Consider the following 67100-nt stretch of genomic DNA (forward strand, 5'->3'; position numbering starts at 1 on the left):
TGTTGTGCATATCTGTCGGTGGATTATTCATCATGGTTGTAAGATTTTGCTTCGTTTCAACTCTTATTTTGGTATTTATCCTATGATGATATTCTAGTTTTTGTGGCCTTGTCTGTATAGTTGTTTGGTATTTGTACTAATGTGTGGCTACTGGATGTGCTTAATGATCATGTTGAGTTATACATAGATGATAAATGGGTTTCTCTTGTCTTACATTCTAGCAATCTTTATTTAATATTTACCTTAACTGTAGCAGATGATTTGCTTAGGAATTATGACAACTACTATGTCAGATCTAATCTTTCGTGTGAGAGCTTTTTTTGACTTAACAGTTTTTTGTAGGTTCCACTGTGTTGATTTTTGGGTTTCAATTTTTTTTTGGTGGAAAGATGGAGCATAAACTAGTCAATTATTCTTTCCTTTTTTGGAAGTTGGCTACTGGCTATTCTAGAATATTCTTAAGTGATTTTGTATTATTGCTTAGTAAGGACCTTGGGCTCTTAGGATCCTTTTTGACTTTTTTATAGCTTATTTGAGCAGTAGTGAGCTCGAGGTTCCTTTAATGACTTTGTATTTTTTCCTTTAATTAATGCGTTGGCCCCGCCGTGAGCTTCCCAAAATAATAATAATAATTCTAAATGCCAAAAAATTTAAAAAATTTCTAAATGCCAATGAAAAAAAAAGAAGAAAAAAATCTAAATGCCAATTTAGAAAAAAATAAAAATAAAAAATAAAATAATAATTCTAAATGCCAATTTGGAAACTCATTAATAATTCTACTAAACTAAGCAAAATACAAGAAATCGCCTGCTTTAAACTCATATAAAATTACAGAATCAAGGAAAAGTAAAGATCATATCAATTGCAATAAAATTTTTTCTTAAACATAACTCGAACCTAAGCAAAATCTTAGGATTAAAAAATAAATAAAAAATAATTACACTTCGAAATGAGCTCAAAATTTTAATGGTTAACCTTCAAGTTAATAAAATTTTGAGGTTTAAATTTCAAGTCATTTGGTCATTTGTGGTTCAAACAGTAAGACCTAATCTACCTTATTTAAAGAAACTTAAAATTGAGTTTTTTATTCAACATGTTCTTAAAAATCATAAATCTAAACTAAAACAACAAATCTTGATAATATATTAAGAATGCTTTACAAAATTAATATTTAAAAACAAATGAAACTTCTTAGGACCCTTCAACATATTAAAATTGAGAAAATAAAATCTTAAAGCCTAATAAAATTGACATGCACATAGCTTAGGACACTTTAGTTTTCTTAATAAGGCAACCAACCCTAATCATAGCCTAGGAACCTTGTTTTGAATTTGGATGAGTTAAATGCAACTTGTATTTACTTTAAATGCAGTGATTGACTGAGTTGGTTGGAAGTGTACAAATGCTATACTAATTTATTTTGTGATGATGATGATGTGATAATTCTGTGATATGTGATCAATGTTTTGGTGCTATGTGATTGCAAGTTCTTTGGATGTTTATTATTAATCAAATTTTCTATAGGTGATCATGTTTATGCAGGGCTATTAAAGGAGGGAGGCTAATATTTTATGTGCTTTTAAAAATAAAGCTGGTTAGCCCCTCCTAAAAAATTATCACTGAAATAGCAGTTTGATTAATTATTAAGCAAAGCATTTTATGTTATGATGAATTTGAATCTTATACAAAAATTTGATTTATTAGGATTACAGTGAGTATGAAGCTTTTTCTATTTTCAAGTGGAAATTAAAAGTATAAAAATATTAATGTCAAATGAGATTTTTCATGTTAAGAGAAAAGGGTTCAAAAGAATGAACCTTCAATGGGAAAATTCTTTTGGATACTTTTTGGAGGATGATCATCACTGAAGAATTTGAAATATCTCATTTATATGACTTGTGTTTCAATTCGGGAGTATGATCTTATATTTTGATGATTACAAATATTATTGGATGTTTATTTACTTATTCGTAATTTATACATTACATATATTTTTCCATGTATTACTAACATTTCATGTTCACACACACAAAGAATCATCAAAGAATTAGAGCTTGAGAAAGTGTTGTGTCGGTTAGTCATTGTTCGAAAGAGTTTGCAGTTAATTTTTCTTTAGTCAATTTCTATATTAGGTGTATGTTGGCTTACAAACTATGAACACACACATAAAGAAGAGTGAAATCAAATATATATTTTTTAAAATTCATAATATACAATATTGATCGTAATGTATGATCTATTCAATAAAAAAAATAATTAAAATATTTAATTAAATGAGATAAATTTATCATGGGCTATAACTAATCATATTGTATGGCCACTACATCATATAAGATAATCAGCTATGTTTAAAATCCCACCGTTGAAGTCTGATTACCTAAATTAGGCTATTTGAAAATTTGAAATTTAAACCATTCATGCTATACGATTAAGTTTGTACAATATAAAATTTAATTATTTTGACTAATTTAATTCAGAAGATTAAACAATTGAATCAGGATTAATTATAATTAATGATCATACGAGATGATCAACAGAGCGACATGGATGATCTTTATTCTTCTTAGGTTTTTTAATTGATGAAGAGCGGATCAATTGAACTAATAATGTTGAACAATTTAAAATCATACAAAAGAAATTGAACTAATTATAATGCATGATATGCGCAGTGCATGGTACGATTAGAGGTGACTAAATTAAAAATTAGGCTTAGAGCCCTCTTTGTAAGCTCTTATTATGTCTTTAACAAGAGTCTTTGGGCAATTAAGGGATGTTTTCTTTTTTGTGAGAGATCTTTGAGAGTCTAATTCATAATGAAGAGAGAAGGTGAGGTTGAGAGATGGAGAAGGGCCTGAGAGAGTAAAGGGAGTGTAAGGGGATTCACACGGTTTCCCTAGCTGGCTTGTAACTTGGGTCCTCTAGTTGTGTGTATGGAGCTCTTGGGGAAGTTCTCCAAGGCAGGAGTGTCTTAGGGGCCAAAGATTATCAGTATCTCCATCAAACTAGGAGGTGAAAGGAGGGAGTGACATCTCGACCATAGTAAAGAGCTAAAGGTGGGATTGACATCTTTGTTGAGTCAAGGAGGCGAAAGGAGGGACAACATCTCCACCAGGTCGAGTAGGTGAAAGGAGGGATAGTATCTCTGCCAGGCTGAGGAGGTGAAAGGAGGGATAGTCCACTTTGCCTGTAGATACCATTCTCTGCCTGGTCAAAGGAAAGGTGATTCTCCACTTAGCTCTAGACTGAAGGAGAGTCATTGTTTAGTGCAATACCCAAAGAAGAGGATCTATAAAGAGTAGACATGTCAAGTAGACTGAACCACTATAAATCTTTTTTTTGCATTTTTTTTTAATTATTTTTTGCTCTTAATTTTTAATTGTAATTTACTATTATTGCACTCTGGTTAAACTATGATTATATGATTGCAAGAGAATTTTGGTGATTTGTTTTGATTGATCTTTGGTTTAAAAATCAACACACACACACACACACATATAAAATCATATTTATTTTTGGTTTAATTTTTTAGTTGGTAAATCATTTTAATTAATCACTTGCATTATTTCAAATTTTATTTCTAAGAAAAAGATTTAAAACAAAAATTTTAAACACCAGTTCATCCACCATCCCTTCTTGGTGTGCCATAAACACTTTCAATTGGTATCTTATAGGGATTCTCACTATTTTTAGATTTAAATATCTTGAGTAGATCCAATGGCACTGTTTGGGAACCATAACACTTCCGAAGGATTTTTAATAACCCGGCTGCCAATATTTGATAGCATACCATTTGATTTCTGAAAAATTCATATGTAAAAATATTTACAATAAATTGATTTTTGCATGTGACACATGATACAAGCTGAATATTTTGTACCGTTTCACATTATGAATAGAGTAAAAGTAGAAATCCCATTTACTAAAGAGTCTTTAAAATTTCAAGAACTTGCACAACTAAATGCTAAGTGCCAAATTATTTCTTTTGTGCACTTAAATTTGATGATTACACATACATTTCTACTTGCATTAATGAAAAGGAATTATAAGATAAACTCTGCATTACCTATGAAGGCACCAACAAAGTTAAATAGTCACGCTTTAATATTTGTTATAAGAGTATAAACTTTTTGTAGAAACCTAATGAGTCCATTTTAGATATGTATACTTGGTTCACTAAAATCACCACTTCTTTGCATGCCTTATTGAAGATTTCAAATTTTGAAAAAGTTAATAAAACCTACAATTCCTACCTAAATCATAGGATGCTAAAGAAACTACTATATCTAAATCCAAATATTTAAATGTTTATTCTATTTACAATATTTTTAGCTCTCTAATTGCGTATAAGTAAAGTATGAATCAAAGGCGTACAGATATAGGGGAACGAAAGAAAGAACAGACTGTAGAACTAAAGGCTAACGATGCTAGAAGTAGAAATTCAAAAGATGAGGCAAGTGAAGACATTGCATTAATGACACGCTAATTTAAGAGTTTTTTGAAATTCAAACACAAGTGCTACTTTGATAAAGAAAAAGAAATATATATATATATATAATCCAATAAGTTTTTTGTTGATGTGATTTGTTCGAGTGCAAGAAGATAAGACACATTATATAAGAATGCCCTAACATCAGGAGCAACCCAACTAAGGATAAGGGTGAGGACAAATCAAATTCAAAGAAGGGCAAACAAAAGTCGCAAAAGACATTCTGGGAAAACTCATAATCAAAATCATTAGAAATTGAACCAGAAGATGAGGCAACTAATCTTTGCTTAATGGCTAAAGATAACATTAGGAACTTCGAAAATGGTGAGGTATGCGAGCTGTCATATAATGAACTATTTGCTTTATATGAATAATTGCATGGTTCGTATAATAAAAAAAAAACCAACATTTATGCCTTATAAAAGAATACTCCACCTTAAAAGAAGAGCATTAAAATTTAAATAATTATTATTCAAACTTAAAAATTGAATACATTGAACTAGATAAGGAGCATGAATCATTAATTGAAGAGCATGATTCATTGAATAAAGATCATATTGAATAATAAGAAAAGCATGATTTCTTGAATAAAGATCATATTGAGCTAGGGGTAGTATTTAAGTATTTGGAAGAGCTAGTATTAGAATTAGATAGCAATAAACATACATTTAAGGTGGAAGTAGAAATGTATAAAAGTGCAAATGAAAATTTAATAAAGAAAAGAACACCACTTCAAGGAAATGCACTCGAGCCTACACATATAATAAAGTCACAACCTATAACACAACATGCATCATCCTTCTCTAGAAGGTGACCTCATTCACCATTTAGATTAGTAAATCTATTGTTAGGGATTAGGTGATATCCATGTGGCATATTAGGACACATTGCACACACTTGCACACTATACCATAATAAACATATGATTTGGAGGCCCAAAGCATCACCATCACAACATCATATTCATACATTCAAGCACAAGGTGAGAGCCAAACTCCCTTAGATTTCCAAACTTAACTTGTGATGATTTTGTCGGTATACTCTTATAAGAGGTCCAGTGATAGCATGTGGTACCTAGATAGTAGCTGCTCGAAGCATATGATTGGAGATCTTAAGCATTTCATTATGTCGGAGGCCAAGAGTATATGTAAAGTCACTTTGGAACATAATACTTTCATGAAGATAGTAGGTACAATTTAAAAAAACAAGTAGAATTACTATTTATAATGTTTTGTTAGTTGAAGGATTAAAATATAGTTTGCAAAGTATTAGTCAATAATGTGATAAAGGCTTTCAATTTAAATTTTTTTCTAACAAATACCTAATTGTTTTAAATGTAAAAATTATTTTAGAATGAATGAGGATAAATAAAATTTATATGCTTGACTTAAATTGTATTGATGCATCAAATAATGTATGTTATCTTAAAACTTTTGTAGTTGATTCTTTGTTATTGCATAGGAAACTATATCATGCTAGTAAAAAAACTCTTAGAAAAATAACTCAACCAAATTTAGTTAGAGAAATCTATAATTTAGAATTCACTAAGGATCATTTGTGTGACACATGATAATTAGGGAAACATATTAGATCTTCATTTTACTCAATCAAAGGCATTATAACCACTAGAGATCCTACACATGGACTTATTTGGAGTTGTTAATATGACTAGTCTAGGTATTAAAACTTTTATATTTGTGATTATGGATGACTATTTTAGATTTATATTGGTAACATTTTTATTACATAAGAGTCAATCTTTTGAATAGTTTAGAACCTTTTCTGTTTGTATTCAAAGGAAAACATGGTGCTTAATCTCAAAAATTCATAGTGACTATGGAGGAGAATTTGAAAATAAAAATTTTGAATTATTTTGTTAGGAATCCAAATTAGGTCATAATGTTTTTGCCCCTAAGACCCAACAAAAAAATGGAGTAGTTGAAAGAAAAAGTAGAATATTGGTAAAGGTAGTTAGAGCAATGTTAGGAGAATATGATCTACTTAAATATTTTTGGGCAGAGATAGTAAATATTATATGATATGTTCTAAATCAAGTAAACATTAGGTCTAAGCTAAATAAAATACCTTATAAGATACTAAATAGTAGGATGCCAAATATATCACATATGTATATATTTGATTGTAAATGCTTTGTGCGTAGTAATGAAAAACTTCACATATAAAATTTTAACTCTTAAGACAGATGAAGCAATTTTCTTAGGATATCCCTTAGTAGGAAAAGCCTTCAAGATCTTTAATAAAAAATCCTTAGTTATACATGAATCCACCCATGTGATGTTTGATGAATCAAATAGAATTATTAAAACTAGGATATATGATAATGAGGAACTTGATATAACTTGTGGAGTAGATGCCATTGACTTAGAAAATAGAGCAGAACCTCATGATCCACTACTAAAGAATGGAATTACACATCTAGACAACTTAGAGAGCTCATCTTAGAAGATCCATATATAGGGCTTAAAACTAAGCAAGGTCTTAGTAAAGATGTTAGCCTCATTGTATTTATTTCAATAATAGAACCCACTAGTGTAGATTAAGCTTTAAGTAATAAATTTTAGATTTTGGCCATATAAGAAAAGCTTAACCAATTCATTATAAATAATATGTGAGAGTTAGAAAGTAGACCAACTGATTAGAGTTTAGTTGGTATCAAATGGGTTATTAAGAATAAATTGAATGACTTTGGATCAGTAGTCAGAAATAAATCTAGATTAGTAGTAAAGAAGACAATCAAGTATAGGTAAGTAATTTTGAGGATATTTTTGGCCTAGTAGCTAGATTAGATGCCATAAGAGTTTTATTAGCATTTGTATGCTTTAAAAAATTTTAAGTTAAATCAAATGGATGTTAAAAGTGCTTTCTAAATGGTGTGATAAAAGAATATTTTTATGTAGAGAACCCCTAGGTTTTGAAAATTTTAGCTTTCCTTATCATGTTTACAAGCTTAAGAAAGTACTTTATGGGCATAAGTAGGAACCTAGGGCTTAGAATAATAGACTCAACAATTTTCTCTTATAAAAATCATTCATTTAGGGTACCGTAAACACTACCTTTTTCCTTCAAAAGTTAGGAGAAGATTTACTCATAGTACAAATTTATGTTGATGACACCCTATTTCAATCCACAAATAAAAATTTATGCAATGAATTATCTTCTACTATGAGTAGAGATTTTGAGATAAACATTATAGGTCAGTTAACTTATTTTCTTAGGTTTAGTGTCGAATAAAGAGATGATGGTACCTTCCTAAGCCAAACTAAATACATTGAGGAAATTGGGAAGAAATTCAATATGGAAGATTATAAAAGCATGAATACATCAATGAGCCCAACCACGCAATTAGATAAGGATTTAGATGGTAAATATATAGATTAAAGTAAATATAGAGGTATCATAGGTTTCTTACTTTATCTAATTGCTAGTAGGCCTAACATTATATTTAGTGTTTGTTTATGTGCTAGATTTAAGTCTGACCCTAAGGAATCTTATTAATCCAAGAATACTAAGATGTCTTATTAGTACTCAAAATTTTGGTATCAGGTATCCTAAGAACAGTTCTAAATTAACTTAGTTGGATACTCTGATATAATTATAGGAAGCTATATTGCCCAATTCCTTTGGCTAAAGAAACAAATTCTTAACTTTAGACTACCCGTAGGCACTATCCCTATTATATGTGACAATATTAGTACAATTTGTATCTCAAATAATCCTATATAACATTCTCACACTAAACACATCAATATTAGACATCACTTCATTAGGGATAATGTTGCCAAGGGTGATGTAAAAATACTACATGTTGATGTTGAAAACCAATTACTAGATATTTTTAACAAACCCCTGAACTATGATACATTTATTTTGTTCAGGACTAGACTTAATGTCATTGATATAAGTGCTTAGAAAAATTGGGATAATGGTATGTTAGTTATGTAGAGTATGCTTCTAGAATTGACCCCAATTAACACACACACACACACACCAAAATTTTTTATTCACATCATATTGTTTGATCACCTTTGTACTATATGATATACGTCAATCAACACAACATCAACCATTCAATCTATCCAATATATCATATTAAGTTAATTGTTGAGGTTCGTGTTGTATGAACACATAATCATATTGTATGATACATGTGGAAATAACTACTGGGATGATCTTAAAATTGGTCTATATGATCCTTTATTAAAAATTATACTGTAAGAACACCAATTCATAATGGATGACCAGTTCAGTTAAAGATCATTCTGATGACTCCTCGTGATGTGTAAATTTATGAAGATCATCGAGTATAATTCTTGATCATACTGTATGATTTGACCACATTTTAAAATATTCATGTATGATAATTTGTCTTTGTTTTGATAATATTGTACTATTACCTTCATACTATATGATTGACCAATTTTTATAAATTAGATAATAAATTTTATTCTAACACACACCTTTCAAACTCTCTTTCTTCTTCCCTTCATATTCCTAACCTTAGCATTTTCCAATGGTAGGTAAGAGATCCCGAGCTCATCCAAGGAGTTCTTCCTATACCCCGGTCAGTGATAAGTTCCAATCGACAGGAGATGAAGCTACCTATCACTAATATAAGGCCGCCACCATAACCCATCTAAGGTAATTAACCAAGAAATCCTCAATTATTATATATTAGACTTGTTTGTGGGCACCAAACTATAGTGTTTTCTTACACCAGTCTTTCCTTTCCATTATAAGATGTATGAATTTTTTTTCTAGCCTTAGAATTAACTCAGAAGTTGCTTCCCTTCAATCATATATTTCATCCAGTAGAGATCACCTATCAAGATTTTGACGAAATTTAGAATATCTCTACTATAGGCACAAAACCTCACACCATAGCCACTACAAGTGACTATAATTGAACACAAGTTAATCTTACACTTAGAAATGCTTCAGTGAATATTAACCAGCCTTTGGTAAGCACCGTAGTACAGAATGCCCATATCATTTAACATATCCTTAGAAATACCATTATTCCCAAAGCTATCGATAAGATTAATATCACACCTCTCATATCAATCATAACCTATTTTTTATGATTGACACTAAGTTTAATGCAACATACATACTTATATGTTACATTGAAAACCTGACTAGCATTAGAGATACTAAGGCCTGCCATAGGTAAAATCTAGTATAATGACATATTATAGCTTACATCCTAAATACAAAGTATAGCCTTATGTACCCTACACCAGTTGACCACTTCCTAGTCTATTATATCGATAGCTCCTTCCACTTACTCTTACGCAAAAGAAGCTACAGGGCACAACCCTTAAAGGAGCATAAGCCATAGGAGGAAGGGGGAGTACTTGTCCTTGAGGCAACAATCTTTGTAGCACCAGCTTTTCAGGCACCACTTCCTGACTCATGGGTTCAGCATTTTGCTTGAATAGAGTTATGACTGAAGGCCCGCATCCAAGAGTTTACTTCATGCTCAGATCAATTATAGCAAAAGCATGAAGCCCATGCATGTTTCACCAATTAATTTGCTTCAGTGCACCATTACTTTTAGCCACCACTACCTCATCAGGATCATTTCGATGAGTAGTTTGTGAAGTTTGTCATTTATAGTGTGTTTGATTATACTATCTATTTTTAGTCATTCATTTTGCATTGTATTATAGTTTATCTGTAGTTCCTCTTTTGATGATGTCAATAGGAGGAGTAGGTAGCGTTGATTATATTAGCTATTTTTATTAGTGAAGTTTATTTTGATGTTTTTTGTTCTTTAGTAATTATGTGTTACACTATAAATTGTTAAAAAAGTGTTTAGCTTTAAAAGTAAAAAAAGTCAAAAATAAAAGATTTTCCTCTTTTTAAAAGAAAGAACTTAGTGTGGGGGAGAATTTAACAGGAAATAAAAATTTGAACTTGCAAATTTAATTTTTAACCAATAATATTTGTCATTATAAAAATCATGGAAGATTATTGCAATCGAGGAGCCCAGCCTTATATTTCGACGAGTACAAATATTATTGGATATTCATTTACTGATTCCTGCTTTATATATTGCATATTTTTTTATGTATTACTAATATTTCAGGTTTAGCATACACAAAGCACCGTCAAAGAATCAGAGCTCAAGAAAGTGTTGTGTTAGTTAATCATTATTCGAAAGTCTATTTTTTTATTGGGTTAATTTCTATATAAGATGTATGTTAGCTTAACAACGATACACACATAAAAAAGGAAATAAAATTAAATATGTTAATTTTTCTAAAATTTGTACTATACAATGTTGATCGTAATGTACGATCAGTTCAATTAGAAATTAATTAAAATATCAAATTCAAAGAGTTAAATTTGTCATAGGCTATAACTAATAGTATTATAGAACCACCATATCATATATGATGACCAGCTATATTTAGAATCCCCGTTGTTGAAGTATGGTTACTTAAATTAGGAAAATTTTAAAATTTGAACTACTTAATTATACGATTAAGTTTGTATGGCACGTAGTTTAATTATGTTGCCTTATTTAATTTCAAATATTAAATAATCAAATAAGTATTAATTATAATTGATGATTATAAAATATGATCTTTATCGTACTAGTTGATCAACAAAGCAATGCTTTGGATAATCTTTATTCATCCTAGGGTTTGTACTACATGAACAGTGATTTGATTAAACCAACGATACTAGATGATTTAGAATCATACAAAAAATTAAACTACTCATATTATATTATATGCATATCATACGGTACATTTAGAGGTAAATGAATTGAAAATAAGAATTTTTAGAGCTCCCTTTATAAGTTATTATTATGTCTTTAGCAAGACTTTATGAGCAGTCAAGGGACATTTTTTTTACCATGAGAGAGGTTAAAGAGTCCAATTCATAAGAGAAAGAAGGTGATATTGAGAGAGGGAGAAGATCCTTAATGAAGTTAAGGGAGTGTGAGGGGATTCACATGGTTTCTCCAGCTGGCCTGCACCATAGGTCCTCTAGTTGTTTATGTGGAACTCTTGGGGAAGAGATCTAGTGAAGGAGTGTCTTTGGGGCCAAAGACTGTTGGCATCTTCATCGAACCAAGAGGTGAAAAGAGGGAGTGGCATCATCGCTATAGTGAGGAGCTAAATGAGGGATCAACATCAACGCCAAGCCAATGAGGTAAAAGGAGGGATGACATCATCTCCAGGCTAAGGTAAATGAAGGGATAATTTACTAAATCTATAAAGGTCATTCTCCAACTGGTTAAAGGAGAGGAACTTCTCCTAGTTTTGGGTTAAAGGAGAGTCATTATTTAGTGAAATACCCAAAGATGAAGATCTTTCGGGATTTGACATAAGTCAAGTTGACCGAACCACACTAAATCTTGATTTGCATTTTTCTTATTTTTAGCAATTTATTTTTCACTTGCAATTATTTTGATTTATCTTTGATTTAAAAAATCAACTATATATATATATATATATATATATATATATATTCGTAGGATATAATTAACTATAGAAACTTTCCCTTATGAGAAATTTGTATCCTAGAATAAAATAAATCAAGTCTTATTTCTATAAGATAGTAAAAAACTTTTAGGAACATGTACATTTTTCCAAAATGTCATTTTTGTTTTAAAATACCATTGTATAATTTTTTTTTTCTCTTGAGACTATATGCTATTATCTTTATTGTATTTGATAATAAACATAAAAACTTTTTTAGAAATCCTATTTTTTTGTTTTTGAATCTATTGTAACATATCATTTTTATCTTTTCAAATGATATATTATTATCAATGTAGTATTTGATTAAAAAATAGGAGCATCCAAATGATGTAGTTTTATTTTCCAAAACATTTTTGGCCACTCTACCAGATGGGTACCTCTCTCCATCTTTAATAGAGGCAAATATTTTTATATACTATTTAAGAGACCCCTTCATGTAAGATAGTCATTAAAGTAGTGATTTTGAACGAAAATTTATAAATATAGTTATTAAAGTATGTGATTTTATATTATGCATGTTAATAGCCAAGTATTCATGTATAAGCAACCACTTACAAATTTCAATGAATCGGATTTGGAATAAAGTGTAATATGAATGTTTTTTAAAAAAATTCAGTTGACAATATTTTGAAAAGAAGTATTATTTTGTATATACTTCATATTCCCTTGATGCAAATAGTAAAAGAAATATCTTGTAATGAAAGTATGCAATCATATAATTCAAGTATGAACAATGAATATGTGAAGTTATTGAATATCAAAATTAGTGAAGATTGGTTATAAAATGATATAATACCTACATTATAAGTGGGGAAAAAGGGACCCTAGGTATAATACATGCATTATACGTAGGGCAAAGGGACCCCAAAGATATTATGCTTATATAGCATTTGGGGCAAAAGGGACCCCTAAAGAGACAAAAGGGTTATCATTTTTTTTTTTTACAAAAGGGTTATCTATGTAGTTCAATGGAGATAATGTCAAGTCTACCTAGACTCCATTGAACATTTTTATAAAAGTTCAGCCAAATTGATATTTCATACATATGTCAAATAAAGGAAAAGATGAATTTCTTTTCTTAAATGATTTATGTTGTTTTACTAAGTTAATTCATTAATATTATTCTTTATAACTTGATATTTAATTTTTATGTAAATTTGAATACCTTATTAAGTTTTATAGCTCACAAGTTATTTTATTTTGGCTGTTGTTATTAGGAAAAAGAAAGGGAAAACCTAAAGTAGAATAGGTTCATGTATAATTTACTTTATGTTATTCTGTTTAGAAATGTTTGTAAGTTTATATTGGGGATATGTATACTGTTTTTCTCTTTTGGATTTTCCTAGTGACTCTATACAAATTTATATGATGAAAGTTTGATTAATTATATGCTTCAGTGCATTTAGTAATATATTTGTTGGTGGTTGTTTTATTCAACTATGACATTGATGAGAAATGGTAAAAGTAAGGAATGAATATTATGTTCATTTCTATGGCACTCTACGTTATTGTTAATAGGTATCTTGGGGTGTTACATGTTTAAGGTTCTAAGGATTTAATTATAGAAGCTTAAGAAAATTTAGTTGTCTAAGAAAATAAGATTGGACCTGATGGAATTATTACAGAGCCTAAGAGAATAGTGTTTCTAAGTTTTTATAAGTCTAACTTTGAATTATGATTATTAATGGCATATAAAAGTAACCTATTAAGATGTGTATATTATTATAAATACATAATTCTTAATGTAATACATTGCAGATATAATGATTGAAAGAATACTTGAAGGGACTGATGGTCAGTCATCTCAACCTAATAGGATATCAGATGGTCATGAACATGTTACACCAGTAAAAGGCAATTCCATATAGTAGACAATAAACTAGTAGTACCCGATTCTGCTAATATAATGTCAGGGAATTTAATGCAAATGCAAATGATGAGCATAATGATATAGATAAAGAAAGGATGCAGTCTTTGGTGGGATATGTAACACCTAGTGTTCCACCTATAATTACACTAGTCACTCCTATAACTCCTAATAATAATGCAAATGAAGAGGCAGGTGCTATTACCAGTGTAGAGGTGGATAAACATTTAAAACTCTTCCAGAGTTTAAAACCACCAATGTTTAAAGAAGGAGATGATGCCAGAAGTGATGAAGATTAGATTGTAAGTATTATGAAAATTTTGAATGGAATGAGATGCCCTGATAATATACGAGAATCTCTTGTTATTTTTATGTTGGAAGGAGTGAAAGAAAGATGGTTTAGAGGTCAACATCTAAAAAAATTCAGTTAGGATAAAATTACTTGGGAGGAATTTGAACAATTTTTTAGGGAATAGTATATTCCTCCATCTATAAGGCAAGCAATGCAGGAAAATTTTGTCAACCTAAAGCAAAGAGCAAAGAAATTTATTCCGTATGGGGGCAAAATTTACATCACTATCAAGTTATGTTCCACAACTTATCAGTACTTCTACTGAGAAGTGTTTATTTTTAAAGTACCTGAGGGATCCATTGAGACAACCTTTAATTTCTCTTCGCATAAAAGATTTTCCTAAACTGGTTGAAAGTGCTAGACTATTCGAGCATGATATGGATGTAGTCAAACGGAAATGGGACATAGTGGTAGAAAGAAACAAAGTGATCATAGGAGTGGATCATCAAAAAGATAAAAATTCCATAAGAGTTAACAATAACAATCTATAAGATTCCCTACAATACTAGTTTGTGCAAATTGTGAAAAGTCTCATCCAAAAAGATGTCTAATGAACTCAGAAAAATGTTATTTTTATAGGAATCAGGACATATCAAGAGAAACTGCTTGAAGAATGTTCAAGGAGGAAAATAATATAAAGGCGTTTAGAAGATAAATCAATATAGAGGTGTTAGGCCACAAATGAATCAACCAACTTTGAAGATAAAAGAAAAGTCTTAAGTAAATCAGTCAGAACAACACTAGCTCAAGTATTTTTTTTAACTTCTCAAGAAGCCGATGAATCTTCTAAGGATGGTGACGGGTACTATAAATATCTCAAATTTATCTACTTGAATTCTTTTTATTCTGGTGCATCTCATTCTTTATATCTGAGATATTTTGTGAGTAATTACAGTGAAACCTGTTGTATTTACTCTTGTGATATAAATTTCATTCACATAATAAATAAATTTGTAGAGGTTTTTTTTACAAGAATGGAATGATTGACCTCCAAAAAAATAGAGATAAAATTTTCAATAAATCTACAACTTGGAATAAATCCAATTATAAAAGCGCCTTACATAATGGCAATAAATAAATTGCAAGAATTAAAAAGTCTCCTGATAGAATTGATTGAAACAGATTTTATCAAACCCAATACATCTCATTGGAGTGTACTAGTATTATTTGTCAAGAAGAAGGATGGCTCAATACGACTTTTTATTTATTACAAATAATTAAATAAGGTGACTATTAAAAATAAGTACCCTCTTCCAAGAATTGTTGATTTATTTGATTAATTAGTAGGCACTTTTGTATTCTTCATAATTGATTTGAGATCAACTAACTATCAAGTTAGAGTGAAAGAAGGTGATGTTGAGAAGACTGCTTTTGATACTAGATATGAGTACTATGAATTTTTTGTTATGACATTTGGACTACTAACCAATGCGCCAATAGTATCCATGGATACGTTGAACAAAATATTCAGGCCTTACCTTGATTAATTTGTAATTATATTTATTAACGACATTTTGATCTATTCCAATAATGAAAATGAACATGCCGATCATTTAAAATTTGTGCTTGAATTATTGAGGCAACATTAATTATTTGTTAAATATTCTAAATGTGAATTTTGATTGAAGAAAATTTTATTTTTTGGGAACATTATCTATGGTGAAGGTATATCAATAGATCCAGAAAAGATAAAAACAATAATAAAATATCTCAAATAAACTAATGTAACAAAGATCAGAAGTTTCTTAGGATTAGCAAGATATTACATAAGATTTGTAAAAAGGCTTTACTCAAATTGTTGTGCATTTATCAAAGTTAATGAGGAAAGACATCAAATTTGAACGAACTGGGGATTATGAGCAGAGTTTTCAAGAGTTAAAATAGTGTTTAACAACTGCATTTGTATTCATAATTCCATCTAGAACTGAAGAATTTAAATTGTTTAGAGGCGTTTCTCTAAAAGGGTTGGGTTGTGTGTTGCTGCAGAATAAGAAGGTGATTGGCTATGCTTCCAGACAGTTGAAGCCTCATGAAAAAAATTATCCAACACATGATTTAGAAGAAACTGCAATGGTATTTGCATTAAAAATTTGGAGACACAATTTGTATGGAGTGAGATGTGAAATATTCATGAATCATAAAAGTTTTAAGATATATTTTTACTAAAAAAAATTAAATTTGAGATAGAAAAGATGGTTGGAATTGATAAAAGACTATGATATGGACATTCAGTATTGCCCAGGCAAAGTTAATGCTGTGATAGACGCATTAAACATAAAATCTATATGTTGAATTCAGAGGAAGGATTAATTAAAGAAATGAAAGCATTATAACTAGAGGTCAGAATACAAAATAATCAAGATTCAGTTAGTTTAAATTAGATGGGGGTTTATTCTTCCCTAGAGGAAAGAATCAGTGCAGCTTAGAAGACTACTGTTGAATATTAGATGCTTATGGAGTAATGGAAATCATGTAAAAGAAAGGTTCTCAGTGTAAATGATCAAGGAAGAATCAAGATCAACCATCGTTTGTGGATACCAAAGCAATAAGTTTTAATTCAGGAGGTTTTATATAAAGCGGACAACTCTTGGTATTAATCCATCTAATAAGCACAAAGATGTATACAAATTTAAAGACCTAATGTTGGTGGCCTGGAAAGAAAAGATATATGATTGAATATGTGGCTAAATGTGAAAAGTGTCAAGTGGTTAAGACTAAACATCATAAACCTAGTAGAATGTTGCCGTCATTATCAATTCCAGAATAAAAATGGGAAGAAATAGCTATGGTTTTCATTATAGGATTCCCTAGGTGAAGGCAAGGGCATGACTATATTTGGGTTATGATTGATAGATTAACAAAGTCAGCACATTTTCTACCTATTTGTCAAACTGATTCAGTAAAAAATTTAGCTAAGTTATTTTTAAAGGAAATCATCAGATTGCCTAAAATTACTAAGACTATTATGTTAGATAGAGATGGACATTTTACATCCAAATTATGGAAGAATATTCATGAAAGTTTGGGCACAAGATTGAAGTTCAATACTGCATTTCATCCACAAATAGATTATCAATCAGAAAGACTGATTTAGGTGTTGAAAGATTTGTTACAATTGTGTATGCTGAATTTTGGAGGTAGCTGAGAATATCACAATCCATTGATAGAATTCAAATATAATAATAGCTACCAATCCAATATCAAGATGCCTCTATATGAGGCATTATTTGGTAGAAAATGTAGAACTCTTTTGAGTTGGTTTGAGATTGGAGAAAGATAATTATTGGGTCTGCAATTAGTTGATCAAGATACTAAAAAATAGATTAATTAGAGACATATTAAAAGCAGCTCAGGATCGTGAGTAGAAATACTATGATCCCAAGCAAAAAATGATAGAATTTGAAGTGAGAGATTTTGTATTCTTAAATGTGAAACTAATGAAGGGAAGGGTATTGCTAGATTTGGTTAAAGTGGAAAACTCAATCCCCGTTAAATTGGTCCATTTGAGATTATTGAAAGAGTGGGACAAGTTGCTTACAAAATAGTACTACATTCAAATATGTCTGATATACACAATATTTTTCATGTATCAATGCTCAGAAAATAGACTATAGATGAAATTCAGAGAGTTCTCCAGAAGGAAATTAATATTCATAATGATTTGACATGTGTGGAGGAACCTGAACAGATCCTAGAGAAGGATGTTCGTAAATTAAGAAGAAAAATAATTCCTTATGTGAAAATAAAATGGAAGCACACATCAGTAAATGATACTATATGAGAAAAAGAGACATACATGAGACAAAATTTTCTCAATTGTTTAAGGAAGTATGAAAGAATGAATTTCGATGATGAAATTTTAATAAGGAGTGAAGATTTGTTAGACCCAAATTTTCAGGCATGTAAAATTAATTAACTATGTCCTAAAACTTATTTTAAAGTTAATGTTAACTATTGTTAAATTAAGTATTAACAACTAAATTATTGTTTAATAAAATGGTTGAGTAAAGATTAAAATTATATTTAGTACAAGACTACATTTTAAAAAGTACTATTTTGTATATACTACATACTCTCTCTTGATGCAAATAGCAAAACAAATATATTGTTATGAAAGTATATAATCATACAATACAAATATGAATGATGAATATGTGAACTTACTGAATAAAAATTAATAAAGATTTGCTATAAAATGGTATAATGCATGCATTGTAGGTGAGGCAAAAGGGACCCAAGGTATAATACCTACATTATAGGTGGGGAAAAAAAAATCCTAAAGTGGTAAAAGGGACTTCTCTATAATTCAATTACGATAATGTCATATTTACCTGAGCTCCATTGAATATTTTTATGAAAGTTTAGCCAAATATTTAAAGACTAATATTGATATTCCATACATATGTCAAATGAAGGTATGATGAATTTTTTTTTTCTTTTTTTTTAATGATTTATGTTGTTTTGCAAAAATTTCTAAGTTAATTCAATTATGTTATTATTTATAACATGACATTTTATAGTTCGCCTGTTATTTTATATTGGCTATTGTTACAAGAAAAAAAAAAGGAAAACTTGAAACTAAATAGGTTCAAGTTTAACTCACTTTACATTATTCTGTTTAGAAATATTTGTAGGATTACATTGGAGGAATGTAGACTAGTATTTTTCTCCTTTGGATTCTCTTAGTGGCTCTGCACATATTTTTGTGATAAAAGTTAGATTAATTAGATACTTCTGTGTATTTAATAATGTATTTGTTGGTAGTTATTTTATTCAACTATGACATTGATGAAAAATGACAAAAGTAAAGAATGACTGTTATGTTCATTTCTATGATACTCTAAGTTATTGTTAATAGGTATCTTGGGGTGTACATATTTGACCACTAATTTTTTGTTATTTTCAAAAAAATTATACTTGAAAGCTTTTTTCTGCATAACATTCTTTACTATATCAGTTTTATAAAGTAGTAAGAAATCAATCTCAAATAAAGACTTAATAAATGACACATTAACCTAATTCCTCTATAATTCACACACTATTATGCATCATTGTTATTCTAAAAAATAGAATCAACACACTCTAAAAAAATAGAAATCAGCACATTTCACTCATCTAACATCTTTATAGTTTTTAAAATAATATTGAAAAGTTTAATAAGTCAAAAAATGCCTTCATCTCTAAAGTATTTCCACACCTTTATTGAAATATCATCAGGTCAAATTATTTTTTCATATTTCATTTTCTTTAAAATCTCTCTAACTTCAATTTTACTAATACGACGATAAAAATAAAAGTTCCATATTTTCATTTGGGTGCTAAGGTCATTATAGTCAATCGCATTATCACAAGATTCATTAAAAATTTTATCAAAATATCTCATCCGCCTATGTTGAATATCCTCTTCTAGTAAATGTACTTTTTAATCTTCATCCTAAATTCATTTCATTTAAATTAGTTTCTTTCTTATCCTATCTGTTTACTTGGAGAACTTACATATACATTTTTTATCCTCTTTAGTATCTAATCTATTGTATAAATAATTAAAAACTAAATTCTTTGCATTGCACAACTCCTTATGAGCCCCCTATACATTTCCTAATTTTTCGAGCTTTTAAATCTAAACTAATTTTTTACAACAAAGCTTATTATTTTTATTTTTTTCTTGCACATTTTGATTTAACTCATCAATTATATTTACTATTAAGAGCTTTTTCTTTTAATACTCCAAGAACATAATTTATAATATTCTTAATATCACCAGCTATTTTTCCCATAAAACATTAGCATCCTTAAGCACAATCAAAATCTTGAGAACATGAATCTTATATTTAAAATATTTTTGTTATTATTCTTTAAATGCTCCCATTTAATCCTAAGATAATAATTTACTTTATTTTTTATAATCATCTCCTTCATCATAAAATCTAAAACTAATAAATAATAGTATGTACATAAACTTTTACTTGCAATGATTTTATAATATTTATAATCTAAATAATTTATTTTCTTTATAAGAAAATAATCAATCTGAATTTTGCTATATCTATTATTATAAATGATGATATTCTCCTCTATTCTTAAATAAGATATTACCAATTACAAAATCATAGGCAAGAACACAACCTAATATGGTGATATCATATTCATAATTTTTTTAAACTCATAACCACTATGAATCCTTCTAAAAACTTATGCCACTCTACTAACATATCCATTTAAATCTCATTCAATAAAAACTAATTCTTCAAGAGGTATCATTTATATTAATTCTTCTAACACATTATAATATTTTAATCTTAAACACAAATCAAAATATACTTGAGGAAGATAAGCACTTATAATATTAATAATCTTAGCATTAATAATAATTTTTAAACTTATAAATTTTTCTCTAATTTTATTAATTTCTATAGCATTATCATTCAAACTATTATCTATAAGCATACTTACATCATTTCTAGTATGACTACAATCTTAATAACATAATATAAATCATAAACTATTATTCTCCTTAGCATTCTCTTTTCTTGAATTCATAGAATATTTATCTTCATATGAATCATAATATCTATTAATTCCATTAATTTACTTGAAAGTAAACCTATATTTGAAGTTGCTATCCTAATTCTAGTTTCAAGCAAACTGGCTCCATAAGCTAGGTCATAATAATAAAAATAATATAAAAAGAAAAGAAAGGTGAAATTAATGGAAAATGAAAAGGAAAGGATAATTAGTAAATGAAGCCAACAATTAATTGCACTACAGCTTCCATTTGAACAAAACTAACAAAATAAAATGTATAAAAGAAAAGATCCAGCATATTTACTTTGAACCCACATAGCAAACTGCCCTCAGGGCATACTAACAGTTGCATCAAACAGCAAATAAAATAATTAATAATTTTAAACAAAGGAGCATCATAAAAGTTTCTCTCATGGCTCCAAAAGCAGAAAGCAGAGTACAGATCGTTCCATTACAGTATCCATTACAATAAAAACTGACAGATATTAAAAGTTTAATTTAAATAATTCATCCATATTTACTTTGAACCAACATACTTTGACATGCAAGACTAAAGCTTTCCTTACAAATACACAATCATAATGTCAGGATATAAACTCCAGCTTACTGACCAAGGCCTTCCAAAGGTTTTTAATACAACTGTCGTCAAGCAAAAAAGAAGGCAAATGACAAAAATATAGTCAATAAAATGATAAGAACACTTGCAAGAAAAAAAAAATGTTAATTTTCTAACACAAATTTTATTAGGATGATCTTAAGAAATTATTAAGTTGTTTTTTTTTTGTGTCATTTCAATTCTTAACAGCACATAATGGAGAAAAAAAGTTCATGTAATGAACCCCACATAATGGGATAAAGATTTTATACCATTCTGATAAAATTAGGTTAGAAATCTTATACCAATTTGTTTTATATACTGTTAGGGGGAGTAAATATTTTGTAGGCGTAAGAAAATGTTGTATGCAAAAAGATAGACAGAATGCAACAATAAAATCACCCACTAAGGCTTTGTTTGGAATGACTTTCTTGTTGCTTCTTAGAGCAATTTTCTATTATAAACATTTTAATTTTTATAATATAAAGCTGATTTAAGAAGCAACAAAAAAGTCATCCCAAACGAAACCTAATTCTCTCTACCAATCTCTCTCTTCAATCTTTTTTTTTTTAGTTTTAACTTGTTATCCCTATTCCATCATTATCTCTCTCTCTTTTGTTGCTCATTGAATAACATACCTCTGATTGAAGGCCTCTAGTTGCCAAGTATAAAAGGAAATAAGAAATCCACACATTGCTTATATTCATCACCGTTGTTGTTCTGAAGCTGAAGTTCCATTTGAAGGAGCTAAGGGCATGTTGCTTGTTGAACAATTCTCAGTGGGTGGAGTTGCACCCCACTTACCCTCAGATTCCAGTGGTTCAAGAACATGAACACTGCCATCAATCAGACCCAACGCAAATTGATTTGGCTCTGATGGGTGCGCCGCAACAACGAGTGGATAGACATTTGAGCTGATAAACAAGTCATATTTCTTAATGAGATGTCAAGTTTCAGCAAAATACAAGAATTCTTCAAAATACAGGCGCTCCATTCAATGAAGTACCTAATGTCAGCTGGAAGATAAGCTGTAGAATTAATTCGGCATCGAAGCCTGAGGTTTGCAGCACTAAATATGCACACAGTAGCATCCAGAAAGCTTGCATATATCAGTTGACTATCACAGGAAAAGGTTGCATGAGAGATTGGAGGAGAAGATTCACGAGGTGCCCACTGAAGATATAAGAGAAGATAAAGGCCTGAGAAAGTTCCCATCACTTGTTCTTTATATTGAAATAAAAATGACTAGGACAAATACCTGTCTTAAGCATTCGAGCTTATTAGCCTCATATATAGCAATCTGTGTCTCATGTACAACGAGGAAATGAACCTGATCCAGGTGAAACTGCACACGGGTATCTGAAACTGCATTAGATGTGCGTCCAGGTGGAACTTGCAAAAACTTGTTCCTTAGCTTTTCCCAACCATCAATACCCCAGATACAAAGCTGCAGCAAGAAACAAATCTCTTCAAGTTGTTCAAACGGTCCAATGATTTTCAGCAGGATGATAAGGAAACCAATTCATAGAAGCAGAGAAAATATCATTTACAGAATTGGAAATCAACCTGAGCATCAGCCCCAGATGAGACCAGCACGTTTAATGGATGTGAAAAGGCGAGGCCGGTAATTCGATTTCCATGGCCTCGAAGTTTGCTTTTAACCTGCATGACCATGGTAGATTTTAAAGTCGAGTAGAGTTGGTAAAAAGTAATAAAAATAAGAGAACTAGAAGAGAAACATCAATCAAATTTCTTATTCCAAACTACAAGAATAGTTACTTATTTATAGGAGCAAAATAGAAACAATCACTAATTCTAGAATTAAGTAACTAATTAGATAAAATAGGAATAACCGGATCATAAGAATTGCTAAGTTAGGCAATCATTTTGTAGTTGCAATATATGAGAAACTAGCATTGGTCCTACTCATTAAGAATTTTCTACTCTCCCTCGAGCTGATAATATATGTTGATCATTCATAGCTTGAACTTTGGGTTATTGAACTTTAATTAATCCAAAGTTTTAAGCTTCGTTTGAGACGACTTTTTTATTGCTTCGTAAAACAATTTTTTAGTACCAAAATTAAAATTTTTTACTAAAAAACTGTTTTAAGAAGCAGTAAGAAATCTGTCCCAAACGATACCTTAGTTAGGATATCTACTATCTGGAGTCTTGTAGGATTGTACTGCATTAAAATGACTCTTACTCTTTTTTCTTTCTCTTTTTGATAAAATGTATATCAACTTTCCCATGTTTACTTTTTTCATTGTGGGCTAAATCTTTGAGTGCTAATTGTATGTTGCTTGTCACATATCGTTATCATTGGTTCTTTAATGTGGATGTTTAGAACTTCCAATAACTTTTTGATCCACATTCTTTCTATAACTTCATGACCTAGGACCCTGAATTCACTGCTACTTCTAGGAACTGCCACCTATTTTCTACTTCCCAAAAGCAAGAGATAGATTTTTTATTAGCTATAGACTCAAGCCCAATCGCCATCAGTAAAAATTTTAATGCTCCTATCTATTTCCATTTTGATAAATAGACCTTTCGGAGGAGCCCATTTCAAGTACATTAGTATGTTGTAGACTACACATCAAAGTGTTCTTTAGCTGGAATATTGAAAAATGGCTAACCACACAAATAGAGTAAAATATATCAGGACATGTATGAAAGATATAAATAAGTTTTCCAACAAGACATACCTTTCTTTTTCACCTTAGAGAGTGTCACAATTAAATCATCTTAAGGTCTATTTGTAGGTTTGTATTTCATCATTCAAGTTTCTTTTAAAAAATCAAATGTATATTTTTGTTGAGAGATAGATATACTTTTCTTTGACCTTGCGATTTTTATACCTAGAAAATATATTGCGGTTCCCAAATATTTAATTTCAAATTTACATGCTAAAATCACTTTGTATCTTGATTTCTACCTAATCAGGACTAGTTAAAATAATATTATCCATATATACAATCAAGATAGTGAGTTGACGAACATGTGATTTCATTATAAATTAAGGTAAGAAAAGCATGCCCTTGAGAGTATCTATATTTAAATTGTAGTGACAAATCGCCCAAATCAGGCTCTTGGAGATTACCTCATGCCATATAAAAATTTCTGAAGTTTGTAGACTCTACCTCTATTGTTAGTGGTCTCACATCTATGAAAGAGATTCATATACACCACTTCTTCCATATATCCACTTAGAAAGGGATTTTTGGCATATAGTTGACGAAGAGGTCAATTAAGATATATGGCTAGAGAGAGGATGACTCGAATAGAGTTAATATTAATAACTAGTGCAAAGGTTTCTTGATAATATATGCCATAAGTTTGAATAAATTCTTTTATAAACAAGTTTAACTTTATATCTTTCAATACTCCCATCAAACTTGTGTTAAATATTAAAGATCCATTTGCATCCAATAATTTTTTTTACTTCCAGTAAGATTGTGAGTTGCAATATGTCATTCTTTCAAGTGTTTTTTTATTTCTTCATGAATATCTCTCCGTTGTTATTTTTAATGCTTCTTGATGTTAATGGGAATGTTCAAACTAGAAAACTTGACTGTAAAAGCCTTAAACTCAAGATATGTTGTTGTAAGAAATGTATATTGATCCATTTTTTTTGTAAAATTATTCTTCTACCTTTCTTGTGAGTAAATGGGATATCAAGATTACAAATAGTGCTCCCTTTGAAAGATTATTGAAGCTTGGTTCAAATGGATTGTTTTGTTATAGAGGAATGCTTGTTGGATGTTTCTTCCGTCTAGTATAAACCATGCCTTTATATCTTAACTATTAAGAATTTCCAATGTGATGGGGATTTTGAACTTCAAGGGGTTTAGGGAAAGAAAGAGACCGGAGGTAAGTGGAATGAATAAAAAATCCAAACTCATGAAGAGTGTTGGATCTCCTCCCTAATGGGTACTTAATTTTTTTTACGCAAATGAGCTTGCTTGCTACTATGAATGCATGTTTTATATGCTCCAAACTATGCAAGGGCACGATCAAGTAATGAAGTGTAGGAGAAGAATGTCGATCCCATGAGAAAATATGTGTGCTACACCTAACTCTAGTATTTCTACTCAAACCACATAATTTATCCTACACAATGAAATAAAAGATAAGGTGCTATCACTACTAAGAAATGCAGTAAATAGTAAAGATAACCATAATTAAAAGATGTTCTAAAATAATGATAGTAAATGAACCTATATTTTCCTAAGTACTTGTCTATAATTGTTGTGAATCAGAGCATATGCACATTTAAATTTCTATCGAGCTTATTTACAATGATTCTATCTCCATAGACCCTAGAATCCAAATCGTCCTATATCTAGGCATGAAAGTATTTTATATCAATCCTCCAAATCATTCCAACACTCATTTGTCGAGGCAATATATCACACTAAATTTTAAATTCATATGAGCCTATTGCATAAATTAAATTAAGCACAAGGGTAATTGAGAACAACTATTCACATTTACATTCAAAAATCTACATTAGGAGAAACAAAAGGTATTCACATCATCAACCCAAAACATAGACGTTAACCGATCATAAAATTAATTCAGAGCAAAAAAATGTTTCATTACTTGTTTTAAAAAATATAAAAAAAGAAAGATGAAGAATATATCACCTGGAATTGAGAATCCTAAATAAATCCTACAGATGGACTTTTTCTGAAGTGATTTTCTCCTTATATCTTCGCTCTCCACACTCTCTTCCACTCCTGAGGAGTGTTTTGCTCACTACAAAGACGATCAACCACTCTACTAAATGTAACTTCACTATTCCTTATCTCCCTTAAAAGAAAACACAAGTATTTAATTTTTTTTATATAAACTGACTCAGCCGTCACGACACTTAACAGAGTGGGACCTCGGCATTACAATGATAAACTAGTACCTCGGTGCTGCTAAATTAGCTCCATTGTGGTGTGGGACTGATGTGGGCTCCAAAAATTTGGCCTCGGTCTCCCCTTGTTAGCTTTTTCGGGGGAGGTTTAACAGATTAAGTTCCGAGGTAAATTTTGAGAAGGCATGGGTTTGTAGATAAGACACTACCTAGAGATTTCGCCCTCATTTTGCAAGGACTTTATGATCTGAGTTATGGTTTCCTATAGGCGCAAGCCCCTATAGTTAATTACCCCTCCCGCTCACGAGAGAAAACTTTCAATTAAGCCTAGTTGTCAATCAGATACATAGAAATATGTGTTATCTAGCATATAGTAGCAGCATGGGTTTAGGTATTAGAAGTTTGAATATTTGATATTTAAAAATAGAAATGTTCACCATCTTTCACTTTAAATGGATGGTGGGGGAATGGATGATGGACCCGATCAAGATCCCATGGTTTCATTGTCCTGGTGTGGGCTCCGAAAATTCGGCCCCGGCCTCCCCACCGAGCATTTCTTTTTATTCGGCGAAGGAGTTTTAACCGATAAGTTCCGGGGTAAATTTTGGAAGGCAGATGGGTTTGTAGATAAGACACTACCCAGAGATTTCGCCCTCATTTTGCGAGGACTTTGATTTGAGTTCTGATTCCTATAGGCGCAAGCCCCTATAATTAATTACCCCTCCCGGTGACGAGAGAGAACTTTCGATTAAGGCTAGTCGTCGATCAGATACGTAGAATATACGTGATATCTGGCATATAGTAGCAGCATAGGTATTAGGAATTTGGAATGTTTGGAAATTTGCGTTGAAAGAGTTTGATATTTGAAATGGAAATTTCATCATCTAGCACTTAAAGCGGATGGTGGGGCAATGGATGATGGACCCGATCAAAATCCCATGGTTCCGTCGTCCCGGACCATCATGATCCCTGGTCTACTTAGTCAGAGGAGGTAGTCAACCCAATCTAACAGAAGGATCCTTGTCGGCAGCCATGGGTTGCTTTGTCCAAGGGAACCTTGTAGACCTGGGTTGGATATCTGCCTAAGGGGACAAATTTGAATCCACCTTAGCTAACAGAGGACTTTGTGCCCTATCAATCATATCCTATTGATTCATATCTCAAGGATTTAATGTCATTAAGGAACGTATTGGCGCTGGCCATAAACGATATTTCATGGTGCCATTTGGCAGCAAAATCACTCGGTTTAGAGGGTTCCGGGTCATAACCGTTTACTTGCAGTGCCATTTGGCGGCAAAACTGCCGGTTAGAAGACACGTACCACGTCCTTACTGGCAGGAGATTGTTTAAGAATTGATCCTAGTGATATTTTCAACTATGCATTTGGCTCTTTGTGAGCTAGAGTTTATTTGAATTTGTCCACCCCAGCAGACTGTTGCGGAGGGTGGATGGGCTTTTCTTTAAGTGTTGGGATGGATAGTTTCAATTTTAAATATTTTTGGATTTTGGAGTCTTGGGATATTTTTGAAATTTTATGGATATTTTGGATGGAGCTTTAGAATATTTGAAATGAACTTTAGATATTTGGGAGACATTTGAAAATATTTGGGAACCCCTCCGGTTGAGATCTGCATACAACATGGCCATCATCGGGGTGTTTGGGATCATTTCTCTTTTATTGATTGAAACTTGTCGACTCTATTGAATTATCGATAGATGATCGGATTTCGTATGTTTTATGTCCTTATTAGTGAATTCGTATTGTTATAGGCCTTTGAAGGCCTAATATGAATGTATTGAAACAAATATACCGGTCACCATCATCGTATACTTGTTTGATTGTTCGAACCCTGTCGACTTCTATTGACCCGTATAGAAGGATCGGCTTCGAACTTGAATTCACTTATTGTCCCGTGCAGCATCCCTAGACGTCACGTGTGTACCAATAACACGCTCGCCGGGGCCCATGGAGGTTTGGGGGCATTTTATAATTAAACCCTGTCGACTCCTTTTTACATGCTAAGGAAGATCGGGTTTAAATTTAATAACCAGCGCAGCATTCCTAGACGTCACGTGTATACCAATAACACGCTCGCCGGAGCCCATGCAGGTTCTTGATTGCTTTTACCCCTTTTAGTGTACCTATGTGTATACAAACTATTGTGCACGTGCGGGGTTACTTTGAAAGTATTTGTAGACACCTTCTGTCTACTTGTACGAAGGTTGCAGATCCGGTGGCGTGGCGTAGAAGCTACTGAATTTAGCGGTTCGCTGCTTTGTACAGGTGGACTGTCGTGCACTACTTGTTGCTTTCTACATGTGGATCGTAGTGCACTAATGAGTCTCCTGCTTTCGGTCGTAGGAGATTGCACTTGTCGTATTCTTCATGCATTTTGTTGTGGTATTTGATCTCATATAGTGCATCCGTCACTGCTATAGGTAGGCAGGTAGATGTATTCCATAGATTGAAAGTGACTTCAGGATACTGCACTTACTGAAGTCTTTCTGCATCTACCCATCAGTGGCATGTGGCACATACATTTGTATTTGTAGAAAGATCGTATGTGTTGCAGATCTTTTTCATGGAGACTAAATTGGATGCATAGGGGGTCTCCTAGAGTAACTCGTAGTAGCTCATTAATTTCATCATTTGTAGGGTTAGATGCATTTGTTTGTATCTTGATGTGGATTGTAAGTCATAATCACGTGTTGCACATCAATCTTCAGCACTAATAATGGACAGTAGTTTTCTAAACGACTGCTTAAATACACCTCTATGGATCAAGCTACTATTGGGATGCTTCTTGATCTATCTATGACCCAACCATAATTCTTTCTTAATTGTTGTTGACTATAGAGAAGCCATAACATTTAATGTATGAGATTTATATGCATCAGAAAGCATTAGTACTGTTGTTGATCGTGGCCTTTACAAACTAGCTATGGAATTTGTTAAGATTTTTCATGAAGATATGTAGATAGGTTGTCACATCTTCCAAGATTCATACGGATTATTCTTTATGGATGACTCAAAATCAATGGTTATGATCTTCCTTACGGTCTTCTTGTTGCTTGCAACGCAAACCTTATTTGCAAGCCTTTTGTCTCCCTATGTGGTTGTAAACCTACTTGCATACTCTTTGTCCTCAAAGATGGCTTTACAAGACATATGATAAATTTGATATCAATCCTTTCATTCCAATTGAGATGATTGTTGACATAAGCTTTATGTTAAAGCTTGTAATCACTTTATATATCCTTCTTTGCTTGCTTGGGTGAGATTCGAATTGATCACCCCCTTTGATTAGCACTTGTATTTCTATTAGAATGACAATTCTTTAACCTTTAAGAGCTTGATGTTATGATTCAAGTTTCATTGCAGTTCGAGTGCTAAGTCCAGTCCAAGTTCAAAATGAGTCATTGTTGAAGTTCAAATGTAGGTACAAGTCATATGTCCCCTACTGTTCTTGCAAGTGCAATTTCATATCCAAATTATGATTTGCTTGAGTTTGAGTTCACTTAAGTTATTCAATCAAACTCCAATTTGATCTCATTTCATTTGGATTTGGCGTGTATGGGTTTTCCCTATGTGATGGTCGCTCGCTTACCTCGTCGTAGGCGTCGCGCCGGGTTCCCTTCCCACCACGCTAGAGAAAAGCGTGTATGGTAGGTGCCCTCGTACGAGGACACCGCGACCGTGTAAAATCTTTGTCCCCACCACGCCAGAGAAAGGCGTGTATGGGTCTTCATTAAGCATAATTAACCGTAATTAATCATGTTTAACAAATATTAATTATAATTAAGATAATTAATCAGAAATTAAATTTAATTAACTATCATTAAGTTATAATCAAAACTAATTCATTATAATTACAAATAAATAATTATAACTGAATAAATAAATAAATAATAATAATAATAATAATAAAAGAAAATCCCTCCCCTCTCTTTTCTGTTTCACGGGATCAGGCCGAAGAAGAGCGCGTGGGAGAGGAGGGGGACGCTACCTTCACGGTCAGAGAGCTCCTGCTCTCGGCTCCGATCAAAATGTTGTGTCTCCTGATCCAACAGGAAGGAGACGTCGTGGAGGGGAGATAGGGCACGACTTGGTGAGCTCTTGTGAACTGGAGAGGAGGATCGGGAGTAGGAAACAGCGACGGGAGCTCGGCTAGGGTTCGGTCGAAGGCTTTCGTATGGAGATCGGAGCCTGACGTCCGAATGAGAATGAGGTAAGGGTTTGATCTCTCCTCTCTCTCTGGGTTGGATCGAACAGAGCAAAGGGAGCAGGAGAAGGTGCGGGGTCGGGCGACTCTAGTTGAGGTCGGCAGTGACGATGGAAGCAAGGTCGTGGGTTCCTGGAGCTCGACGGGCTATGGGGAATGAATTAAGAGGGAGGTCGGCAGTAGCGACAGCCTTGAGGTTGTTGCGTGGGAAAACCGAGAGCAGCGAGAGGGCCGAAGCTTTCGCCAGTGTGGAACCAGTCCCGAAGGCTTCCTTCGTTCGGTATTTAACGACGAGTAAAGCAGTGATGAATCGCAGGATTTCGGCAGATTTTACGGAGAAACGACGTAGACAGCGCCGAACGACAAGATTTGCGGAGGATTTCGTGGATCCGACGGTTTACAGGTATTTTGATTTTTTGTTCTATTGGTTAATACTTAGAGGTCAACACCTGGACCATCTTGTTCCCCGGTCTACTTAGTTAGAGGAGGTAATCGACCCAACCTGACAGAAGGATCCTTATCGGCATCCATGGGTTGCTTCGTCCAAGGGTAACTTGTAGACCTGGGATGGATGTGTGCTTAAGAGGAGAAATTTGAATCCACCTTAGCAAACGAGGGCTTTGTGCCTTATCAATCATATTCTATTGATTCATATTTCAAAGATATGATATCACTAAGGAACGTATTGGCTCTGGCCATAACCGTTATTTAGTAGTACCATTTGACGGCAAAATCACTCGATTCATAGAGCTCTGGGTCATAACCATTTATCTCGCAGTGCCATTTGGCGGCAAAATCATCGGTCAGAGGACACATACCACATCCTTATTGGAAGGAGATTATTTAAGAATGAATCGTTGTGATATTTTTTACTAGACATTAGCTCTATGTGAGCTGAAGTAAATTTCAATTTGTTTACCTAGCAAACTGTTGCAGAGCGTGGATGTATTTTGCTTTAAGTGTTTTATGGTTGGATTTCAGTTTTAAATATCTTGAAGTTTTGAGAATTTGGAAATTTTGTGGAGTTTTAATGAGCATTTGGGTTGCATTTTGAATATATTTGAAATTAACTCCTCAGTTGAGATTTGAAGATAAACAATAATATTCACTGTCTCTACTCGGAACTATTTGGATAGACCTACATGCAGCCTCATGCTCCTGGCACGCTTAATGATAGTTTTATTCATGTGCTCTGCAACACTATTCTGTTGTGGTGTTCTTGAAACAGTGAACTCATGACAAATCTCATTCAAAGCATAATATTCCTTGAAGTTCTTATCACGATACTCGTCACCATTATCTGATCTGAGACACTTGAGTTTTAAACCCATCTCAATCTCAACCATGACCTTTCACTTCTTGAAAATATCAAACAAATCTTACTTATGTATTAAGAAGTACACATACCTTTTTGCTATGAGAATCAATAAAAGTGGCAAAATAGAGAGAACCTTCTATAAAGAAAAAAAAAATTGGGGTAGAACCTCATACATTAATGTACACTAACTCTAGCTTCTTTGACTTTACTTTTGAATCAATTTTTGAAAAGCTAACCCTTCGTTGCTTGCCATATAAACAATCTTAAAAAAAAATGTGTAAAAATTTTAAACCAAAAAGTTTTCCTCTATTAAAATGTGAATACATATCTTTCTTACTCAAAATTTTAAACCAAGAAGTTTTCCTCTATTAAAATGTTAATGCATATCTTTCTTACTCATATGGCCAAACCTTCAATGCAAAGACCTCCATCAACATCTGAACCAGCTAGTCCAACAGAATTTAATCTTTTGTTGATAATAAATAGGGTGCCTTCAATACTGCCACAAGCTATAACCATAGCCCCTTTTGTCACCATCCAAGAATTTCCTGTAAATGATGACACATGGCTTGAGTTTACAAGCTGACTCACAGAAACTAAGTTCCTCTTTAGGCAAGGAATATGCCTAACATCTTTGAATCTTCAAGTTGAACCATCTGATATTTTGATATCAACATCTCCCTGTCCTAAAATGATGCAGGACTTGTTGTCTCGCAAATACACTTTGTCTAGATCACCTTCTATGTAATTCTTGAACACCTCCTTGTTTGGACTTAGATAAAATGAAGCACCTAAATCTATAACCCAAGATTCAATATTATCTAGAGACAAAATCAGATAATCTGATTGAAACTCTTATGTATAAATATTTGTCAAGAAATTTTTGTCTTGACCTCCACCACTCGTCATCTTTGGAACAATACAGTCCTTTTTCAAGTGGTCATTCTGTCCATAATTCTAGCACAAAACTTTCACTCTACCTGAAGTAGACTTTCCTCTCCTTGATTTAGATTTCCCACTACTTGGATTTCTCTCTAAACCCTTCCTTTTGCTTCAACATTTATAGTAGAATTTTAAGATTTACCATTAGTCTTCATGCGAACCCCACAGTATCCTCAAAGTACAATTTTGAACTTCCTAAAGAGTTACTCATAGCAGTAACCATCCCATCTCAACTACATCGCAATGAAGATAACACTAACAATGCTCTCATCTCATTATCAAGCTTGATTCCACCTGAACATAATTGACTCATCAAAATGTTCAGATTATTCAAGTGCTCTGCCATTGAAGTGTTGTCTAACATCTTCATATTAAACAACTTGTTTGAGGCTAGCAGCTTTTTTTTTTTTAGGCTAGCAGCTTCTCATACATCTTAATCAATGTAGAGATCAATTGTAGTCTTCTCATTTACAATGTTAAACGCAACATATGAGGAAAGTAAAGGTTGAATTAAACCTAGTACAGTCTATTCAAGAACCACCCACTCCTCTATAGTCATTGAATCTAGCTTCTTTGTGATTCCTTCCAATGGCAAATACAACTTCTTCTGGTACAACATATCTTTGATTTGCATCCTCTATAATGCAAAGTTCAAACCGTTGAACTTCTCAATCTTGAATATTGCTTTGTCATCCATTACTCCCATTCGATCTAAAAAAATTGTGGGTCTGATACCAGTTGTTGGGGGAAGTAAAATCATGCAGTAAAACAAACAACAACAACATCAAGCCTTTATCTCATCGTGGCGTCGGCTACATGAATCCTTTTTTCTCCATCATGTCCTATTAAGGCCAAATTCTCAATTAAATCTAATAAAGAAAGGTTATTCTAATATTTTCAAACCAAATCTTTTTTGGTTTATCTCTACCTTTTTTAACATAAGTCAAATCTAATACAAATAAGAAAGAGAAAATGCAGCGGAAAAGAAGAAACATCAGGATAAAGTAGAAAAATTCGAAATGTGGAAAAAATCACAGAGTCACATCACACTAAGAAATCCACTACTCTCACTCTCTCTTTGCTTCTCTTCTATGTTCTCATACTAGAACATACAAAGAGATACATTCAAAACCACCAAGGGGTGTAACCATTAATAAAAATGATAAAGAAAACCACTCGGCCGGACTCACAACACTGTGGCGCCAAGTTAGAGCATCATGGCGCTCAACTTTTTGTCTCCAGTCTTCTTGACAGCGCCGCGACGTTGGGGTCTTGAGCACGTAGTGCTACTATATGTTTTTCTCCAAGTAAAATATGTATGCCAAGGCACTCAGGTGTACAGCGCTAGGGCGCTTGGGTACATAACGTAGGGGCGCTCGGGTATACATCACCGAGGTGCTAGAACCCAAACAGGGAAAGGACCCTCTGCAACCCTCCAACAAGCTCAACATACTGAATTGCGCTCCGAGACAACAATACAACACGATCAATTGACACAATTAAATTCAACACAAAACTAACATCTCAAGATACCACTATAAATAATAAAAAAAAAGGTTAAGATGATTTATATGCATGCCTCGAATATGAGTTTCTAGTGTATTTTGAAAGTCGACAAGTTTCACACATAAACAATTCTAGATTTTTATTATCATAAGATGAGAATAATTTTTTTGAATAAATAAAACTTGGATGATCAAGATGGAGGTGTCATAACATGATGGTGCTTCCTTTAAAAAAAGATACATACTATGCATATTCTATATTTAACATAAGATTTTTTCAGCATCTAAGAGAGAGTCCAATATTCTCCTTTGTATTGCCAGTCATTTTCCTTGAGATCAAATCTTGAATTCAGTGTGATAGATAAGAGATTATATTGATCTCCCCAGTACTTTTATTGATAGATAAGAGATTATATGAAAAGTTTGGGAACTAATAAAATTATATTTAAGGATATAGAATTTGAGATTTTCATTTTTCAATGTTTGCAGTAGTAGATAATGATCCATTGGCAATCCTTATAGAGTAGTACTCTTTGGAACATGAGTATATTCTATAAAAAGTGAGATAGGTCCAGTCATGTAATATGGAACTCCTAAGTCCACAATTTATGATTGGATCTTGTGAATCTTTGAATTAAAAATATTTACAACCATGCATTTTTAAGCAGTTGATCTAAAGCTGATGTCAAATGTCGATAGAGTTGAACTTGTTTGTAGTTGGTTAAACACCTTTTTTAAGCATTTTTATTTGTTCTTAATAGAATGATGGAAGTGTGAATGTAGATAGCTACAGATATTCATTGTTGGTTGCTCAAACTCCTTGACCTTGCTTCCCTACTTTTCAAAACGCTGGTTTCTCATAAACTTCTAGTAGGTTTCTTTTGTGTCAAGATTTCCAATAGTTATCATACTAAGGCCTTTTTTTTTTTTCCCTAGGAGTTTTCATTGGATGTATACATATCTTGAGATGTGAGTGCAGAGTTTTTTTGGAGTTGTTGAAGTACTTTGATCTCTAATCATGATTTTTTTTTCTCTAATCATGATTTTCTAACAACTTTCCTCTCTCCAAACTTCAAGAGAATACTTCTTGAATAGATGTAAGGGTTTTTTATCCTAATATTATTCCTTGGATATCAAAAATATTTTTATTTAGTCTGAGAAGAAATTTGGCTATCTTGTTTTTCTCAACAATTCTCCAATACTTGAGGGCATTTCTTGGTTCAACTCTTCAAAAATATCCAATTGTTGCCAATATCTATTAAGGGCGTTATAATATTAAGTGATAGAAAGATCACATTGTCCAAGATTGTAGTGTACCTTCTGATTTTCAATAACTCGGCGGTATTCTCATTATCTAAATAAATCTCGTTTGCAGCATCCCAAATTTCTTTTTATCATAGCATATAGCATGAAATATAGGCCAATTTTATTTATCATGGTGTTATTGAGACAATAAATTACCATAATATTTTCAGATCGCCAAGTTCTGAGTTTCTTATCTTCTTTCAGAGAAGGAACGGCTACACCCATGATATAATCCTTGAATTTTCCACTTATGAACATTATAGCTAATTGGGCCTATTGGACGTAGTTTTTCCTGTTCCATTTATGCCTAATGAATGGAAGATTTGAACAGAAGCTGTCATGATTACTGATGATATCATTAATAATTAGTTCATGATTGATGGTGATGATTGATGGTGCTGTCGTCGGAGTTTTTTTTTTTTTTTTTTTTTTGTGAGGTCTTTCTTGTTTAATCATAGTCGCCGTTATGAGAAAGGAATCAAATTAGAGTTACTTGGCTAGAAATAGACTCACAAGGTTGAGATGGGGGGGTTACACTTCAACAATTTTTTCGGAGCTTGTGAGTTCATAAAAAATTTCGTGGATCTGCGTGCGAAAGTTGACCACCTGCGTCCAGTGAGGATGAATACATTCATTTCTCTGGAGGGATAATATAAGGGTGAGCTCGGTGAGGAAGAAAATCCACACTGGGTTCAAAGATCAACCAAATTGGGATACAAATTGACAGGAATCAAATATGAGAAACAAATCATGTGAATATCTCGTGGATCACAAGATGAGGAAGAAATTGCATGAAATCGTAGAGATGCAACCTTGGTGAGTTTAAAAATCAAAATAAAGCGAGTTTTTGGAATGTAGAACTTTGACCCGAGGTGAGGAGCTCGAAATATGAATTACTCGAATACCATATTAAAAATAAGAGAGAAATAAAAGTGATACTTCTATTAAAATCGTTATAAATTACATGAATTGTCATAAATTTATCGGAGCAAAACAAAATCAATTATTAGTCCTAGAATTAAGAAATAATTAAAGCACACAACACAAGAAAAATCAAAACAAGCAGATTGGTAAGATGGACAATGATCCCATAATTAAAATATACAGAATACAAGGATTGTTTGCTGAGAGATTGATGTGAATTTCTATAAGAAGCAAGCATTAGTGAGTATAAAATGTTTTGTAGTTTGATACCTGATCAATTCGAACATTATATATTTGGATAGTGGAATCATCCATTCCAATTGCAATTATGTTGTTATCTTGAGGATGGAATGCAAGAAATGTCGCAGCAGGTGGCGGAGGCATAAAGGTTGTCATAGTCTGTTAGAAACAAAGGAGAGTTTTTTTTTTTTTTGTACAGACCACTAAAAATTATTAAATAGATAAAAATTCAACATCAAAACTAACCTTGAACGTCATCATATTGAACAAAGAAATTTTGCCTCCTGATGCAGACATAACATAAGAGTCGTTCTTTGACAAAGCGAAGCAAGGGACCGCTTCTTCTGGTTTCGTATCTGTAGTATCATTAGTCATTAATATACCACTTGGAGGTTGCCATAACTGAGGAGGAACATTTGTTGTTGCCTGTGAACAGAACACCAATTACTGAATAGTTATTAGAACATTAAAATCAAATTAAAATTATGATATTTACATGAATATGCATTTTTTATTACCTTTCCAGTAGAATTTTTTTCATTTCGTGGCCATTTCCAAAGAAGATGAATGGCATTGGATGCTAAAGCCAACAATGCAACACCAGAATTTGTATAAATTAACCTTTGAATCTGCAGTAAAAGAATTTAATCAAGCAAAAAAAATTTATCCGTCAAAGGTAAAGACTTTGGAGTGAAACTTCAACATGAAATGGTACGCATAACATACCGAGGTGGGTTTCCTAATCCAAAATTAATGTAATGCAATGATGGAAAAAAATGAAATCCAAATTTCATCAAAATTTGTTTTTACAATACAAGGGGAATCTAAAATATAATGTGAAAACCTGACATGAAAATTTTGATTGGAAAGCATGTTACCTAACACAACAAATATTTAAGGTTCGTTTGGGACGGCTTTCTTATTGCTTCTTAAAACAACTTTACAGTAAAAAAATTAAATTTTTGTAATAAAAAGTTGCTTTATAAAGCAGTAAGAAAGTTGCCCCAAATGAAGCCTAAGACTACTGATCTAGACACGAAGTAAGAGAATTTAAAGATTAATGAGATAAATAAAAGAAGCTTATTCAAAGAAGATGCACCACGTGATATAAGATCATAAAAGTAGCGCAGATATTAAGACATCATGCAGAGATTGAAAAGGCCCAGATGTACAAGGTTGGAATAAATCCAATATCACAATACATCGAATCACTAAAAAATCAGAGAAAGGTAATACATAATAAGATGGAAGTAACGAAGAGAAAGAGATTGACCAGCTAGCTGAGCCATGACTTGCCTCTAACAATTTTTGAAGATTTGCCTTTGGAACAACAAGAGGACTTCCAATCCAAATAGAACAGAATATTTTTCAATCATTCATCAAACTTCAATGAGAACAATAGAAACTAAATCTTCCATTTATATTCGGATAGTAGCAACATAAAATTAACAAAATCCTAACAATTTCTAAAATAAAGCAATATGAAAATGCAGTAAATCATTTCTTATATTCATGGGAGCATACCTATAGGACATGCCTTTTTGTACTTTAAGACAGGCCCTTATTGTAAGAGTAATTAAAATTATTCCTTATCATATAAATATTAGAACATATACCTAATAATTATGGTAAGAATATATAGTATTTATTATTCTAATATATATTAATTATTGAGAATTCTTTATTTATTAATATATATGATGATTTTATTAGCATACCATATCACTACTTTCGTAGTTATGTCTTATAGATAGTGCCACATGTTCCATTCCTAAAGCCCAAACAGAACAATTTCCAAAGCAACTCATGTGAGTTTTCACCCTACGGTGCAATAAATGGTAAAGTAGTACAAAAATAGATAGTACTATGCGTTAGACAATGCAGGGTGAACCTTTTACACTTGCAATGATGCCTTCCAAAAATCAATACAATTCAAAAATTGAACAAAAGTCAATTCAAATACACAAAGAAAACAAAACCAACTAGCAGTTAACTCAAAATAAAGATGCAATGCAACCAAATTGAACTTTTAATTGTTATAAGCTTAAAGCTTCCAATCAAGTTTACCACATTGACAAAACAATAGCTGAGGTTATGTCCTTTCTTGGTAGGAAATAAGCTAATCCAACACCAAGAAACTACCAGGACAATTACAAGGAGTCAAGATAAGAAGAAAAGTGTGTATGGGAAAATTATTCGCCACCACGCATATTCGGACTTCTATATTGTAATCGAATACTACATTGAGAATAAAGTCTATTTCGGAAGACTTACACAATATTCTACAATGGATTCAATATCAAATAAGGTTTTAGAAAATTATATTTTTATGATCAAACACAATTCAAAGAATAACATATCATTTCGAAAAGATGAGCATGCAATTTTATAGAGTGTTTAAAAATAAAAATAGGATTTTAAAAATATATCCACTCTTTTGATTAGAAATAACAATGAAAATATTATATCATCTTAAAAGACGAACAAAATACTCTTCAAGACATCTAAAAACAAGAATGAGTTTTATAAAATCATTCATTTCTAAGATTGAATATAACAAGTAGAATATTATATTACCTGAAAAGACAATAATAATATTCTACAAGTATATTAAAAATTTGAAATGAGTTTTTAAAAAATATATGCATTCTCAGATATTTTTCCCTTGTTTTATAGGAATAAAATAATGTTTATTTTAATCTAGAATTTAACTATTCATCCCTAGAATATGGATCATTATCATTCATATTCTCATATGGACCACAAACATGCCATCCTAAAACCCAACAGACTCAACTGCTAAAGCATGAGAGGGATTGATGTGTTATATAACCTGCTTGTTGACATTTTGGTATGTTTGGTTTAAAGGAATTGAAGTAAATGCAAATGCATTTTACTTCACAATTTCATATTGAATTTTTAGTTTTAATAAAATTAACAAGTAATTGGATTTATCTATAAAAAATGTAAACAAATGAATATTTTCATTTAAAATTCTCTACCCCACCTAGTGAAAATTTTGAAGGACAATTTATTGAGAAATCATTATGAATCACATATTCACTTAGAAAAGCAAAAACTAAAGTTCTTATGAACCAAAAAAGACATAAAAAATTTATTCAATTTCATCTCAACCAAATAAATGGGTGAAAACTGTTGTCAATTCAATTACTTTATGATTTCATTTTCATTTTTTTGCTTAAAGCCCAACACAAATCCTAGACCATGTTGTGTCTGTATGCACCATCGTAGCATTATAAGAAAAAGGTTGTGCATTTCTACTAGGTTACCTAGACTGCATAGGTGTTGAAATGACAGATCTAAAGGAGGTCCCGAAGAGATCATTCATCCTTATTTTTCTCTGAATGCACTTATCAATTTCTATGACTCGGTGAAAGCCATCTTCAGAGAAGTAGGTTGGTGAAATTCTACTTTCATCATATCCAAGCATAAGACATTAATGAATTTACCTTTTATCACCCTTATTTTTTCACGAGAACAACATCTTAAAGATTGTTCTTAAAATATGTTCAAGTATTCATTCATAGTGAAATGAACCTTGATGCAGATTGGGGTCTGTGTACAAACCTGTTGGTAGTGATATTGAAAAACGTAATTTTAATTTAGTTTACATTTCATTTCATCCAGTATCAATGGATTTTACTTAATTTTGCAGTGCTTCATTGGCAACACCTCTCCAGTCTCCATTAATATTTGGAAGATCCAGTTAAATTACAGTAGGCAAATGATACAATCCTATTTTAGGCATGTTGTTGCACTATAAATAGTCCTCATTACAATTAAAAAAAAAAATTTGGGTGACGTCCATCAAATAAGAAGCGACCAAGTTTGATTTGTAAATTGGGATCATCATGATCATCAACTATATATTACTGTATGTTCCTGATAAAGGTATGGATCATCATATCAAGTGTTCTACAAGGATGACGAAAAGTCTCCACAAAAAAATGCATCTGATGTTATAGATTTTGAACTCCATATTAGAGTGTCAAACATAAGTATCCAAGGATTATATTAAAGGTTCATGACGAGAAAGATAACATCCAAAGCTGTTAAGAAATATTCCATTTCAAATCCTGGAAACTGCAGCCTTTCCACATAATTTTAATGTTATTGCAAACTACTGAAAGAAGCTGAATTTTATGACTGACACCATGTAACAACTTTGTATATTCGTATGTACGTGTCTATGTCGGTATCTTGCAGGTACCTAACAAATCCCAGCTATGAGACTTAATCGAAGTGGTTGCTTTACCTCAGGGGAGCACTCGCCATGAGGGAAAGTGACTGCACAATAAGCTAGTCAGCACTGATATGCAGACACATGACCACTCTCCTAGCAAGTCAGTAATGAGAAGACTCATCATGGTAGGCCAGGCGAAGAGTGATCATCCTTAGGAAGTCTCTTGAAATGACTCATCCAAACTCATCTGAGCTTCAGCTATCATTCACCTCAACAAGAACCATTCATCTACGGTCATTGTCCATAATCAAGGCCACTCGACTACTACTAGCACCCTCGATCTAGCTACAGGAAACATAAACCTTGAAAGTCAATAATTATGATTCTCAGGCTAAAGCTGTCCTTAGCTCACGATCATTTTTATTCAAGATGACTTGTCATTCATTTCCAAAGGTCTTAGTCTTATCCCCATGGATTCGTCACCACATCCAGAGGATTTGTCTTCACAGATTCAACCTATACACCCTATCCCGAGGACGCGCCCAAAAACCTCGCCTATGAAGACTCACACAGGGGACAGGCCCTAGGATAGAGAGTTGTGTTGGAAGAAAAGATCCATGCAAAGATTAATAAGCTAGGCCACTTGTCTGCGAAATTTATAATAAGTCGTGTCTACACTGTATTATTCATTACTTTTTATTATTAGGTGTAACATTCCTTATAACCCTCCAATCCCTACAAATAAAAGGTGAAGAGACATACTTGAGACTTTTTTAATCTTTAAGATATTTTTAGGTTCCATATAACTTGCTTTGAGACTTTTAGGATACATACAACTCTTAGCCTCCATGCAAACTGAGATTCTACTTAGCTTCTCAACTCTCATTTAGATATTACTTGTTAGTAAATTCAGGCATCCACCACTGATAATTTTGAATCCAAAAAGCTAGTTCTCATACATTTTTGGATACGTAATGAAAATTAAGTGTCCTTAATATAATAGACAAACATTATAAGGTTTCAATGAATATTCGACAAACAATTTATTTTTAATATATTAAAATAATTAGTTTAAGAGAGGGAAATTTTGAATTATAGAGGTTAACCTTGGAGTCTAAAAGTTTTAGTTTTAGTAGATATAAAACTAAATACATGGAGTGTAGTTTTAGAAGTACTAAATCTAATGGTGAGATTGTGACATTGGGTGATCAAGTCAGTAAAACGAGTGTATGTTTTAGATATCTCGGGTCTATTGTTCAAAACGATGGTAAAATAGATGGAGATACTGATAGCAGAATTCAAATTGGATGTTTGAAGTAAGGAAATGCATCGGACTTGTTTAATAGAAAAGTACCCCTTAAACTTAGGGGAAAATTCTATAAGATGTGGTGAGACCTGCAATGCTTTATGGCTCAAAATATTATCAATTAAAAGAGAACCATAAAATTAAGTGTAGTGTTGCAAAGATAAGGATTCTCAGGTTGACGAGTGGTTTTACGGTTGGAGGCAGAATGCAAAATGAGTAGATATCTAAAAAGGTTGGAGCAACTCCAATGGAAGATAAGATTAGAGAGAGTTGCCTTAGATGATTTGATCACATAAAACATCAACCTTCTGATGATCTGATTAGTAAATTAGATGTATTAGATTTGACCTATGTTAAGAAAGATAGAGGTAGACCTAAAAAAATGTTGTTAGAAAGTATTAGAAATTACCTATTTTTATTAGATTTAAAGGAGAATTTGACTCTTAATAAGACATAGTGGAGAAAAATGATTCAAGTAGCCGACCCCATGTAGTCGGATAAAGGCTTGATGTTGTTTTTGTTGAATATTAAAATCATTAGTATAATAAGAATGAACAGTAAAGAGTGTATCAACGGAAACATGAAACAGCCATTTTAACTTTACCATTACCAAGACATTAGTGTTAAGCATCAAATTAAACACCCAACATTCATTTATGGAGGACAGGAGTTGCATCGTTCCCTCCAGGACCATAATGGACAGCGTAAAGGATGAAGGCATGTTTTTGTGCTTGTTTTTATTGTCGGGAAGGAGGGATTGAGGTACAGAGAAGGGGTACTTGCGCATTTATATGAAAGCCATATTTAATATCTAAATACACATTCCGCATTTTTTGAGACCATATCTCCAATAATTGGGATAATTTCAAACTAAAAGAGCAAATCATATGAAGCCTTAAAAAAAAAAAAAAAAAACTCTTTAATGTCCATAGAAGAAAACGGATAACAACACGTTACAAGAATCCACAGCCTGAAAGATATACCTTCATTGGTCTCAGATTATCCATTAGCCGCAAAGATCTACAGTGAGATGGATCACTAATTTCAGTCAGCTTCCAGAGCCTTGATTTCTCCATGGACTCGTCCATTAATCTTGGCTTCACATCCACCAAACTTCTGCTGTCTCCATTCTAAACAAGTTATATGAACATGAGAGTCAATGGAAGTTTCTAGCCATGCATCCACATAGAACTTATCATAACAGAGCCAAAAGGTTGCCAAAATGGTGTCAATGGTAAAATTTAAATGTGTATAACAAAATCAACAATCTGCAAGCAGAAGAACAACAGACCATTCCAGTTGCAATCCCTACGGTAGCAGGCCTATCACTCATTGTAGCACTGGTAACAGCGGTGGTCGCAGTAGTGATTGCAGCAGACAATGGATTTATAATAGGCTACAAAATACCAAAAACCAATAATAAAAAGACTTTTTGTATTATGGTCAAGGCTAGATGGCTATACTGGTATACCTTTGCCATGGTTTCCGACACCGTCCTTGAAGCATCTAAATGACGGTTTTCAAAAGTGCGAAGCAAACGCAATCCATCAGCATTAGCCAAGATTTTAATTCCATTATCAAGTGTAGAAACAGACAACAAAGTACCCTCCTTGTTGAAGCGTATCTTTGGACTTGCCTAATGTCAAATAAAATTGTTAGAATCTAAAACACAAGTGAGAAGTTAGAATTTAAAAATATTTTAACAGAACTAGCACAGCAGAATCAATGTAAAACTTACTGGGAGAGAACCCTCAGCTTCAGTGGTAGTTAAAAGGTTGGTGTTGTCCATGTCCCAGAATTTTATCAAGAATTCATCCCCCGCAGCCAGAAATCTATTCCTGGTAGTATCAAACTGTACAACACCCAAAGAACGTTTACGAAATCCTTGATAGGTCCTTTTGACAGCCCCTTCAGTTTCATTCCACTCTGCTATGTGTGATTCCCCTTCTTTGCTAGTCCCACAAGAAAAGAGTCTACAAGATAGAAAAATCAATCCTTTTAGCAACATAAGATTTGACCGCATAACAGCTGATGGGATTCACAAACGAACTAACCTTGAACCATCAGCACTATATGCCATAGTAGTGCACCAATGGCCTGGGGCATCATAATCTACTCTAGATCCCAAATTATCATATAACCAGGCTTTTATTTTTCCATCTAATGCCGTAGAAAAGATAAACTGCATAATTAGGATTAATATAGAGTTAATTCAAAAGAAAATAAGCTATTTTTCCAGGATTACCTTTTCACAGTCCCTCATTACTAAAATCTAAGCAAATCTTGTAAGATGTCTATAAAAACCAATTCAATCAAGTACTAAAAAATGAATAAGGTCCTAATAGTTCTTTCTTAACCTGAATGTTTTCCTTGTGATGAGGGCAAACGGAATATACAGGTGCTTCGTGACCTTCAAATGTATATTGCTTGGCCCCTGTAGTTGCATCCCATACCTAAAATAAAAGATGAATTTATCCCATATCTCAAATACACATCGAAAAATGTTCATTTTTAGCTAGGGTACCAACCAATATCATATTGATACCTTAATTAACTTGTCATCTCCACAAGTTACTATGCATAGTTGCTTTTTGGGGGTTGAAAATGCAATATCATTCACACCTCCAACATGGGCATCAATCTGCAAACCGATAGAACAGGGTAAGAAATGAAAATGTAAATCAATAATGTTAAAAAGGAATTACTTGCTAATAGTACTTTTTATACCTCAAAATGCTGCCTAACATCATTACCACCATGATAGGAATATACTTGTACGATATGTTTTGAGTAAGCAACACCTACAGGAAAGTAAGGAGTAAACATGTGACAAAGGTAAGAAAAATCATTCATTTAAATGCGCCTATTGAAATATAATTATCAACTTCTATGATCTCACCAAACAAATTCCCATCAGGACTCCATATTATGCGGTTAACCGACACGTCAGGATCTTTAACTAGAGCAGTCTAAATATGTAAAAGGAAATTTCAGTTAATTCAAATTACCAGTCCTGCCAAAATATTGATGAAAATTAGACAAACCTGAAGAGGCATCGAGCATGCCCCAAGTTCCCAAACCTTGAAATTCTTTAGGACAAGTCTCTCCCTTGTTCCAACATCCCACAATCCAATATCACCAACGTTTGTGCCAACTGAACCATAATAGAGATAGCAGTTGAGGTTACATCATAAAAGAAATTTCCTGATAAAAGAAATATAAATATTAATCAAACTCACCAAGAAGAATAGTTTGCTGAATGGGATGGAAATCCATGCTCATGGGAGTCGAACCCTGATTTAGTGTTCGGGCTACAGTCTTGGGTAAGTCATCTGGAGCATAGATTGCCTGGTTGTGGTTCTGCATATAAGGAACAGGTAACATGTTTACAGGAAGATTCACCTGCACAAATGTGTTGATAAGAATGAGAAAATCACATATAAGTTTGAGTTATGAGACTTTGGCTTTGTTTGGGATGGCTTTCTCACCGCTTCTTAAATGAACTTTTTAGTATAATAATTAAAATTTTTGTACTAGAAAGCTGCTTTAAGAAGTAGTGAGAAAGCCATCCAAAATGAAGCCTTTATCTAAGAAGAGCTCAAAAGAAATAGATCAATAAAAGTAAATAAAAAAATCCTCCCCGCAGTGCTCAAGCATACCTCATCAGGAATTCCAATAGGCCTATTCCTCTTTGAAATGTGATCAGAATCTCCTGATGCATAATCAACAACTTGATTGCATGTTGGAGGAGTTCTAGGATGCTTCAAAATTGCAGCAGCTATCATCGAAAAGGAAAAATTAAAAAAATATATATATATATTTACAAAGAAAACAATTAACTTCTAGTAGAGTCATGAGGTGATAACTTATACCGAATTAAGCACTAACCGGGATTGGTAGGAGTATTAAGTCCCATGGGCCCACTAGACATTGCCGGATGAGCTACAGCGGGTGCATTTGACATCCAACCGGCAAGGGGTGTTACCGGCGTGGGCTGAAAAGGCTAAACATGTTCCAACAAGATATAATAATGATCATGATTACCAAGGATGGGAAGAAAGCAACTCCATTCAACTTACCCCATGTGCACCAAGTGGAGGAAAACCACCTGCTGTTTTTGGCATGGATCCAAGCAGTGGATTGTTGGCTGGGGATGAAGAATGTGCACCATTTGGTTGTCCACAAGAATGATCGACAAAAAGGGTTTTTATATCTGGATTGGGTCTTGGATTTTTGCATAGCTGGTGTTGCCAATTTAAGCTGCCAGATTATATAGCAAAAGCAAATCACTTTCACTTCAGCCCTACACTTTTAAAAATAAGTATATTGGACAAGAAAAGAGTAAAGACATATTTTTGCATAAGCACAAAACAAAGAGAAATAATGATACAGCAGGCTCCCAATTGAAATTTTAAAAACAAGATACTAGTTCTTGCATTCAACCCAGATAACATTGATCTTATGCAAAAATTTATACCAGCGATCAAAGGCGATCAAAACAAATCCACCTCGATTGTTTTTAAATTTCATCTAAAAGAACATAGTGCCACGTTATATTTATGGGTGTAATTATACTTTAAACCCCATGAAATTTCCAAAATGAGCACATTAACCCTAATCCTATATACTATTACATTAATTTTTGTATTTCTTCTTGTCATCTCAAAGCCATTCGATAGCTTTAATTCTGTCAAAATTGAAAGCCTTAACAATAATTTTTGTATTTCTTCTTCCTCTCGAGGGCCAAGCCAAAATAAGGCATAGAGTTGTTGATGGGTCTGTAATTTATATTTAGGTAGGAAGACAAGCCTTCTAGTTTTAATAAGTAAATTAATTTTTAGATTTTGGTTTATAATTTCATTAGTTTTTAGTACATTTAAAAGTATATGAATTATTCGCACAATTTGAAAACCTCTTAAAATGTCATCACCCCTACTTTTGAACAGAACTCCAAGGTAGAACCCTCATAATTTTATTTTTCTCTCAATTTTTGAAATCTTACACTTTTTATGATAAATCCATCAAAACTTTAAACTTACTTTTACTCAAACAAGTGCCTTCACGGCTTAGAATTTGGAATACTTAGAGGGTGATTTGAATGATAAAAAAGCATTTGCATGTCATATTAAGATGATGATAAAAATTTGAACAACTTCTTCATAGGATACATTAATTCATGCATAAAATTGATATCCAAAAATGTTTTTCAATTGTGAAATTATAGCAATCTTGTCATTTGCTGATTTGTTCAATTGCTTCTCGCCCACCTTATTTCTTTAAAACTACAAACTATATTTCCTGAAGGCTTATGGGCCATTTGAGATGACATTCTATTTTTTTTTATCATTTATTTTGTTCTATATTTTAATATGAAATAAAAATAAGTTTAATATTTTAAAAATAGATTGTTTCTATTGAATATCACATAAATTGACATATATGGCGCAACAACAAGCAGGTGGGGGTAGGGTTATGGCAACGGGAGGGTGTGCAATGGTGCTGGTGGTGGCAAGGCAGGGCGGTGATAGTAGTTGGGGCAATGAATGCAATTGTGAGGATGGTGGTGAGGCAAAAGCAGCGACAAAGTGAGGGTGGTTGACAATGATCAGTAGGGTGGAAACAATGGAACAATGGGGCACTTACCACAGCACAATAGAGTAACAGTGACAAAGCAACAAGAAAGTAGTAGTAGTGGTTGGTGGAGAAGTAGCTAGCAGTGTGGCGATGGCCTATGTGAGGTTGGCTAGGGGTGGGTGCATGCCTGGATAACATGGTGCGCAAGGTCAAGGTGATTTGAGTCTCATGTTTTGAAAATAATGACAATGACAACAACAACGACGACATCAAGCCTTTGTCCCACTATGTGGAGTCGGCTAGATGAATCCTTTTTTGCCATTGTGTCATGTTAAAAGTCAAATTCTCATTTAAATCTAACAAAGAAAGATCATTTCTAATATTTTCTAACCAAGTCTTTTTAGGTCTACCTCTAACTTTCTTAACATAAGTCAAATTTAATACCTCAACTTTCCTAACCGGGTCATCGGAATGCCTCCGTTTAATGTGACCAAACCATCTAAGGCGACTCTCTCTAATCTTATCTTCCACTGGAGCTACTCCAACCAATGAATAACACCAAAAAGTTAATTTTTGTATTTTAAAACACAACTTGATTTATTTAAAATATATATAATTGCAAACATATTTTTTGAAAACAATAACAAAAAGTGATGCCAAACAGGCTAATTCCCTAGAAATGAGAAAAAAGTTAAGCTAATTGGGATTGCACTAAGATATCTAGAGCATTGCAGACAACATACCTTTGATTAATGAGGGTGCGCAACCTTGAACTTTTGAGGTTTGGGAATTGTAATTTGTCACGAAATAGCGGATTTGCTTCAATTAATTTCTTAAGCTCAACCAGCATTATACTCCTTGCAGATTTTGTATCACCATACTTTGAAAGTTGTTCATTTTCCCTAAAAGTGCTTAATTAGCAAAATTATAAAGAAGAAACAGAGGTGCACAAACGAAAAAAAAAAAAAAACAAAACCTGAAATTTTCCAATGTCAAAAGCTGTGTAATTTCCTTGAAAAGCTCCTCATTGAAGGACGCAAATACTTTCAAATCCTTCACAAGTATGTCTACAGCCTTTGAACGATCATGCCTACAAAGCAAGTATGCATCAAAATCATTCATTCATTGAAACCAAGCTATCACTCACAATATGATAGCTAGATTTTATGAAAGATCAAAAACAGAATTTTTAAAAACTTTGCATACTTATCCAATGCCTCCAGATATTTCTGCTTCCTTATTTCAAAGAAAATTTTCATTGAATACCGATTATCATCAACCTTGGTAAAACCAGAGAGATAGCGCTCCACCTCATCCCAGTTCCCAATATGAACCTCATCCTCAAAATATTTCATGTTGAAGAAAAAACCAGATTCCTGTTCCAGCCTACACCCAAAAACAAAAAAGAACTCAAAAACCCTGAAAACCACCAGGTTGAATCAAATATCAAAATTTTTCACAGTCAAACTTACTTATGAACCGTCTCTTTGAACTTCTCCTCATCTAGAAACTGCAAGATCAAAAATACCAGCTCTCTGCTAAGGGAAGACATCGCATCAGCTGTCCCTTAACGACCTAAAACAAACTCCCAGATCTAGTTCCGCAAAATCTAAAACTTTCGCCAGCAAAGCCCTCACATTAACACGGCAATCCACCCCAAAATCTGATTCACCTCAGAGATCGCAGCAAATACTGTCGGACACACGTAATATACTGCAAAAATCAAACTTCTATTTTTAAAATTTTTATTTTTCAGGGAAGAAAACCTCAAATAATTATACACCAGAATAGAAAAATCTAAGCTAAGATCAACGGAAAAAAGGTGAAAATATGATTTCACAATAATTTCCGATGGAGTGATAACTCCAAGTGATCGAGAAGCAGATCCTCGTTACCTTAAAACTACTGAGATCGATCGGAGTCCGAGCAGGAGGAGAAGAAGTACCAGCTGCGAGATGACTCTCCCTTCTCACCCACACATCCCACTCAGAATATTATTTATTAATTCAGATAAAAAAAAAATGAAAAATCAACGCACATCCCACCCCAAATATTAATTCAGAGTTTCAGACCAAAAAAAATTGGATGTTCAATGCAGATATGTAAATTTATATCTAGATGATTTTGCTAATTATCAGTTAGAGTACAGATCAATTCAAATTGGATAAGCCCATGCACTTATCACCAATGGCTACTATGCTATAAATAGGATGATGGGCTACTACGAAGCCGGCGACCCCGCAACGCCTCCCGACCTTTACGATGCAAGAAGCAAGACTTCTAACAGAACAGAGAACAGCTTAAATACGCAATGAATGTACGAAACGTGTTAAGCATAGACGTTGCAACTATAATGTAAATTACTAAACTCAGCTATTTGTTGTCTGAACAGATCGGTTAGTGAGTCTTTTACCTCCATCAGTTTCACCAAAAAATAATAAATATAAATTACAGAGAAATAATATTATATTCTCATATATTTTGATTTGATTTAAATGCTAAAATAGTATAGAAATTAAAATAAATTTTTAGGAATTAGATGAATAAATATATAAAAAATTTATGATAAATGTGTAAATCTCCTGAAATTTAATAATAAATTTAAAATCTTTATCAATTAAATTAGCTAGTATTAGTATTGAAGCATAATACTTAAAGATTAATTTGGTTGTTATAATTATCAATGCAATTAACGCTAAAGAAATTTTCAGAAATTATTTTTTTAAACTATTAATGGTATTATAATTTTCCTAAAAAAGTTCGGACAATAATTTTTGCGTAATTATTGTATTCTAGTAAATTTGATGGGAAAATATTATCTCAACTAGTTATAATTTAGTTAACAAAAGTAAAATTGATAATAAGTTTATTAATTAGAATTTTTCAATATTTAATCTAACAAATTAGATATATATGTGTTCATTAAGGAACTTATTTAATCTTAGTAATTTATGTTTATTAATTAACCTAAGTTAATAAATATTTTATTTTAGAATTAATTTGCCTAAATAAAATTATTATTTAATTAATTCAGTAAATCACTACATAATTATTTGTTGATATGTTTAATTATATTAAGTATAACTTAATTAGCTTAATTAAGGCATATAAGTAGGGGTGAGCTCTAGATTCGGGTTAACCCATCTGTTAGAAAGGTAAGGTGCAGGTTGATCCGGAAACTGGAATGTGACATGAATGCAAACCCGTGTTTCTTAAACTAGGTTTAAAAAAAATGCATGGGTAATGGTTGGCTCTAGTGGCTCGTTTTATCGTTCTTTCTCATTCTCTTCTCAACTTTCTCTGTTTCCTCTATTTCCTTTTTGGCTCTTGCTCATTTTCTCTTGTTAGTTCTCTAGTAGATGTCGGTGCCAACAAGCTACTTGTCGCACCTTGTTTCGTATATCTTCAGCGAACTCGAGCCCAACAAATTTTACATTTGTTTGTATCTCTCTGACTATTTTATATTTAGGGTTTTCACTATTTTCGTATTGAAGGTTTTGGATGTTACTGGGATTCTAGGATTTTCATCAATCAGCCATGTCTGAAAATTTGTTCCATTGCCCTATTTTTTATTTCAAGAATTTTATGTATTTTGTGTTTTATACATTTTAATTTGATCAAAATTTGTAAAATTATGATATTTTGATATTTAGTAAACTCTCACTGTATAACTGTTAGTATATGACAAATGTCGACAATATGAATATTTTAACAATAGTATTATTGAAGTTTACCTGGTAAAATAGAAATTATTGTATTTTTATACAATTTGCATTGAATAAATAATTATTATTTTATTTAAGCATAGTGTTAATACAAATATTATAAATGAAAATAGATGTATAATTGCGTAAAAGCTGCTTGCTATTCATGTTATAATAATAATATGTATGAAGACAAGTAAAAATCTAATTTCACTAACGTTGGTTGGAGACTGACTGACCTGTACAGGATGATGGGTCGATGGGCTTTCATTAAATATTGTGATTGGATATTATCTTCTACTAATTCATATGATACACTGATTAGTAGTTATAAGAAGTAATTATTATAACGATGGACAAATAGTGATGACTCTCTTTACTGAGCCAATGATTACTAATAACTAGCTTACTACTAAAAATACTACCTAAATTAGGACTTCTGACATATTTAATATGCTTACTGAAATACATGTTATAGATTAATTATTACTATACAATCTCGTAATTATTGTACTAATTTGATATTATTGTATATATGGACTCACTATTATTGCATTATTTTATTATTACTACCACTGATTTTACTAATAACAATAGACTATTATTGTATTGATACAAACATCGATATTGTTTGATACTACTAATTTATTATATTAATTACTACAGGAAAACATGAGAATACAGTCGGATGTTCCGGCGGAATTTTTTGCGTCGGTAAATACAGCGTTTGTACTGACGCATCATGCGAAGGAATAATAACGACATTCTTTCCGGCGCATCCCACGACGAAAACTTCTCGATGTCCCATGCGCTGGTGATAACGTCGAAAATTAGCAGCATTTCATTATTTTTGGCGGACTTTACAGCGAATTAGGTCCAGCGTAGTTACCGGTAGATAAAACGTCGGCTATTTTAAACTCAACGACTTGGAATAGATGAACATGGCGTCGAAAAATGTTCCGGCGTCCAGGACGACAGAAAATCTATCGTCGAAAGCCCTATTTCCCAACACGCCTCGTATGGCTGCTCATTTCATTCGTCATTTCTCTCATATCTCTGGTCTCTCTCGTCACCCCAGCGTCGCCCACCCTAGATCGCTGTCGAGCTTTGTAGACGTTCATGAGACGTCGCCGACATTTTATTTCTGCCGAAAACTCCGACAAAAATGGCGCCGAAAATAAGTCGTGGCTTTAGTTACGACGCAGCTTACGGCGTTTTATCCGCCAACATTTCTGACGCAGAAAGGTGCCAGAAAGAAGTCGTACCTTTTGTTACGGCGCACCTTACAGCATTTTATCCTCCAGCATTTCCGGCGGATAGATGCGTCGTAAATTCTGGCGTATATAATGCCGGAATAATCTGGAAAAAAGATGGCATTTTCTAACACATTTTGCGTCGGTAATGCGTCAGAACGTGCGCCGGAAAGATTTTTGGCGTCTAATATACGTTTGAAGAAATTTTTCGACGCGCTCCAAACCGGCATATGAAATTCTGATGGAAATGTGTCGGAAACCAATGGTTTCCGTCATATTTTACGGTTTACCGGCGGATTCGGTCCGCCGGTAATAACGGGTTTTCCTGTAGTGAATATTGAATATGTGATATACTGAGCACGTAATATACTGAAGATATGAAATATTGAGCACATTATATATTGATCATATGATTAAGATACTAATAAGATACATGTGCATATATTTATATGATTTTTATAGTCCTTACTAATACATTGATTTTTTCTCTTTATATAATTTATTTGTTAATTGATAGTACTGATATAACGACTACTTTATGAATTTGACACCACTATTGATTTACTAATTGCTTTATTGTACTGTTATATTGGCTTCTATATCGTATTATTTTTATGTTTACAAACTTTATTGCTACTGTGTGTGAGTTTTATTATTTCTGCATTGATTCATGATCATATAAATATTACTATTATGATTTGACTGCTCCTTTATCATGCTTTGAGTTTAATTATAAATATTTGGTACTTATTGAGCTCTTGAGTTTATTATATGTGGTTAAATAATATTAAATAAGGATAAGGGAGTAGAAGTGTGAGATTGATCAGGATCATTCAAGTTTAAGTTCTTATTATTTTAACTATTATTTATACTGATGAAAAAGTAATTGTGATTTAGTTGTATAGATCATGAGTAGTATACATAATTTTTAGAGAAATAAATATGAATACATATATTGATATTTTGATCAAAGGTTTTATTTTCGCTAGTATTTATATTAATATGAAAAATTCTATAACTCTAGTTGTTATATATTAAAAGATAAAAAAATAATTTTCTTCAATATTAGATTCTAAGGCATCAAAAACTTGGTATTAGAGCAATATTGTTGGAAGAATTGATGCTAGAGATGTATGAATTGATTGTGAGTCAGATAGATTGGGTAGACTAAGGTGCATTACTTTGTAATCATAATTGAATGTTATATGATAGAAAGAAATACATGATTGTCTTTTTTTTTTACGAGTTTTGATTTGAGTTTTGATCAAATGAATTTGATTTATATTGATTTTGTGCCCAAATTCTTAAGAAAAATGTCTAAAATAATATTTTTTAAGGTGTGCAGATTGTAAAAATTCATATTTTGACTTAGAAAAATATTTTTAAGGAGCTATTATAAGTTAAAATCACAAATTGTCTTCGCCATAACATAAATATTATAGTGCTTTAATTGCACTAATTTTTTCATAGATTTTGGACATTAATGCAAAACCTTAAGAAATTAATACATGTCATTACAAGTGAGGGTTTTGGGATCATTAGGAGTCCTTTTTACAAACCAATTTAATCAAAATTTTTAAATATGGCGGGTTATTTTATGAATATTTTTTAATAATTTTTTGAGCTTTTAAATTTCAAGATATAAAAATTTTATATGAATTTTATATTGGAAATTGAATAAATTATATAATTACATTTATAATATATTATTATTTTAACCTAAATATCTTAACCCATTAATTTAATCTATTAAAACCTTTTTAATTTCTATTTATTTTTCTAATAATGATAGAATTGATAAAAATAAAAGAAAATAAAGGGAAAAGAAGAAGAAAAACCTTTGTTGGAGGTGGTGGAACAAATTTTGTCAGTCAACCATGTTGAAAATTTTACTCATCTCATTGTAAGGAATCATTATCTTATTTTTTATTTCAAGAATTTTTCGTATTTTGTATTTTTTGCATTTTAATTTGGTCAAAAGTTATAAAAGATATGATATCTTAATTTTTTATAAATTTTCACCGCATAATTTTTTGTTTGTAATAGATGTCGATAATATGAGCATTTTGATTATAATATTATTGAATTTCACTAGATAAAATAAAAGTTATTAAATTTTATATAATTTATACTAAATAAGTAATTATATATTTTATTTAAACATGCTGTTAACACATACATTGAGAACGAAAATGGGAGTATGATTGGGTAATTGATGATCGTTATAACTTTTATAATAATGTGCTAATAATATATGTGAAGATAAGTAAAAAATTTGCTTTCGCTAGTATTGGCTAAAGACTAATTGATATGTATAGGATTGTGGGTCAACGGACTTTCATTTAAATAATATTATAGTTGGGCATTATCCTTTATAGATTCATGTGATATATCGATTGGGAGTTATGAGAAGTTATTTCAATATCGATGAGCAAAGAATGACTACTCTATTTATTGAGCCAACAATTACTAATAATTAACTTACTACTCAAAAAATACTACCTACATTAGGACTGCTTACTTATTTAGTATTATTATTGAAATGCATGTTACTAATTTATTATTATTGTATAATCTTATAATTATTATAATAATTTACTATCATTGTACACACTCATTATTAGTATGTTATTTTTTTAGTGTTTCCATCAATTTCATTAATGATATTAGACTATTATTGTTGTTAATATAGACTTTGACACTGTTTGATACTTATGATTCACTATACTGATACTGAGTATGTGACATATTGAGCACGTAATATATCAAGCATGCAACATACTGAGCATTTGATTAAGATACTAATATGATACATGTTCATACTTTTATATGATTTTAATGCATGGATATGATTCTAATAGTTCTTACCAATATTTTGGTTGTATCACTTTACATAATTTAGTACTGATACGACGACTATTTTATTAATTCAATACCCATTTTCTCCATTTTACTAGTGTATTGGCTTATACTACATTATTTTACTATTTATAAACCTTATTACTATTATATATGAATTTTATTACTTTTGAACTAATTAATGATCATATAATTGTTACTATAATGATTTGACCACTAAAATGCATATTGTTCATTTGGCATGCTTTAAGTTCAATTATAAGATTTAGTACTTATTAAGCTCTTGAGCTCATTATATGTGATTAAATGATTTCATATTAAGGCAAGAGAGTAGGAGTGTGAGATCGAATGGGATCCTTTAAGTTTATGTTTTTTTAGCTATTCTTTTATACTTAGGATAAAGTTGTTGTGATTTGATTGTATCGATCCTAATTAGTAAATATATTTTTTGATGAAATAAATAAGAATGTATATATTAAACTTTTGATTGATAATTTTATTTTCTCTTATATTTATATTGATAAGAGAAATTAGATAGTTTTAATTACTGTATATTAAAAGATAAAAGAATAATTCTTTCAAATTAGATTTTGGGGCATCACAATCTGGTTGTCTAGTTTAAGGTTTAAGGTGAAATGGTAAATCTATGAATGCTTCTGAATTTTGCTTCTCAGTTATCATCTATCCTAACTACTATTATTGAGAGAATATTAGAATATACACAATTTTTATTTTTATGTTAAGTGGATATTTTATTAAACTTTCAACATAAAGAGTTCCTTTTTTTTCATTTTCTAGTTCATAGATAAATAAAAGGCATTTGCATTTTATCGAATTGGTTATCTTTTAGTTTATTGGAATGTTACCCTCATACTGGTGATGTGTTCTTACAATTTGTGTAGTAAATAAGAGATGTTATTCTCAATGATAGTCTTATCCAATAATTCATTCATTTGATCAAGTATATATGTTTAATTAATTGCAATTTTTATACATTGATAATTGAGATGTGCATTATATATGTCATTTAGGCAGAGGCATGCTATGGAATGCTAGATTTGCTCAAGTAAAAAGTAATGACATCAAAGCATTTTGAGTTTTAATAAATTTTCTTTAACTTACTGTTACATATTCAAATAGAATTGGGCATGCATTATGTGAAAATAAATCATAAATTTGAAGATGATTTCCTTGTAGAAATAAAAACTCTAGGGTGGTTAATATATTATATTTTATGATGAGAAAGCTAAGAATTGACCTAACTACACTAGTTTTATTCACTTTCTTCTTCATTTTTAGTAAATGTCATGCTCTTACATTTTTTATAATAGAAATTATATGTATTCTAAGGATTTTTCTTGCTGCCCACCTTGTTGTAGTATGTTATGTGTATTATTTTAATTATAGGAAAAATACAAGTTGATTAGAGATTGCTGGTTGTTGAAATCATGATTTTAAATATGCATTAATTAAAATTAAACTAAAAGATTCAAAGGTTGTGTGTATTATTGGATGAATTGAGTGCTTGTTTGTACATAATCTGTTGGTTGTTGAATTGTGTAATACACTTTTTAACGAAGTTTAATTTCATTTGATAGATGTAAGACTCCAATACTATCATTGAAAGTACTCATTTTCTTGAAAATATATGCATTCTTAATGATGGAAATGAAATTGAAATAGACACAAATGAATTTGATGATATTGATATTAATTATGGCAATGGTAAAGAAAATGATAGGAAAAATATTCTTAAGAAAAAAAAGAAAGATGACTTCAACTTTATGGGGTCTTTAGCCCAAGTTGTTGATGAAAAATAAAGATATAAATGTTGAAAATGTTATATAATTTATCAATGTGTTAGTAAGAATAAGACTAACAACTTAAAATGACATTTACAAGTTTATAAGAAGAGAAGTAATGATAAAGGCCATCTAATTTTGTAGTCAAATTATAGTTTACCTATTTCTTGACACATAGTAAGTTTGAACATCAAGAGTTTCATGATCTATTCATTGCTTGCATTATTACGCATGATATACCATTTCAGTGTGTTGAATGGATCAGTGTACATCATTACTTCATTATCTCTGCTCTGACCTATAGATAGTTTCTAGAAACACAACAAGAAGTGACTGCAAGAAGTTATTTATTACGGAGAAAGCCAATATTCAATCATCATTGAGTAGATGTACTAGTAGAGTTTGCTTCACTTTAGGTCTTTGGACTTTTTTTCAATACTGGTGGTTTTATTTATTTGACTATATATTTCATTGACAATAATTGACAACTACAGAAAAAAAAAAAATATTAATTTTAGTTTTATGCCTCCCCCACATAACGTGATTGCATTATTTAAAAAACTTAAATCTTCTTTGAATGAATGAAAAATTGAGAGCAAAGTTTTTTTATATCACTCTGGATAATGCATCTGCTAATAATGTTTTAATAGACTTTATAAAGAATCATTTAAACTTGAGGGGAGGTTTACTATGCAATAGTGATTTTTTCCATTTTCAATGTTGTACACATATAATAAACATTATTTTGTAGGAAGGGATGAAGTAGATAAATGTTTTTATCTCAAAGATTAGGTAGGGCATCAAGTATGTGGAGGGCTCCTAGGCTAGAAAATATAAGTTTTTAGGCTGTGCAAAACAAAGTTATTTTGATTCAAAGAGGGGATTGAAGCAAGATATTCCAATTAGGTGGAACTCAAATTTTATAATGCTTAATGTTGCTATTTATTATAAATGTACTTTCTTTCATCTAGAGTTGGTTGACTCTAAATATAAAGCATGTCCCACTTGTATTAAATGGGACAAGTTAGAGAAAATTTGTAAGTTTTTAGCTCATTTCTATGAGATAACTTGTGTTTTCTCTAACACAAAATATCTAATAGTAAATATTTACTTCCACTATGTCTCCATTGCGTATGCTTCATTTAAATTTAAAATGTCTAGTGGGCATGATTACATTAGAAGAATGACTAGTCACATGCTTACTAAATTTGAAAAGTATTTAGCTGATTTCTCAAATATCTTTGCAATCACTGTGATTCTAGATCTTAAATATAAATTTACTTTCATTAAGTGGAGTTATAAAAGATTGTATGGTGTTGATTACATTATTAAAACTATGAAGGTTAGGAAGAAAATATTTGAATTATTTACCAACTATACTAGAACTGAAAAGAAATATATAATGGGTAGTCCACAATGCCAACAAAACGTCCTTAAAATCAGGGCTAAAGTAGCAATTATGCTACATTGATTAAATCACAATTTTTACATGTACATTTATATTTAGTTATTTATTATATTGTGTTTAGTTGGGATCACATTCCATAGTTTATAAGCTACTCTAACTATTTTAAATTTGGTAACACATTATCCTTCATAATTAGGATTTTAATTCTTTTGAAGAGGATATAATAATGCCTAGGAAATTTGAACTTGAAGTTTATCTTGAAAAGCAAAAAAATTGATAGAAAAGTAGAGTTAGATATCTTATATTTGTGTAAGGGTAATCAATATAGGTTTCATGAAGTAGCTGCAATGGTACATGATGTTATTTGCATTCCTATTTCCATAGTTGCTTCTAAAAGTGTATTCGATAATAGTGGTAAAGTTTTGGATAAATATCGAGGTGCCTTAAAATATGATTTTGTCTAAAACACTAATTTGTGCTAAAGATTGATTATATGGACAGAAATGTTATATAATAATTTACTTCGTATATTTTTTAATTTCATTTACTTTGATTGGTTATTTGATGTATATTTGTTCTTTTGTAGTTATGTATGATCCAAAACTTGACAATATTATGGAGAATATCATGACTCTAATTGTTGAATAAAATCCAATGGAAGATGCTGATAGTTCAGTTAACAGAAATAATTTTGTTGTCCCTTGATAGTTGAAGGGAATTATTAATTAAATTATATCGTAATATAAACTTCTAGTTGATGCTTATCTATGCTTATGCAGGTTTTCTGGTGCCTAGCGATGTGTCAATGGATCATTCACACATATGTTTTTACACTTTCTTAGTTAATATGATACTAGTTCAACTAGATGCATATTTATAGTTGGTTTATTTGTTGTTGTTACTATATATATTATTATCTAAATTAGTGTTATTACTACCTTTAGTTTTATTTATATTCTTGTTTAGATGCTCAACCATCATATATTGTGGTTTACTGATTTAGGTATTGTTGCTAGTGTTATTATTATAATGTTTCTCTTGGTTCGTTTGTTGATGAATCTAGCTTAAATATTTTACATTTGTTTTTTTAATAGCAACTATTATTGTCTTTATTTATTTTCATTTTTGTGCTAAATTTTCTTACAATCAATTTAGTAATATGTTCTGGGTTGTGGTTATTGGTTGCTGGTTACTAGTTTGAAATTATATATCTTGGTTTATTTGTTAGTTTTTCATTGAGGGTAGTCATGCTGCTAGTTGCTGCCTTATTTGGTTGTCATTATGGTTATTGGTCCTAGTTGCTAATTTCTTAATGCTGGGTTATTATTGTAATTGTGGTTCCGGACCTAGTTGTTGGTTTCTTAATGATGGCTTCCTTGTTAGTTATCATTATAGTTGTTGGTTCTAAACCTGTGGTTATTGGTGTCTTCATGTTAGGTTATTGTTGTAATTGAGGTCTACTCTTACTAATTACTGCCTTGCTAATTGCTAGGTTGTCATTGTGGTTATGGACCTAGGTTGTAGTTGCAATTGATGTTCCTACTTAGTGTTGGGTTTCAGTAGTTTGCTGCCACACCTGCTGGTTGCTGCCTTACTGCTTATCGGGTTGTTATTATTATTCTAGACCTCGGTTGTATACTTGTAGTTGTAATTAAGGTTCCTGCTTGGTCTTAGGTTTCACTGGTTTGCTTTTTGGTTGTTGCTAAATTTAAATTTTTGTTTGTTGAATAGTAAATTCTAGCTGAAAGCTATGAAGCAATTATGAGAAACCTTTTAAACTCGGTGTGAATTTATTTGGAGTAAATATTATTGCAATCAGACAACATTTGTGTTATCTTAGACTGAGCAGATACTATCTAATTGAACATATACTAACTAAGTGTAATACAAATTGTCACCTTGGATGAAAATAATAATATTTATTATTCACTCACATTTCATTAGTTGATGAATGATTTGGAGGGTTATTTTGAGCTATTTACTTAATATTTTTGCTATCTCATGAATTTATAATTTTATCTATTTAACTTGTTTTTGTGTCTAAATCTATTGGAATAAAAATTATTCCCGAAGAGTTCTTCAACATTGCATTTAATGTATTTTGATTTGTAATTTGTAATTTAAATTTTGAAATGTATATGACCGTTGGTTGTTGTTGACCTCATTTTTGTATGAGGTCTATACAAGACCCTAAAATCAATTTAGATTCAAATCCAGAAATTCAAACCCAAACTCAAGGCCAAAGGTCCAAGTCCTGAAAGACTTTTCCAGTGAATTTTCAAATACTTCAAAACCCTGTCAAATGACCTCCGATTTAGAGTCTATCACTTGCAAAGTGATAAGATATGTCTCTAGAGGTAACCCTCCATATTTGAGCCCATTCTGATGTATCTAACCCCAGAAACTAAATCAAATTCCAAAGGCTATAAAACCTTCAAATATTTACAGCCTATGCCACTGGACCTGCCATCCAGTAAATTCTGATCCTGGAGCTTTCTACAAAGCTTCCAATCACTTCCAGACCATCAATCCTGACATGTTGAGCAATAAACTATATTTTATTGGACTCATTTCAATCTCCAGTAGACATGGGGCCAAAATGACCAAAAGACCCCTTTGGGATATGAATAGTCATTTTGGACTAACAGATTTCCAAACTGAATGCAACCACCTCCAGCGAGTTTCAAATATCAAACTCAACCTATTGGACCCATTTCTAGACTCTGGGTCAACCTGGTTGACCAAGTCAACCTGGTTGACCTAAGAGGCCCTTTAAGGATCCAAAGAGGTGATTTGACCCAAACGACCTATCTAAGCCATGAAATCACCCCTACCAGACTCCAAATATCTAATCAAACTTGTCCAGCCCAGACCCACCCCCTAGGTCAACCTAGTTGACCTATTCAACCTAGTTTTACCAAATCAATCCTTAAGCTCTTTCACTTTGAATCAAACCTCAAATGCATGTAAAACTATGTCAAGCTTTTGTGATCACTTCATTTAGTGATTTGGGCTTGAATCTTAATTGGACCTTTGACCCATTCATTAGTTGATTTGGTCAACTATAACTCAAATATAGCCTAATTTGACATACTTGGGTCAAATCAAACTATATCATCAAACCAATGCCTTCATGCCCTCAATATTATTTCAATGTATGCCCCAAATACATTTGAATATGTTATGATTCCAATCATGGTCATATTGACCAAGTCAAACAACTAAAACTAGGTAAAATCACCTTGAAATCCTTCCAAATCTCAACCATTTGATCCTAAGTCTTTAGGATCCTTCCAAAACATTTCAATTCATTCTTTCATGTAACCTCACCATCCCATGTGGCATGTTGACTGGTCAAACAGTCAACATGAGCATTAGGAGTGGTCAAGGAAGGTCAAATCTTTCCTTAAACTTAGTACATTCCATTTAAACCCCCTCTTATTCAATCCACCAGCATTCAAGGCTTCCCATATGCCACCTCAGTTGTCCACTTGGCTGTTGACTAGTCAAACTAGACAACAAATGGTCAAAAACCCATTAAACGGCCAAACCCCTTGCTTAAGCCTAATCCCTCTTAATTCAAAATGCTTCAGCCATTCAAACAGCACTCTAGAACCTTCCTAGAATCTATCCCAGACCTTTGATCAGATGGCTCCCATCACTCCCATGTGCTCATAAAAGGACAAAATACCCTTTCCACCTAGGATGTACCCTTGTCCTTGATTCCTCCTGCCCCCAACCACCCCCTGGATAGATGTCACTCATCTAGGAACTCTCCCAGCTCATCTCTATTGCAAATTCAATGTCATGGTTTATGTTTTTATGATTAGCAAACACTCTTGCTTCTTTTTGACTGCCTTTTACTATTGAAACTTTCAGGATTTAAAGATCGGACGGAAAACAGAATTAGCTCAAGACTGGGTAGATTAGGGTTGAGTCAGTCTGTAATTTTCTTTTTTCCCTTTCTTGAGTCAATTATAAATGTTTGAAGTGACTAATGTTAAGTAACCCTACACACACACACTTGAGAGATTTAAAATTTCTATTTTTACTCCCATCGTCTCGGACGACATTTATATCAGCATGGATGATCGAGTTCAAAACAGAAGTTCTAATCAGGATTTCTTAGTTATGACAGTCGTAATTAACTGATCATCTTGGATGATATATTTATCAGACAGGATGATATGCTCAAAATAGAAAGAAATAGCCGCCATGATCAATTTAAGTATTCTGTATTTTTGGAAATCGGCCAGGACATCATAAGATCGGCCTGGACGATATTGCACAATTATGCCTAAATTGATCCGGCAATCAAGGAAGCAATTAAGGATAAATTGATACTATCACATCATCCTGGACGATCGTGGGATTGGCCAGGACGATATATTCAAAAACCCTTAGTTACTCCTGGACGATAAAATATCGGCCAGCACAAATTCAGGGCGATGTTCTGGCCGACCAGGATCGGACAGCTCGAATTCAGGGCGATGCTCTAAACGACTTTCCTCTGATTTGAACTGATCATCCGGGATGATCGTGAGATCGGCCAGGATGATCAAGCTAATTTACAATCATCTAATTCATTTTTAGAGCGATGTTCTGGCCGATCATCTGTGTTTTGAATTGATCGTACATGATGATATTATTATCGTCCTGGACGATAAAGTTGGCAACTTGCATTTATTGATCTCCTTTGAAGCTCTTCTATTTAGGAGCTATTATTCAACATTTTTGAAAATCTTTGGCTGCTGTCTTGACCTGAGAAAACCTAAAGGAGAGAGAGAGAGAGAGGATCTTGTGAGGGGGAGTTTATTTTTCCAAGCATTGTTTCACTTCTTCTTTCCTAGAGTCTCTTGTCCTTGGAAGGGTTGGGAGAGGTAAGCTTCAGCAATCGATCGAGGTTCTCTGCTTGCTTCAGGAGGAAGCAAAAGGAGTGGGGTTCTCTGCCTTGTCTGGGGTAGCAAAAAAGAGGTGTTTTGTAAGGGCTTCTCCGCCTAGCTGTGGAGGCTAAAGGAGAGTCATGTTGGTAGTGCAATACTCGAAGGGTTCCTCCGGGGAGTGGACGTAGGTCAAGTTGACCGAACCACTATAAACCCTTGTGTTCTTTTTACTGCTTCCGCACTTATTTTTCCGTGGTGACTTTGATTTGTGATATTTGTTCTTATTTTTAAAGAATTTTTTAAAATACCAATTCACCCCCCTCTTAGTTAGCCTCGGGACTAGTTCATATGGCCTAATATCCCTAACGAAATTTTAAGTAGTATTAGAGCGGGATTCATAAAAATTGAGTTTGAAAACTTTTTGAATTTTTATCCATGGCTAACTTTAGGAATTATAATACAACTGAAGGATATTCTATTACACGATCTCCTGTGTTTGACAACCTTCCTTTTGATTTTTGGAAAACCCAAATTTTTTCTTTTCTGCAATCAACTGATTATCGCATGATGATGCTTATTAAATAAGGATATTCTCCACCTTCTCATGAAATTAACGAAATTAAAACTGAAGTTTCTTTTACTGAATGGACTTTCGATGAAAGAGATTTAGCTCAATTGAATGCGAAGTATTTAAACTGTTTTTTCTATGCTTTAAAAACTGAGGATTACATGTGTGTTTCTACTTGCTCTACTAGAAAAGAGATTTGGGATAGGTTGTGCATTACTTATGAAGGAACCAATGAAGTAAAACAATCTCGTTTGAATATCCTCTTGCATGACTATGAACTTTTTTGTATGAAACATTCTTAAACAATTTCTGATATGTATACAAGGTTCACTCAAATTGTTACTTCTTTGCATGTCTTAGGAATATAACTTTCAAATTATGAAAAAGTAAACAAGATTTTGAGATACTTGCCTTCATCTTTTGATGCTAAAATTACTGCAATCACTGAATCTAAGGATTTAAACACTTATTCTATTGATAACTTACTTGGCTCACTGATTGCTTACGAGCAAGGAGTGAATCAAAGAAATCTTAATGCATGTGAAAAAAGAAAGGAGAAAACAGTCGCACTGAAAGCCCATAAATTTGACTCTAATTCTTCCGGGTCTGAGAGCGATGACATTGCCTTAATCATAAGGTAATTCAAAAGCTTTCTAAGGAAGAAGCAAAAGCATCATCAAAATTGGAGAAAATGTAAGGATAACAAATATTCTAAAGGTTCGTCTAATGTGGTTTGTTATGAATGCAGGAAGCCCGGACATGTGAAAGCTGATTTTCCTACACTTAAGACGCACACAAGCAAGGAAAAGAGTGAGGAGAAATCCGAGTTTATAAAAAATAAAAAGAGACTTCAAAAGACGTTTTGGGCAGATTCTGCATCGGATTCATCAGAGATGGAACCAGAAGATGAGACAACAAACTTGTGCTTAATGACAGACGACCATCTTGATCAAGAAGAGGTATGTGAACTTTCCTACGATCAACTCCTTGAAGTTTCTAAAAAAATTCATACATCATATAGGAAACTTAATAAAATACATGCTAGCTTGAAATTGAAATTTTTGAATTTACAAAAAGAGCATAAAAGTTTGACTAAAGATCACTCAACAATTGATTCAAATCATATGACTCTACTTGATGAATTTGATGAGTTAAATAAAAAGCATTGTGAATTAATTGAAGAGTATGATTCACTAAAAACTTCACACACCTCACATGAATCCGATTTTAAGAAATCTAAAGAGATAGAGAAGAATTTGAAGATTGAGAATGAGGTCTTAAAAAGTACTAACTTGAGGATTCAAAATGAATTGGATACATGTAAAAAAACTCGGATGACACCCACACTTGATCAAAAATCAAAACTTAGGAAGAGGCATTATAACTCAAACCATTTAAGAAATCCTTTTCCTGGAGTTAGATGCTTTTCATGTGGCATACTAGGACATATCTCACACACTTGCACAGTTCACCATAGTACACATTGGATGTGGAGACCTAAGGTGCATGATCCACATCATACCACACATGCATTGCATTCTACTTTTCATAAGAAGGGACCCAAACCTGTTTGGGTTCCTATATCTGATATTTGATGATCTTGTAGGTGGGCTCTCATAAAAGGCCTCGTGAGAGTATGTGGTACCTAGACAGCGGATGCTCTTGACATATGACTGGTGATGCCAATCAATTTGTTTCACTGAAGTCCAGGACTAGAGGCAAGGTTACTCTTGGAGACAACACCACCAGGAAGGTGGTAGGCTCAGTTATAATTGGTAATTTCAAGAACCTTATGATTAAAAATATTTTGCTTGTAGATGAATTAGAGCATAACCTGCTCAGCATCAGTCAACTCTGTGACAAGGGCTTCATCGTATAATTCCTTATAAATTCATGCATTGTAAGTTTAAGTAACAACACTATTTTATAAGGAAAGAGGATCAACAACGTGTACATGCTTGATTTAAATAACATTGAATGTGCTGCATCATTTTGCTTAAAAATTATTGTTGATGATTCATGGTTATGGCATTGGAGATTATGTCATGCAAGTATGAAAACCCTTAGGAAAGTAAACCAAAAAGACCTAGTTAGAGGTGTCCCCAAACTCAAGTTTTCAAAAGACCACCTTTGTGATGCCTGCCAACTAGGAAAGCAAGTCCACTCTACTTTTCACCCCACTAAGGATATTAGCACTTCTTGACCTTTAGAAGTCCTTCACATGGATTTATTTGGACCCATTAGCACTGCCAGCTTGGGAGAAAAAGTCTATGATTTTGTGATTGTTGATGACTACATGAGGTTCACTTGGACTAGGTTTCTTTCACATAAAAATGAATCTTTTGAGGAGTTTAGAACATTTTCTACTTGGATTCAGAAAAAGCTAGGTTGTGAGATCTTGACCATCCATAGTGACCATGGGGGAGAGTTTGAGAATTAAAAATTTGGAGATTATTGTGAAGACAAGGGGATTAGCCACAACTTCTCAGCTCCTAGGACCCCTTAATAGAATGGGGTAGTTGAAAGGAAGAACCGGACCTTGGTGGAAGCCGCTAGAGCCATGCTTACTGAGTATTCACTTCCAAAATACTTTTGGGCTGAAGCGGTTAACACAGCTTGTTATGTGTTGAATAGGATGAATGTTAGAGCAAAACTAGATAAGACACCCTATAAGATCCTTAAGGGTAGGACACCCAATCTTTCCCACCTTCATGTCTTTAGTTGTAAGGTTTTCATTCACAACAATGAGAAATCTCAGTTAGGCAAATTTGATCCTAAATCTGATGAAGGAGTGTTCTTGGGATATTCTAGTGTTGTGAAGTCTTTTAGGGTGTTTAACAAGAGGACTTTGATGGTCGAAGAGACTACACATG

At 32.3% G+C, this 67100-nt stretch overlaps 1 protein-coding gene across 3 annotated transcripts; it reads right to left on the minus strand.

Annotated features, from left to right (window-relative positions):
• Positions 1–21093: 21093 nt before the first annotated feature.
• LOC110093483 (protein TPR3) lies at positions 21094–49831 on the minus strand. Of its 3 annotated transcripts, none has more exons than XM_028700930.1 (27): positions 49646–49830; positions 49223–49463; positions 48957–49136; positions 48727–48840; positions 48494–48652; positions 46256–46436; positions 46065–46179; positions 45836–45954; positions 45416–45578; positions 45257–45330; positions 45076–45145; positions 44904–44977; positions 44722–44817; positions 44534–44629; positions 44231–44358; positions 43915–44149; positions 43648–43812; positions 43468–43572; positions 43160–43306; positions 37185–37295; positions 36913–37092; positions 36697–36825; positions 22909–23004; positions 22601–22789; positions 22349–22515; positions 21981–22256; positions 21094–21386 (listed from the first exon to the last, which is right to left on the minus strand). In XM_028700930.1, exons 2-26 carry the CDS (start codon positions 49300–49302, stop codon positions 22049–22051), a joined length of 3381 nt encoding a protein of 1126 aa, XP_028556763.1. In that variant the 5' UTR covers positions 49303–49463; positions 49646–49830; the 3' UTR covers positions 21094–21386; positions 21981–22048. The 3 variants fall into 3 exon arrangements, with proteins under 3 accessions (XP_028556763.1, XP_020674049.1, XP_028556764.1); XM_020818390.2 differs by having other exon boundaries at positions 45221–45330; XM_028700931.1 differs by lacking the exon at positions 43468–43572 and having other exon boundaries at positions 45221–45330; positions 49646–49831.
• Positions 49832–67100: the final 17269 nt, after the last annotated feature.

This window comes from Dendrobium catenatum, unplaced genomic scaffold (genome assembly GCF_001605985.2).
Source record: "Dendrobium catenatum unplaced genomic scaffold, ASM160598v2 fragScaff_scaffold_1608, whole genome shotgun sequence".
In the NCBI taxonomy this organism is placed as follows: domain Eukaryota; kingdom Viridiplantae; phylum Streptophyta; class Magnoliopsida; order Asparagales; family Orchidaceae; genus Dendrobium; species Dendrobium catenatum.

Bases quoted from the DNA above. Each gene is read 5' to 3' on its own strand.
- LOC110093483 (XM_020818390.2), bottom strand. From the start codon at position 49,302: ATGTCTTCCCTTAGCAGAGAGCTGGTATTTTTGATCTTGCAGTTTCTA. The intron at 43,813-43,914 runs GTAAGTTTTACA...ATTTGACATTAG, and splicing joins AAGCTGAGGGTTCTCTCCCA to GCAAGTCCAAAGATACGCTT. The intron at 37,296-43,159 runs GTATATCTTTCA...CTTTTACTGCAG, and splicing joins ATAATCTGAGACCAATGAAG to ATTCAAAGGTTAATTTATAC.